The following is a 60,948-nucleotide window of genomic DNA, read 5'->3' as shown; positions in this document are numbered from 1 at the left end:
CATGCACACCCTCAAGGTTTTACTACATATGCATATATTCCTACCTAAGACATAGGTATGATTTTGTATATTTCCAAACTTAATATAAAGGCTTTAGGGCTGCCTGGCTAGTTGGGTTGGTGGAGTGTGCAATGCTTGATCTTTTTTTTTTTTAAAGATTTTTTATTTATTTTTTGACAGAGAGAGAGAGACAGCGAGAGAGGAAACACAAGCAGGGGGAGTGGGAAAGGGAGAAGCAGGCTTCCCGCGGAGCAGGGAGCCTGACGCGGGGCTCGATTCCAGGACCCTGGGATCATGAACTGAGCCGAAGGCAGACGCTTAACGACTGAGCCACCCAGGCGCCCCATGCAATGCTTGATCTTGAGGTTGTGGGTTCGAGCCCCAGGTTGGGTGTAGAGATTACTTTAAAAAATAAAATCCTTAAAAATATATATAAAGGGGGGCACCTGAGTGGCTCAGTTGGTTGGGCGTCTGCCTTTGGCTTGGGCCATGATCCCGGGGTCCTGGGATTGAGCCCGGGGTCGGGCTCCCTGCTCGGTGGGAAGTCTACTTCTCCCTCTCCCCCTTGCTCATGTTTTCTCTCTTGCTATCTCTCTCTCACTCTCAAATAAAATCTTTAAATATATATATACATATATAAAGGCTTTATAGTCTGTGCAACTTTCTGCAACTTTTTTCATGCCGTGTTGATTCACCTAACTTTATGCTAATGCTGTTCCTCCAGTTCATCACTCTCCACTGATGAGTGGCATTCTCCTATAAACCACAATTCACTTCTCTGTTTTCCTGATGATTGACATCTGGGTTGTTAACAGTTTTCTAATATCACAAACAATGCTGCATGTGTATACAGAAGTTCGTTTTTTTTTTTTAAGATTTTATTTATTTGACAGAGACACAGCGAGAGAGGGAACACAAGCAGGGGGGAGTGGGAGAGGGAGAAGCAGCCTGAGCTGCTGAGCAGGAAGCCTGATGTGGGGCTTGATCCCAGGACCCTGGGATCATGACCTGAGCCGAAGGCAGGCGCTTAACGACTGAGCCACCCAGGCGCCCCTAACATAGATTTTTAATTTTATAATTTTATTACTATTTCTTAAGTAGGCTCCATGCCCAACATGGGGCTGGAACTCATGACCCTGAGATCAAGATTCGCATGCTCGAACACTGAGCCAGCCAAGTGCCACTAGATTTTTATTTTTATTTTTATTTTTTTTTAAAGATTTTATTTATTTATTTGACAGGGAGAGACACAGCGAGAGAGGAAACACAAGCAGGGGGAGTAGAAGAGGGAGAAGCAGGCCTCCTGCTGAGAGGGAGCCAGATGCGGGGCTCGATCCCAGGACCCTGGGATCATGACCTGAGCCGAAAGCAGATGCCCAACAACTGAGCCACCCAGGTGCCCCTAGATTTTTATTTTTAATGATGTTAAATCCTCATAAGAAACCTGTATGTTTTATCCTTGTTATCCTGAGGTTATTGTAGAGGCCACTTTTAGGCACCAACTCGAGCAATGGACACCTGAGTAAGGTAGAAGGGCACACAGTGACCACCTAGCCCCTGGGTGAATACAAACAGGCCCATTAAGTGACCCACCTCAAAATATCCATAAGCCCTAGCTGACCAACACAGCTATTTGTGGGGAAAAAAAAAGTTTTTTTTTTAAAAAGAAATCTATTGGGGCGCCTGGGTGTCTCAGTCGTTAAGCGTCATGATCCCGGGGTCCTGGGATCGAGCCCCGCCTCCGGCTCCCTGCTCAGCAGGAAGCCTGCTTCTCCCTCTCCCACTCCGCCAGCTTGTGTTTCCTCTCTCGCTGTGTCTCTCTGTCAAACAAATAAAATCTTAAAAAAAAAAAAAAACTATTTCAATATTAGCAACCGAAACCAACAACGTGTTAATAGCAACAATGACAACACTATGAGCAAGTTGTGTTTATCCCAAGAATTCAAGGATTAATTACCCTTAGAAACTCTATTGATGTAACTGAGCTCATAAACAGTAAAGTAGAACCCATATGATCATCTCAACAGGTGCAGAAAATGCATGCAATTAGCAACTGCTACTATTTTATTGTATTTTTCCTTAAAAACGCATGGTGTTTTTAGAAAAACATTTTAAAAAGATTTTTATTTATTTGTCAGAGAGAGCACAAGCGGGGGGGGCGGTGGGCAGCAGGCAGAGCAGGCAGAGGGAGAAGCAGACTCTCAGATGCTGAGCAGGGAGCTGGACTCCGGGCTTGATCCCAGGACTCTCAGATCATGACCTGAGCCGAGGGCAGAAGCCCAACCGACTGAGCCACCCAGGCGTCCCAGTGGAAGTCTTTTAAAAGTTCAGAGCAGCAGGGACTCCTGGGTGGCTCAGTTAGTTAAACAGCCGACTCTTGATTTTGGCTCAGGTCATGATCTCAGGGTCTTGCGATGGCGCCCCCCAGCTGGGCTGGGCGCTGAGCGGGAAGCCTGCTTGGGATTCTCTCTCTCCTTCTGCCCCCTCCCCACTCCCGCGAGCTCGCTCAATCTCTCCCTCTCTAAAAAAAATTAAAAATGTATTATTAAAAAAAAAAGTTCAGAGCAGCAAAAATCAAACAAAAACCAGGCATGAGCAAGAGAGATACTGCGGTCTCCATTCTGGGGTATGTCCTAGCACAGTCTTTGCTCAAAGGGCTTCCTAAGGCCATTTTCGGGCATACGTTTCTATGACCACAAAGAGCATCTTTGGCAAGTCTGGTTTCGGTTTGGCCTTTATCCACGTCCTGGATTCCATGCAGGGTCTGAGAAGCCCCGAGAAATAAAAGATTAACCAGACCCAGTGGACCCTGTGGTTCCTCACCTCCAAGGGCCAGCCTCTTACGCCTTCAACCCCAAACCGGTTCTCCCCTGCACCCAGATCACTGGCTCTGCCGGGACTGACAGATGAGAGCGCTCCAGAGACTGGTGGGTCTGCCCTTCAGTCCCTCCTAATTCTGCCCCTCCACTGGGTCAAGGGTGGGGACACCTGGATTGGGGGAGGCTGGGGACGTCGGTGGGGACAGGGGCCTCCCCAGGACTGGGGGCTCCCGCGCCCTGGAGGTGGGCAGGGGGGCGCAAAGGAAGCGGGGGAGAGGGGCCGGGAGGGGCAGCGGCGGAGGGCCGAGGGGGAACGAGGCGGGGACCGGCAGAGTCACACCTGGGGCGGCAGAGGGAGAGGGGACGAGAGGCCAGGACCGGGTTTCGGGTGAATCTGGAGCTCAATGGGACCTCCCGCGGCGACTGCAAGGGGTTGGCTGTGGTGACCTCGGACCAGAGTTCCCTTCCGCTTTGCGGAGATGGGCCCCAGGCTCGGCCGACCAAGGAATGTGTCGGTTTTCGGCCTCAAAGCTACGGAAAGGGTGGGATGGAGGTGAACAGTAACGGCCCTTTGGGCCTCGTTCCCAGGTGACGGCTGGAAGCGCCGCACACCCCTTAACCGCGCTGTGCGCCTGCGCCTGTGTCTCGGGCGCGCGCTCGGCCCAGAGGTAGGCTTTGCGCGAGCCTTCCGCTCCCCAGGCCGCCCCCCAGGCCGCCCTCAACACCCACTGCGCTTGCGCATCCGCTCCTGCCTCGAAGATGGCAGGCGCTTCTACCACGCCCACTGCGCATGCACCTCCGCGTCCGCAGCTGGGGTCCTGCCGGAACGACTGCACTTCCCTCCGCTCCGCGCGGTGACGGCGGCAGGAGTTCTGTGTCGCAAACCCGGTGTCGCAGCGAATGCTCGAGAAATGTGTACGTGCTCGATGCCCTCCTGCGATCGGGAAAGGTCTGAATTCCGAAGCACGCCCGGCCCAGGCGTTTCAGACGAGGGCTTGCAGACCGGCGGGAATGCACGGGCGCAGCCACTCTGGAAGGCTTAACGGAGTGTAGAACAGTGTATAAAAATAGCTGGCGCTTGTTTGTCCAGTGGAGTTAGGTGCTGGGCTCAGAGGAGCATAAGCAGGAGGTCGCGCGCAGGGATGGCCTGGGGGCCAGTGCAAGGTTGCATGGGGTCAAGTGTCTGCAGGAACTGTGGCCCGGCAGCATCCCACGCGAGCAGCCGTCGCGCTGCCCGTGCTGTTCTGGAGCCCTCTGGCCGGTCGGACACGCCCGGAGAGGCAGCAGCCCTTGGGCACTGCGGTCCTGGTCGCCTCGCCCCCTCCTGCGACCGTTTCCCACTCTCGCCTCACTCCCCAAGCTTCATTTCCTCCTCCACGCTCCGTCTGAGCCCTGTCCTGATGTCCTGCTTCACGGAGAAATGGGGGGCAGCCAGAAGAGAACGTCCACGCCACCCACCACCCATCTTTGGATGCCCTTTCCCCCTCCCCCATACCCCCAGTCTTCCCACTCCTCTGCCAGCCTGCACTGATTTCCTTCAAATACCTGTATGGCACATTCCCCCATGTCCTTCAAGTCCTTGTGCTGATGTCACCTTCACAGGGCGTATTCCCTGGCCACTCTCTCCAAACATTCCCTCACACCCTTCCCTGCTTTATGTCTCCATCACACCAGCTGACATACTATGTAATTTCCTTGTTCATGTTGTTATTGCCCGTCCTCCCCGGCTGGAAGGAAAGCTCGGTGAGGTCACGGATTTCGTCTCCTGTTCCACTGGTTATATCAGTAGCACCTAGAACAGTTGGTTTATTGTCCACAGTAGGGAAGCAAGAAATATTTGTTCACTGAATTGATAAATCACCATCATAGCTAATGTTGTAAATGCTTTTCATGATCAGGCACAGGACTAGGCAATCTCCATGCATGATCTCAGCGAATCAAATAATTTCCTGAGTCGCCTGGGTGGTACAGTTAAGCTTCCAACTCTTGGTTTCCGCTCAAGTTCTGATCTCAGGGTCCTGAGATCGAATCCCGAGTGGGGCTCACGCTCAGCACGGACTCTGCTTGAGATTCTGTCTCCCTCTCCCTCTCCCCCTCCGGCTCGTTCTCTCTCTCTCTCTCAAATCAATCAATCAATCTTTAAAAAAGATTTCCTGCTATCTTGGAGACCCACCAGCATCTCCTGCCCCATGGGCTTAATGGTCATCAGGCTCTGTGTCTCTCCTTTTTTTTTTTTAAGTTTATTTATTTATTTATTTATTTACTAATCTCTACACTCAACATGGGACTTAAACCCATGATCCTGAGATCAAGAGTCGCATGTTCTTCCAACTGAGCCAGTCACCTCTTGCTGCTTCCTTTTTTTTTTTTAAATTGTGTTTATTTACTCGACAGAGAGAGGGAGAGAGAGAGCACAAGCAGGAGGAGTGGCAGGCAGAGGGAGAGGGAGAAGCAGGCTCCCCGCTGAGCAGGGGCTCCATCCCAGGACCCTGGGATGACCTGAGCCGAACCGACTGAGCCACCCAGGCACCCCTCTCTTGCTGCTTCCTGCAGATCTATCTTAGTGGAACACTCACCTCCATGCAGCCCACATGGAGCTTTAACGTGACTCCAGTGAGACCAGAGTCCTGGGTCCTCACCTGGCTGCCTCTTCTGGCTTCCAGAAGGAAGTTACTTAGGCCTTATGGGATCTGTGGGCAGGTCCTCTGCTGGACCTGTCTGTAGACCTGTGGCAAGATCTTTGGCAAGATCCTGCCCCCCAGAGCCTCTTCCTCAGCCTCCCCACCGCCAGCACAGTATCTCACCAAATGGAGAATGCACATCAGTTTTTGGCCCAGCTGTTTCTGCCCCCAGCTCAGCTCCTATCTGGGACAGGCACTGGGTGTCTGATAAAATGAATAAATAGTCCTCAGGTTCTGGAAATTCCTCTGCAAATCTTTAGCCAAACATCCTTCTGCCATGAAACTTGTATGTAGGTACTTAAAAAGTCATAAATTTGACTTATAGGACTTCAGATTTGCAGGATGATTTGCTAGAACAAGAAAGGTGGTGTGATTTACTAGGAAAAGATCAACGATTTGATTTTTGTGTAGTCAACTACTTTGTGCATGCCTAGGAAAGTATCTGAGAGGAGCAGTTCAATGCTGTGCCTTTGGGTCAGTGGAGAACTTTCAGCAAATACTGAATTTTCGAACATTTTAACAAGCATGTTGTTTTGTCATTAAAAACTAGAAGAGGAAAAATATTAATAAAATTGAGAATCCCGGGACGCCTGGGTGGCACAGTCGGTTAGGCGTCTGCCTTCGGCTCAGGTCATGATCCCAGGGTCCTGGGATTGAGCCCCACATCAGGCTCCTTGCTCAGTGGGAGCCTGCTTCTCCCTCTCCCTCTGCCTGCCGCTCCCCCTGCTTGTGCTCTCTCTCTCATACACACACACAAATGAATAAAATCTTTATTTAAAAAATTGAGAATCCCTAAAAAATATACTGACCTAAAGGGATGAGACCTCAGAGTGCTGAGCTCTCATGGCTGGGTGCTCTGAAGAGTTCTCTCTCCATCTCTAATGGGGATGAAAACCGTTCTCTGTTGTACCAAGCGTGTGTGGCACATGTGTACCTTGGCTGCCCCCCCCCCGCTCCCCTGGAGGTAGGCATGATCATCTCCAGGTCCAGCAAAGAAGTGACTGAGTGAGGACAAGTGAGTAGGGGCAGAGGTTGCATTGGGACCCAAGCACGGCCACCAGCTGCGTCCCTTCTGCTGCTTCATATGCCCCACAAGTCCCCACACATACAGGTCCATGCGGCCCCTTCTGTTAGCCTTACTGCGGAACGGGCTGGCAGGCGAGAGAAGGAGGCACAGCCGCTCTGTTGGAGAATGTTTTGCTGGGGCAAGCCACTGGGACTTGGGGGGACTCCAGGGGCAGAGTTTCACTCTCCTGGGGCCCCAGCTCAGAGCATTGTGCTCCAGAACCACAGCAGGCCCAGCCTGGCACGGAGGGCCAGAGAACTGTTGTCTATTTCGGGAAAATGCTGATGGGGGAGAGGGGGGAGGGGGCAGCGGGGTCCTGGGGTTCCTCTGCTACCCGCCGGCCATGTGACCTAGGTAACCCCTCTCCTCTGTGCCTCAGCTGCACAGTGGAAACATCACTGCCTGGTTCAAACGGATTGCAAGGCCGTGATTGCTAGGTTCCAGCCCTGGGAACGAGGCGGAGGCTGTTAAAGGCCATTCTGCGTCCTCCCCTCTCTCCTCAGATTCAGGGCAGGGTCCTGCTCCTGACCATCTGCGCGGCTGGCATTGGCGGGACTTTTCAATTTGGCTACAACCTCTCCATCATCAATGCCCCAACTTTGGTATGTATTTTCTGTGCCCACCATCACCATCCCAGTGGGTGCAGGGTGAGGGCTAACGGCTGCCCGCTGTGGGGCTTCAGGCCAGTATCCATTTGGTGGTGCTTTCGCCCCATGCATCCACCTTCACTGAATGACCCACAGGTCCTGCAGATCCAGGTTCAAACCCAGCTCTACATCCTCCCTTGAACCTGCACGTCCTCCCGGGTCCCTGATGTCAGCGCATAACTCTACTGCTTGCCTGGTGGGGGGCCAGCCTTGACTCTGCCTCCCTGCCTCCAAACACCGAGCCCTTCCTAACTACCTCTAGCTAGCCATTTCTCCCCGTGTCTCTGCTGTGACTCCAGTTCAGGACCCGTCTCTCCTACCTGGATCCCTGGCTTAGCCTCCTCACTGGCCTCCCTTCCTTCAGCCTCGAAAGTTTGACCGAGCCACTCCCCTGCCCAAAAACATTCTGTGGCTCCCTAGTACCTATAGGGATAAGAACAGACTCATCCACCTGAAGTTCAGGGCCTCCTTAGATCAGAACCTGTCCACCTTTCTCCTACCTTCATTCCCTGAACCCCACTAGCAAAGCAAGTTAAATGCAGTTCCCCAAATGCACACAGCCCTCTCTCTAAGCCTCTTTTGCTTGGGGAGCCCCCTCTGCTGCCCCTGCAGAAGCCTCTCAAGGACCACCCAGACACCATCACCATCCTGAAGCCTTCCTTCGACAGCCCCACCCCACCCCAGCTGGAAGTCGCCCCTCCCTCCCCAGGCCTTCAAGCGGGCTGTCCCCACTCAGGTTGCATGTTGGTTGTGTGGGGCCCGTATCATCCTCCTGCTGGTTTGTTCTCAGTGTCTGAGTCATCCTTGTGCCCCCAGCGCCTGGCGCTGACCTGGCCCAAGGGACTTTCTTGGCCTCAGAGACTCCCTAATCCCTCAAATGGATTTCCAGCCAGGGACAGGAGAGGCTGGGCCTGGTCCCAGCTCCCCTAGATGGTCCTGCCCCCAGAGGGACCTGGCAGGCACCAGGCTGACAGTCATTACCCTGAGCTGGCCTGAGCAGAGGAGAGCTGGCCCAACCCCTAAACCTGCTGCCCTCCTCACGTCCTCCCTCACATCCTGTTGGGAGGCCTGAGACCAGTCAGACGCTGAAGTGTGTCCAGGTCTTCCCTGAGTGCAGTCATTCCGAACCCTGTGGCCTCTGTTTACTTACCTAGAACTGCAGCTCTGGGGGTGGGGGCCTGGGGTGTCCTGACCACCTGCTGCAGCCCTGACCTGTGGCTGAGGCCGTGAGCAAGTCCTTTCACCTCTCTGGGCCTAATCCCCCTACCCCCAAAGGGACACGTGGAAGGAGCGGTTACCGAACCTGGAAGGAAAGAGCCGTGTGGCGTAGGACCCCTTGAGAGGAGCCAGGACGTTTGGTTGAGTGTCATAGCCGGCCTGAGGTGACCCCCCAGCCTGAGGTGACCCGGAAACAAACACCCCTCCCGCCTCTCTCTCATGTCCTGCTGGGGCTCACCATTGGCCAAGCCCCACAGAAAGCCAGTCAGCAGGGGACCCACTGATGTGAGCCATGCGGGTGGATGCTTAGGCCAAAAGCGGGGGCCCCGGGGGTGGGGGGTGATCGTGGACTCTGAAGGGCAAACAGAGACTGGCCAGCACCAGGCTCCAGGAGACATTGTATGTGAAAGAGATCTGTCTGGTGCCCTCAAAGAGGAGGAGCTCAGGTGACTCTGTCCCTGCCGCACTGGAGTCTTGCTCGGGAGCCCTGGCACCTGCTCTCTGCAGAGGAAGAGCCCTGTGGGCGAGAAGGCTTAGCCTGTCCAGCCTGTCGCTGGGAGGCTGACTGGCATCTCTGTCCACAGCACATTCAGGAATTCATCAATGAGACATGGTGGGTGCGTACCGGCCAGCCACTGCCCGATCACCTAGTTCTGTTGGTGTGGTCCCTCATTGTGTCTCTGTACCCCCTGGGGGGCCTCTTTGGAGCACTGCTTGCCGGGCCCCTGGCCGTCATGCTGGGAAGGTAAGTGCTTTCTGTGTGTGCCCCGGATGCCCCTTGATGAGAGGTGCCCCAGTCTGTAGGCTGAGGAATGTGGGAGAAGGAAGAGGCCCTGAAGGCCCAGGCCCAGGCCAGCTCTGCCCGCCCTCCGCCTCCTACCCTACCAGCAGTTTCATCACAAGAGTCATATGTCTAAGCTGATTTGGTAGAGGGAGGAGCCTTGTGCTCTGAGGGAGAGAGGACTCCTGGTCTCTAGTTCCATGTCTGCGGGCAAGTGCTATTGGACCACAAACTAGGTCATCTTCAGGCCTCATTCCCCCCTCTGTATCCAACTGAGGCAGTTCTTGGGGTGCAAATAAGAGAGACAGGCTCATACTAAATACATACATACATACATACATACATACATACATACTCCTGGCCGCCTCAGTCAGTGGAGCACGGGACTCTTGATCTTAAGGTTGTGAGTTTGAGCCCCATGTTGGGCAGGGAGCCTAGTTAAATAAAACTTTTTAAAAAGTCTACTTAAGGTGGGGCGCCTGGGTGGCTCAGTCGTTAAGCGTCTGCCTTCGGCTCAGGTCATGATCCCAGGATCCTGGGATGGGGCCCTACATCGGGCTCCCTGCTCGGCGGGAAGCCTGCTTCTCCCTCTCCCACTCCCCCTGCTTGTGTTCCCTCTCTCGCTGTGTCTCTCTCTGTTAAATAAATAAATAAAATCTTTAAAAAAAATAAAATAAAAAAGTAAAAAATATAATAAAAAATTAAAAGTCTACTTTAAAAAAGAGAGAGAGAGAGAAAGACAGGCTTGGACTGATCTGATCGAAAATTGTAATAACTGGAAAGATGGTGGAGCGGCTCATAGAATGAAAGGAAATACTCAGAAGCCAGGTCTTCAGGAGGGCAGGCTCCAGGGTGGTGCTGAGGATCTCAACAGCCAGAGCTCTGGGCCATCCTCCCAGGGAGAATGCCTTTAGAGTGCATTAACTCCAACTACATTCTATCTCCAACGTCTTCATTCAAGATTCAGAATCCAGGAAGACAGATTGTTACCGACCCACCATGGGTCACACATTTACAACCATGAAGCAGTACTGGGCAGAAAAAGCAAATGGCTACCACGGTCCACCCCTTTGCTAGCCACCCTGCACGCGTAGACAGGTTTCTCCCGTGTATTCAGCTCTATACGTGCCCCTCCTAACATTCCTCAACCATCCCATCATATACACCATCATATGTATTCACCTCTCCCTGAGGGAGACCACTTACAGCCTTGTCTTGTCTGGAAAGCTACCATAGTGCCTCACCCAGAGGCAACATTATCAAACAGAAGGGGGACTTCTTCCTGGCTGATGCTTTATATCAGAAAGAAGAAGAAGAAAAAAAAAACTTTTCAAAAAAGGTGCCATGTCTCATTGCCCAGCACCGGGTCACTAGCATAGAGAACGGGATCACCAAGTCTGGGTTAGATGGTCGGGCTCATACCTGAACCTTAAGGGGTAAGGGCACATTCCCAAACAAATTTAGGCTCTTCCTGCAAAAGAGAAGGAATTAGCTCTGACCCCTGGTGTGCCTTGGGGGAAGAAGGGTGGCAGTATGATCAAGTAGGCATGCTGACACGAGTAACTTGCTCGTGAGAACCTTTGGGGCCCACACGAGGCCTCACTGAAATAGTGATCAAGTGCTACCGGGCACACCCCACCTTAGCATAAGAGTGTCATATGGCATGCAGTGCGTGATGGATACACAACCACCAGGGCTGGGGTAGGGACTACCGACAAGGCCAGGGTTATTTCTAATTAAGAGGATGGTAATTCACTGAAGGAGAGTGGCTTTGCCCCAAAGCTCTAGGTCTTGCATTGTGAGTCTCCTTTTAGATAGCTGCCACAACCACTCGGAGCACCATAGGCTCTCCTAGGTCTAAAGGGGCGAGTGGCAGAGCTCTTTGCACTGAGTGGGGACCCACTGGAGAATACTCTTCATGCTCAGCTCCACTCGAAGCTGCCGGGTTTCCAAGTTACCTGGTTTGTGTGCCAGAGCGTGACACCCAGGGTGGTACGTACTCTCTCCAAAATGGGAAGGAGCTCTCTGAGGTTTGCCCTTCCTTCTTAGAGGGGGTGGCAGTGATTTCTCATGCACTTTGGAGGAAATAAGCTGATGTGCATTAGTCTGGTGAGCTTCGGGAACTTCACTGATGGGGCGGCCCGCTCCGTTTGAAGTTTCCATTCTTTATCATGCTTGTGCCTTATAAGACCTCTAGTGGACTCTTCTGGTGCTCATTCTCCCTGTCCTTTCAGTATATAGTCATCAGAGAAGTGGGCCAGCAGGATGCCCTGTGGAAGGGACTGTGGCCCCGAGCTGGAGAGCTGCTCTATCCTCAGGCAGGTCAGTAAAGGTGTATTACTGCCCCTGCTAGGTGGAAGCTAAGCGTTTCCGGTATTGTGTGTGTATGGAAATGGAGCAAAATGCATTTGCCAAATAAATACCCCACAACTGAAGTACTTTATTAACTTACAGCACCGAGGAAACCATAGGTGGTTTTCAGTTGGAGTTACCCCTGGACCAAGTTTGCTATAATCTATGCCATTCTCCATTCTCTAGACACAGGAGATCTATGCTTTAGTCTGGATTCTCTTGCCAGTGTGCTGCTGACTTTGGGCAGAATACTGGCCTCCTCTAGGATCCAGTTTCCCTGTCCTTACAGTGAGCTCTCCCGAGTACCCTGTATGACAGCACTTCTGTGCTCAGTATCAGGAACGCCAGACCTGAGGCTTCATCATGGTGGAGCAGCTGACATTTCTAGTGGCCACTCCCTGGGCTGCAGTCTGTCCCGCTGAACTAGGCATGGGCCACCCAGCCATCCTGAAAGTTCTGAGAAGTGACTCTATAATACATGGAAGAAAATGTGCGGGGACTGTACTTGGCTTTCAATGCATCTCTTCCCTTACTCTGAAAGTTTTATTGAGTCTGAGGAATCAGATATTAGGCCTCTCATCTTACAAAGGAGTGGGAAGAAAGAAATGCTTCATCTGAAGAGATGAAGCAAAAAATACAAATGTTGTCATCTCAAGCTATGATGCGGGTGGAAAGGAGAGTAGCTTAGACTCCTTGATGAATCTCACACATGCACACACACGGGTCTGATCCGGGCTGGCTGGAGCTGCAAAGGGGGGTCCCCAGGGAGAGTCCCCCCGCCCAGACTGAATCTGAGCCTCTCTTGCCTGCGTTCCACTTCCCCCCAGGAAGAAGTCCCTCCTGGTGAATAACATCCTCGTGGTGGCCGCGGCGACCCTGTTTGGCTTCAGCCGCAGAGCAGGCTCCTTTGAGATGATCGTGCTGGGCAGGCTGCTCATGGGAGTCAGTGCAGGTTTGCAGGGAGGGCAGCTCATCCCGCCTCTCTATTCCCACTCATTCACGTATTCCATTTATTCATTCATTTGTTCTCTTTATTTCTTTCATCCATTCATGCATTTTCTTTCTTCACGTTTTTCATTCATGCCCACCTCTTCTGTAGCAAAATGATTATGGTTTATCTCAAAAGCCTCATATAACTAGACACTTAAAGTGGCTATAGAGACATGAAAGAGTTGTACAGGGCTGTGAATACAAGCATCCCCAAGCCTGTGCTAACAGAGATCCTGTATCTGAGCCGCACTCTAAGCCAGGAGCTTCCTGGCAGCCCAGGTACAAAGGCAACAAGGATGAGTTCTCAGATCTTCCCCATAGAGGCAGAGTGGCCTGTTAGGGGCTCCTCAGTTTCCGGGGCTTGGCAGGTGAGGAAGCCCATCTGCCTGGGCTTTGAGGGACACCCATCAGCAAATCCCCTCCTGACTTGCTACTGTTCATACAGCCAGGTGCCTCTGTCTGTATTAGTTATTTATTCCTGGGAAAGAAAGTACTCCGAAACTTAGTGGCTGTGCACACATCTAGGCTTGAGCATGAACGTCCAGCCCATGTACCTGGGGGAAAGTGCCCCCAAGGAGCTCCGAGGAGCCGTGGCCATGACCCCAGCCATCTTCGCTGCCCTGGGGATCGTGATAGGTCAGGTGGTCGGACTCAGGTAAACACCCTGTCTCCACGTGCCCTGAGTGGTTTGAGGGGGGCCAGAAAAAGCCCTTCGCCTAAATTTCTCATTAAGTGTATTAAGGCATTGCTTCTTTGAATTAAGAAATCTTCTTTGTATTGAAATCCTGTCTACACCCATCTGGCCAATACACAAAATGGGTATTAGCCAACTACCTGCCAGTGTGAATCAGCATTTTCCCTCCTCTCTAGATCAGGGAGCAAAGAACAGGTCTTAAAAAGAGAGAAGGTGAAGGTTTGGGCTTTTAAAGGGGAGCATGTCCTGGTCATCCTAGAAAAGAGAGGGGAGGGCAGAGCCTGGAACCCTGGGAAGAGGAGTTGCTACAGATAAGGTGGGGCCATGGCCATGGGATGGGAGGGATCTTGGTGTCCAGACCCAGAACTGGTTAGAAAGAAGCAGAGAGCAATACAGGTCCTCTGCCCTCAGGAGGGCAGGCAGGCAGGGGACTGGAGGGTGGGGGGTGGGGAGGTCAGGGGATTAGGGGGCAAGTGGGCAGGGCCCTGGCAAGGAAGCGCCTGGTCCGGCCTCTCCTCTGTCTCCCCAGGGAGCTGCTGGGTGACCCGGGGGCCTGGCCCCTGCTGCTGGCTAGCTGCCTCGTGCCTGGGGTGCTCCAGCTTGCCTCCCTCCCTCTGCTTCCTGAAAGCCCACGCTACCTCCTCATTGACCGTGGAGACACCGAGGCCTGCCTGGCAGGTGAGTCCCTGACCTTGGGTCCCCAGACCACACTTAACCCAGGGGCACATCTGTCTGGAGCATGTGAATCCCCATTTCTTGGATTTCATTTATCAGGGAAAAGCTGTCCCTCACTTTTGTGCCATCCATCCATCTCTTCAAAACTCTTTATTGGGGCGCCTGGGTGGCTCAGTTGGTTAAGTGTCTGACTTCCGGTCAGGTCATGATCTGAGGGTCCTGGGATCAAGCCCGAGTCGGGCTCTGCCCTCAGCGGGGAGTCTGCTTCTCCCTCTCCGCCTGCCCCTCCCCCCACTCATGCTCTCTCTCTCTCTCTCTCTCTCTCTCTCAAATAAATAAAATCTTTAAAAAACAAAAACAAAAAACCCTAAAACTCTTTACCAAGGGGCTGTCCTAAGTGCCAAGCCAGCGGGACAGAGCAGACCCGGCCCCTGACATCTAGGAACTGCAGGATGGTGCCAGTAAAGAACCCTCCCCTCTACCACATACGCAAGATGAAACACTGTGTCACCTGGGTGCTGATGGGCTGACTCATTAGCTATGGCCATGGTGATGATGCCCAAGAACAATACCAAAATCTCTGGCTTAACATAATCCATTACTATGTCTTCTACTCATTTGCTTGCTGGGCTGGCTGCATGACTGCTGATCTCAGCTGGGCGGCTCATGGTGTCTGGGAATCAGCCGGTGAGCCAGTCCAGGCTGGTCTGGGCCCGAGCTGTTCAGTTCTGCTGCACACGCCTCTCTCACTTTTGGTACCAACGGGCTAGCCCGGGGATGTTCTTATTAAGGTGATGGCAGAGGCCCAAGAAAGCAGATCCAGTTGCACAAGCGTTTTGCAAATCTGTGTTCCCCGTGCCCATGAACATGCCATCAGCCATGTCACTGAACCCAAAGTCAAGGGATGGGAAAATCAATGGCCTATCCTCTCACATGGCAAAGGGCGTGGATTCAGAGAAAGGTGAAGACCAGGGCCCACTCATGCACCTTCTCAGCTTGCCACTGTGGCCACAGCTATTACGGATATCCCTGCCCTGTGCAAAACATGCTCAGTGTCATCTGGGGCCGCACAGTCTCATCCAATCATGGCATCCGTCTTGCAGCCCCAGATCTTAAGATCACATCAAGTCTATATGTGCCTTCTCTTGATCCAGAGACCTAGGAGCTAAAAACACAAGTCTTCTGCCCCTCTGAACTCAACACACAATGGTGAAAGTGGGATGGTATAACCAGAACTCAGCCTCATTTCAAAGGGAGCAGAAAGCCATCACCAGTCCTTAATGCTTAGGTGCTCCTGGGAAGATGGTGCCAGACCTCCCTGCCTTGCTGGTAGGGAATGTTCCATGATCAAGTTCTGGCTCTGCTCCCTGGGAGGGGCCCCCTGGGCTGTGGTGTCCCCAGGTTCTGGCTTCTGCCCTCTGAGCTAGCCTTCCTTAACACCTTCTGAAGAGGGCATTGCAAATGTGCTCATAGAAAGTTGGGGCACACAAGTCTTTATATTTCAAATTGTCTTAGTCCCTTTTCCCCTGGGCTGGTGGAGTTTTTGTCAATATAATTTTCTCAAAAACGATGTGATTTTTCTATGTATTTGACGGATGTGCCCAAAAGCCACATCCACAAGTCTTTTTGAGACCTGCTTCCCTCTTGGGACCGAATGACTGGAATTTGGGGCATGTCAGGCTGCTGGAGACCAACACCCTTAAGCCCTCCAGATGTTCCTTTTCCAGCCATGAGGGTCTATGAGGTGCTGGCATTAAGCCACACCTTTAATTTGGTTGTTACCCTGAGTCCATGGCTCAGTGGCAGGGCTCTGGATTTGATCTTTGCTTTCAGGCCATAACTTAATGTGGAACTCTTTTTGCTAACTGGAGGGGCTAGAGATGAGAAACAGGTTTTTTTGGTTTTTGTTTTTGTTTTTTCGTTTTTTATTAAACCAACCTAGTGAGTTCAGAATAAGTTAAATTTAATTAAATCTTGTTCCCTCTGAAGGTCTTTTTGAGCTCATGTTTTTCTTTTTCTTTCTTTCTTTCTTTCTTTTTTTAAGATTTTATTTATTTATTTGACAGACACAGAGAGAGTACAAGCAGGGGGTAGCTGCAGGCAAAGGGAGAGGGAGAAGCAGGCTTCCTGCTGAGCAGGGAACCTGATGCGGGGCTTGATCCTAGGACCCTAAGATCATGTCCTGAGCCAAAGGCTCACGCTTAACCAGCTGAGCCACCCAGGCGCCCCTCATGTTTTTCTTATAGTAAGCTTGGAATACTCAGCTAAAAGCAACCAGTTCATGCTTTCACCACATAGGGATCTCTTCCCTCGAGTCCAGGAGTTCATGAGGTCTGTTTTCTTTCTTCCTCAATACTGCTTGGCATACCCAGGCTTCCATTTTTCTAGCCTCCTCACCATCTCTGCCTGGTATTGGAATCAGTACCATAGATTACAGGTCCTAGTATGGTAGCACCCCTCCTGGTACCCATTGATTAAGTCATCAGTTTTCTGTTGCTGCCTAATAATCATGTCTCAATGGCAAATCAAAGAAGCAATCACTTAGTTCAAGCCTCTGTGAGTTCCCTGGGTTTGGCTGATGTAGGCTGTGCCTGGCTGGTGGCTCTGCTGGTCTTGGTCGCTCATGCAGGTCTGCTGGGCATTGGCTAATTTAGGAGGGTCCCAGCTGGGCCTTCTCTGCTCTTTCTGGCACCAGTGGGCTAGCCCCACCACACCTTTTTATGATGATGGGAGAAGAGCAAGAAGAAATGAGCAAGGTCTCTTAAGGCTTGGGCTGAAATTTGCATACCCTCCCTACAACCTCATTCTATTGGCCAGAGCGAGTCACATGGCACAGCCCAATGCCAAGGGGCGGGATACATACTTGCCCCTTTGGTGGGGACCACTGCAAAAATCACCTAGCAGAGGGCCTGGATACAGGGACGGGTGGAGAATTGGGGACGTTGGATAATGGCAATCTGCCGCAATCGTGTCTGGTCTGATGTATCCGCAGAACCCCGAGCTCCTAAAGCCTTTATTGGTCCGTGATGCCCTGAAATGACAGGGACAGGGGAAGCTCATCCCCATCTGATCAGGGGGCCCCAGAGAGAGAGAGAACAGAGTTGATGGTGGGAGCTCACTGTGGGGGACCAAAGAGGGGCTGGGGGAAGTGGGGCTCAGCGCCCTCTCCCCCCGCCCCAGCCCTGCAGCGGCTGCGGGACAGCGCGGACGTGGCGGGGGAGTTGGCGGAGCTGGAGGAGGAGCGCGCCGCCTGTGAGGGCCAGCGCGCGCGGCGCCCGTGGGAGCTGTTCCAGGATCGCGGCCTGCGGAGGCAGGTGACGAGCCTCGTGGTGCTGGCCAGTGCCTTGGAGCTCTGCGGGAACGACTCAGTGAGGCCCCCCGCCACATCCCCCGCCCCGGGCCAGGAGGCTGCGGGGCCGCAGGCCACCGGCAGCCCGCGCGTCCCTCTGCCCTCCGTCTCCAGGTGTACGCGTACGCCTCCTCCGTGTTCCGGGAGGCCGGGATCCCCGAGGGGAAGGTCCAGTACGCCGTCCTGGGGACTGGGAGCTGCGAGCTGCTCGCGGCCTGCCTCAGTGTGAGTTTGTCGTGGGCTCAGGCTGACCCTCTATCAGCCCTGCGGGGGGGTTGGGGGGCCCTGACTCTCGGAGGACTTAAGTCCTCTGCCTTGAGCCCTTTTCCACTCCAGGTCACTATGCTCAAGTGGGGCGACTTAGCTAGCATTTATTGAGCACCAACTGTTGACCGTGCCCTTAACACACCATTTTGAGATGAGGAAACTGAATGGAGTGACCAAATTAATAATTAAAAAATTAATAGGGGCGCCTGGATGGCTCAGTCGGTTGCGCTTCAACCTTCGGATCGTGGTGATTTCAGGGTCCTGGGATTGAGCCCCGTGTTGGGCTCCCTGCTCAGCGGGAAACTGCTTTTCTCCCTCTCCCTCTGCCCCTCCCCGCAGCTCGTGCTCTCTCGCTCACTCTCACTCTCAAATAAATAAATAAATTCTTAAAAAAATTAATAGTGTCTTAATCTCCTGAAGCAATCAACTACTCCTAACTGCCCCCCCTCCCCACAGCACGAGCTTCCCACTGCTCGCCTTTAAACCAAGGGAAGCTTCCAGGGCGGGGGTCAGTGACCAGGGCTCCTTTCCTTTGCAGTGTGTGCTGATCGAGAGGGTGGGCCGCCGCGTGCTGCTGATAGGAGGGTACAGCCTGATGGCCTGCTGGGGAAGTATCTTCACAGTGGCCCTGTGCCTGCGGGTAGGTGGGCTGGACGTGAGGGTTGCGGCTTGGGGCAGCCTGATCTCCACCTCACTGCACCCTCTCTGCCCCTTTACCACAGAGCTCCTTTGCCTGGATGCCCTACCTGGCCATGTCCTGCGTCTTTGCCTTCATCCTCAGCTTTGGCATTGGCCCCGGTGAGTGGGCCCCAGGAACCCTGGGCTTTGGGCTTTGTGGAAGGAACTCGAATGTCTGCGTGCATGATGGGTGGATGTGAATGCAGTGTCACCCGCATGTCCCTCCCCCCAGCCTACCTGTACTGAGGCTTCTGGGAGGGGGTGGCTGGAGGAGCCCGAGGGGTCCCCACTCCCATGTCAGGGACAAGGTGGGGGGAAGCCTGGGCAGGGAGTCCCGGCTGGCAGCACCCTGTTCCCGCTCCTCCCTCTAGCCGGAGTGACAGGGATTCTGGCCACGGAGCTGTTTGACCAGAAGGCCCGGCCTGCTGCCTATATGGTCAGCGGGGCGCTTGTGTGGACCTTGCTCTTCCTGGTCGGGCTGGGGTTTCCCTTCCTCAAGGTAGGCCTGCCCCGCCTTCCCTCAGCGTTGAGGCCCTGGCCTTAGGTTTTACCTCTGTCAGTGGGAGGTCTCCATCCAGGGAGCCTGAGGCTGGAGTGGTCGGGACTCATCTGAGCCAAGATGGACAAATCCCTCATCACCACCTGTCATGAGGCCACAGAAGTCTGGTGGCTGAACATGGCCACACCAGGTCTCCGGGTCTCTTTTCACCCGTAGGAGGGCTTGTCCCACTTTCTCTATGTGCCTTTCCTCGGTGTCTGTGTCTGGGGGGCCATCTGTACTGGCTTCTTCCTCCCTGAGACCAAAGGCAAGACCTTCCTGGAGATCTCTGAGGAATTGCACAGACTCAACTTCTCCCGGCAGAGCCAGGGCCCTGAGTGGACGGGCCCGGAAGTCATCCTGTCCACAGAGCTGTAACTCTGTAGGTACGGTGGGGGCCCAGATCCAGCTGTTGCTGTCTCCTTTGCTTCCTGCTGAGGGTCCTGGCCCTCTGCATTCCCTAGTTCCTGCATCCATTTGTTTAATAAGGGCTTATTAAGCACCTACTGCATGCAGGCTTTGTGCCCGGTGCTTAGCAATTCGTGGTGAGCCAGAGAGGTGGGATCAGGACCTGCTGGTGGCTCCCTGTCTAGAGGCAGTTAACAGGAAACCTGGCGCGAGCCAAGCTACTCATGCTGTTTGACAAAGTCCAAGTATGGGGGACGATCCTGAAAACAGGAGACTCCACAGCTCGCTCCTGCTATTCTCTTTCATTTTGTTTATGGCAATCTTTATAATTGTGGGAATATTTCTGGGGTTTCATGATAAAGTGACTACTCATCTTAGTTACGCCTATCTAAGCAATCATAATGAAACTAATTCTGCGAAGAATTAGTTTCTATAGAACAAAATAACAACATGGTCACGCTCTGTCTAGCACCTTTCTCTTTGCGTACTGTTTTTTAGTTTCAGCGAAAGCCAATAAGCAGAAATCAATAAAGGTCATGTTAATCATTACAAAGGAAAAATGAAAGAAGGCTATGGCTGTAATCCAGAAAATGATCTAAGATTTGGAAAAACAAAAATATCCTAACATATAAATAAGGTTCCTCCGAGGCTGTCAGGAGGAGATGCTTGCAACCTGATCCTGTGTCTGTGTCTCCTCATTCGCCAACGCCGTCCTTTCCTACGAGAGACCCACCCCGGCTGGAGCTGGACTCCGGCAGAAACCAATAAAAACAATCACAAACTCAGGGAAATGCAGTGAGAGAAAAATACAGATTTGAAGTGTGTGCATACTAGGGAGCTTGACCTAGTTTGAGGAGGGTGGCCAGAAAAAAATTTTCTGAGGGCGCCTGGCTTGCTCCGTTGGTAGAGCACGTGACTCTTGATCTCCGGGTTGTAAGTTTGAGACCCATGTTGGGTATAGAGATTACTTAAAAATAAAATCTTGGGGCGCCTGGGTGGTTCAGCCAGTTAAGCGTCCGACTCTTGCCTTCAGCTCAGGTCATGATCTCAGGCTTGTGAGATCAAGCCCCACATCAGGCTCCACACTGGGCATGGAGCCTGCTTGGGATTCTCTCTCTCCCTCTGCCCCTCCCCAACCTCCACCTCTTAAAAAAAAAAAAAGTATACATTTGATGAATTTTGGCAGATGTATATGGCCATGAAACCACCGCCACAATCAAAGTAGAACATTCACATCACCCCAACAGGTCCCTCATGCCCCTCTGAAATCTGTAGGCCCCCCACCTGCTGCCCCAGGCACCCACTGACCTGCCATCTGCCACGATAGGTCACATTTACTTTTTTTCTTAGAGTTTGATATAATTTCATACTATATGTATGCATTTGTGTCTGCCTTTGCTCCAAATAAAGTTTTTGAGCTTCACGCATGTTGTCACATGTATTAGTATTAGTCCTTTGTGTTGCTGAGCAGTATTCCACTGTATGGATGTGTCATAATTTGTTTACCATTTACCTGTTGATGGGCATTTTGGGCTGTTTCTGAATCTTGGCCGTTATGAATAAAACTGCGATAAACATTCCTGCACAAGTTGTTGTGTAGACAAATGTTTTCATTTCTTTTGGGTAAATGAATTGCTGAGTTTAATAGCAAATGTATGTTTAGGGGTGCCTAGCTGGCTCAGTCAGTAGAGTGTGTGACTCTTGATCGTGTGTGACTCTTGATCTCTGGGTCATGAGTTTAAGATTTTCTTTTTTTTTTTTTTTTTTTATTTGAGAGAGGGAATGAGATAGAGAGAACATGAGAGGGGGAGGGTCAGAGGGAGAAGCAGACTGCCCACTGAGCAGGGAGCCTGATGCGGGACTCGATCCCGGGACTCCAGGATCATGACCTGAGCCGAAGGCAGACACTCAACCAACTGAGCCACCCAGGTGCCCCTCTGGGTCATGAGTTTAAACCCCATGTTGGTAGTAGAGATTACTTAAAGCTTTAAAAAATAAATAAATAAATAAATAAATAAATAAATAAATAAATAAAAGCTTTAAGGGCGACCCTCACTGGTCCCCTCCCTCTTTGGGAGCTTTGTACTCTATCGGTTAATAAACTTTACTATCGCTCAATAAACCTTGCTTTGCTGCCCACCAAAAAATGAATGAATGAATGAATGAATGAATTAAATAATTAAATAAAGCTTTAAAAAATAGTGAATATATGTCTAGCTATAGAAGAAAAACAAACAAAACAAAACTATAGAAGAAACTTTTCCAAAATGATTATACTGTTTTATTTTTTTTTAAGATTTTATTTATGTGAGAGAGAGAGAGCATGAGAAGGGGGAGGGTCACAGGGAGAAGCAGACTCCCTGCTGAGCAGGGAACCTGATCCCAGGACTCCGGGACCGTGACTAGAGCTGAAGGCAGACGCCCAACCGACTGAGCCACCCAGGCGTCCCTGATTATACTGTTTTAAGTGCCCACTAGCAACATATGAGAGTTGTGGATGCTGTAGAGCTTCATCAGCACTTCGTATTGTCCATCTTTTTAATTTAGCCATGCTGCAGGCTCTACAATGGCATATCATTGTGACTTAATGGTGGCATTTTCCTGATGACTAATCACCATAATGCTCATCATAATAAAGTTGAGTATCTTTTCATGTGCTCAACATGGCCATTCATGTGTCTTTTGTGAAGAATCTGTTCAAATCTTTGGTCCACTATTTTTTTAAAGAAGTTAAAATTTGGGGCGCCTGGGTGGCTCAGTCAGTTAAGCATCTGACTCTTGGTTGCAGCTCAGGTTGTGATCTCGGAGTCATGGGATCGAGCCCCTCATGGGGCACCAGGCTCAGTTCAGAGTCTGCTTGAGATGCTCTCTGCCCCTCCACACCTCAAATGAATAAATAAATGTTTTTTAAAAAGAAGTTAGAATTTATCAAAACTTACGCACACAACTTAGCAGGCAGACCTACCTTTGGACTTCCAACTGGGAATGTCAAGTATAGCACTAAATGCTTTGGTTTTCTGACTCTTCATCTATAAAATGAGGCCTGCTAGGAGGATTGAGACTGCTGTACGTGTATATGAGCATTGACACGATGGGATTAACCGGGGAGGATCTCCTTCCTGGAAATGGTCATTCTGCAGGTCTGTCTGCGGAGGGCTTTCTGGAAGTCCTTGGGCAAGTGTGTGTGTGTTCCTGGCTGAGAGCTGCCATGAGTGGCCTGTGTCCTGCCACATGGCTCCCGTGGGGGCTTCCAGGCCCTGTGCCCACAGACACCCCTGCTTTAAGGATGCTTGAGACGCACAGAGCACTGTAGCGGGGCAGGAGGTGGTCTGGTCAGGCTGGGGAGGGAGAGAGATGCCAGAGGGCCACACCTGACTTTGTCCTGCCGAGGAGACAAGTCGGGGCCATGAGGAGCCCTGCAGTGGGTTGACTATAACCCTATAAGTGATTGTCTAAGCCAGGGCACTGGTGAGTGGAGGGGTGATCTTGGTAACCCCAGTGGGGTAGCAGGTGTGAGTAGGGCTGTCCTGCCCCCTTTCAGAAAAAGAACAGAAAAACAACTGATGGGGCACCTGGGTGGCTCAGTCGTTAAGCATCTGCCTTCGGCTCAGGTCATGATCCCGGGGTCCTGGGATCGAGCCCCGCATCGGGCTCCCTGCTCGCCGGGAAGCCTGCTTCTCCCTCTCCCTCTGCTGCTCCCGCTGCTTGTGTTTCTGCTCTTGCTATCTCTCTCTGTCAAATAAATAAATAAAATCTTTTTAAAAAAATAAATGAATGAATAAATCTTAAAAAAAAAACAATTTATGCACGTAAATACTTAAAGACCATACGTGGCACCATTTGCAGTTGAGAGAAGTGTGAGCAAACATAAAGGTGCAATACTAAATCGTAACTGCATAAAATAAACTGTAGTACATACTGTATCACCGTAATTTAAAAAACTAAAAACTAAATAAAAAGAACACAACTGGGATGCTTGGGTGGCTCAGTCGGTTAAACATCTTCTTTTGGCTCAGGTCATGATCCCAGGGTCCTGGGTTCGAGCTCCGCATCGGGCTCCCTGCTCAGCGGGGAGTCTGCTTCTCCCTCTGCCTTCTGCTCCCCCTGCTTGTGCGCTCACTCTCTCTTGACAAATAAGTAAGTAAGTAAGTAAATAAATAAATAAAATCTTGTAAAAAAAGAGATTTTATTTTTAAGTAATCTCTACACCCAGCGTGGGGCTTGAACTCACAATCCCGAGATCAAGAGTTGCACGCTCCACCGACTGAGCCAGCCAGGCGCCCCTCTTCTGATAACTTTAATGCGCGTGGGCTGACCACAATGCCAGGATTTTTGAAGAAACGGCAGGTTGAGTTCCCATTTGACATTGTTCTTCCTCCCCACCTCCAGGTGACAGCTTCTCAGAAATTCCCTGTCAGCTCACCCGCCCTGCTCTGGATCTTAAGTTTCCTTCTTGTCTCGGCAGTCTCCTCCTCACCGGTTTCTCCGTTGCACGGGATGCCTATACAGCCAGACCTTGAGGCAGTAGTGGATTCCGGCCCAAAGATTTCTTCCCCGAGACCAGGTCACCCCAGACTCCAAGTCCTTCCAGCGACTGCGTGAGGAGGAGCTCCAGGTTGCCTTCGGGCCCGTCTCTACCTCTACCAGCCGCAACTTCTGGCGCTGGCCAGCCACCAGTGCTCCCCGACGCCAGCGCCCTGATTGCGACAGAAGCTGAAGTCACACTCCGGGTGGTGGTGGGGCCCTGCCAGTGGCCGTCACAGCAGCCCCCCAACTGCTCCTCCCAGCAGGGCTCTCCCCGAGGCTGCCACCATGTTCACGGAGCAGAGGGAGAGCCTGTCCACTATTTTTTTTTTTAAGATTTTATTTTGGGGGGTGCCTGGGTGCGACCCACTCCTGATTTCAGCTCAGGTCATGATCTCAGGGTCATGGGATCGAGGCCTGCAACCAGCCAGGGAGTCTGCTTGGGATTCTCTCTTTCCCTCTCCCTCTCTGTCTGCCCCTCCCCACCCCTCTAAAATAAATAAATAAATCTTAAAAACGTTTTAAGAGATTTTATATTTCTCAGAGAAGTTTTCATTTCACAGCAAAATGGAGAGGAATATACAGAGATTTCCCATATACCTCCTACCCCCTCACATGCAGGGCCTCCTTTATTATCAACATCCCCCTACCAGAGTGGTCCATGTGTTACAATGCATGAACCTACATGGACGCATCATTAACATCCATAAGGCCATGCTGTACATTCTCTGGATTGGAAGACGTAGAGTGACATGCACCACCATAGTGATATATACAGAGTATTTTCACTGCCCTAAAAATCCTCTCTGCTCTGCCTAGTCATCCCTCCCTTCCCACTGATCCTTGGCAACCACTGAGTTTTTGCTGTCTTCATAATTTTACCTTTTGTAGAATGTTCTATAGTTGGAATCAAACAGTGTGTAGCCTTTTCAGATTGGCTTCTTCCACTTAGTAATATGCATTTAAGTTTCCTCCGTGTCTTTGCACAGCTTGCTAGCCCATTTCTTTTTAGCACTGAATAATATTCTGTTGTCTGGATATACGACAGTTTATTTATCCACTCACCCAGTGAAGGACATCTTGGTGGCTTCCAAGTTTGGGCAATAATCAATAAATTTGCTATACACATCCATGTGCAAGTTTTTGTGTCAACATACGTTTTCAACTCCTTTGGGTAAATACCAAGGAGCATGATTGCTGGATCATAGGGTAGGAGTATACTTTATTTTGTAGGAAACTGCCAAACTGTCTTCCAAAGTGTCTGTAGCATTTTGCATTCCCAGTGGCAATGAACAAGAGTTCCTGTTGCTTCACATCCTTTGTAGCATTTGGTGGTGTCAGTGTTCTGGATTTTGGCCATTTAACAGCTGCTCGTGATATCTCATTGTTGTTTTAATTTACATTTCTCTGATGACATATGATGTGGAGCTACTCTTCATATGCTTTTTTTTTTTTTAAGATTTTATTTATTTATTTGAGAGAGAGAAAGAGAAAGAGCACATGCGCGCACGAGGTGGGACAAGGCAGAGGGAGAAGCAGACTCCGCGCTGAGCAGGGAGCCCGATGTGGGGCTCGATCCCAGGACCCTGAGATCATGACCTGAGCCGAAAACCAGATTCTGTTGCTCCACCGACTGAGCCACCCAGGCGACCCTATCAGATATGTCTTTTGCAAATATTTCCTCCAAGTCTGTGGCTTGTTTTTTTTCATTCTCTTGACAGCGTCTTTCACAGGGCAGAAGTTCTTAGTTTTAAGGAAGTCCAGCTTCTTTCTTTTGTGGATCGTGCCTTTGGTGTCGTATCTAAAAAGGCATCACCAAACCCATGGTCGGTCACCTAGATATTCTCCTAGTGTTCACCATTTTTATTGGGTTATCTTATTATTTTTGAGTTGAGGACATCTTTCATACATTTTAGACGTCAGTATTTTGTCAGATATATGTAATGCCTATATTTTCTTGCAGTCTGTAACTTGCCTTTTTTATGTTCTTAATAGTGTCTTTTTAAGAGCAGAAATTTTTATTTTGCTAAATCCAATATATCAATTTTATCTTGTATGATTAATGCTTCTTGTGCCCCAAGACATCTTTGTCTATCTCAACATTGCAAAGATTTTCTCCTAAATGTTTGATGGTTTTAAATTTTACATGTATTTTTTTTTAAGATTTTATTTATTTATTTGACAGAGAGAGACACAGCGAGAGAGGGAACACAAGCAGGGGGAGTGGGAGAGGGAGAAGCAGGCTTTCCGTGGAGCAGGGAGCCCGATGCGGGGCTCGATCCCAGCACCCTGGGATCATGACCTGAGCCGAAGGCAGACGCTTAATCATCTGAGCCACTCAGGTGCCCCTACATGTATGTTGAGGATCAATTTTGAATTCATTTTTGTGTATGGTATGAGATAATTTTGTGATAGTGACCTCAGCCATCTTCCCAGGCCTGGGGATCCTGATGGGACAGGCCACACTTGGGCAACCAACACCAGCTGCATGGGGGCTTGGGGATACCAGTAAGTCTTTCTGTCCTCAAATGATTTTTTAAGTCCTGTGGCTTGAAGTCTCCTAGTTTGGGTTAAGGCTGTCATTAGCCTTCCCATCTGAGTGTGAATTGCCTGGTGAGGCTCCACAGGGCAGGGACGGTGGGGGGTGGGGGGGGGCTGATGGTGATGGAGAGATTGGGTGCAAGCCTCAGAGCCTTGTTTTCTCAAGACAGGAAGAGGCTGGGCCTAGGCCCCTGGAGAAATGGTGATGACACTGTGAGAGAGGAGAAACTCTGCCCCACTGGCTCTCTTTTGGGTGCCCTCCTGGGCTGACATCCTGATCTCGAGCTGGTTAGGAAGAAGCACAGGACAAAGCAGACCCTCTGCAGGCATGGAGCAAGGGAACGAGGGGTATAGGCAGGGTTCTATCAAGGATGCATCTGGCCTGGACTCTCCTCTGCCTCCCCAGGGAGCTCCTGGGTGACCTATGGGCCTGGGCCCTGCTCCCTGGGAGTGGTACTCCAGCTTGCCTCCCTGCCCCGCCTCCCTGAGAGCCCACGCTATGTCCTCCCTGACCGCAGAGACACCAAGGCCTGCCTGGTGGGTGAATCCCTGAATTGGGCCCCCAGACCATTCTTGATGGAGTGGTCCTACCAGCCGGCCCCTTCAAATCCCTGTCTGCTGGTGTCTGTCAGTCCCCACATCCCCCTGAAATGCTCTCCTACGCAGCCAAAGGCCCCCAGCTCTGACTCACCTGCCCGGACCCCAGATACAGTGTGGCTTCTCCCCTCCTCCAGAGCACCAGGTTGGCTCCCTCTCCCGGCCCACACCCACCACACTTCCTTGCTTGCTAGTTACCTGGATTTTTTTTTTTTAATTTTTTTTAAGACTTTATTTATTTATTTGTCAGAGAGAGAGAAGAGAGAGAGAGCAAGCACAAGCAGGAGGAGCTGCAGGCAGAGGGAGAGGGAGAAGCAGACTTCCCGTGGAGCAGGGAGCCCGATGCGGGGCTCGATCCCAGGACCCTGGGATCATGACCTGAGCTGAAGGCAGACGCTTAACCGACTGAGCCACCCAGGCGTCCCTAGTTACCTGGATTTTGAACCTCAGCTTCCCAGGGAGAGGCTGGGCCAGCAAACCTGGCTACCGGGCCCCGTGCACTGCTCACAAGGGTCAGGACCGCACGGCTTCCAAAGGGCTGCATCTGATTCTGTGTTCGCCCTCACCCACTCCTCTCCCGACCCTGACAATCGGTTCCCTCTTGATGGGACACAGGTGGTCCTCTCCATACCTCAGCTGAATCGTTTATTGATTTCATTGATTCCTTCAGTGTATCCATCTTCTCTTAGGACCCATTACATCCCAAGGTGTCCACCACTGTCCCTGTCCTCAGGCGGCACCAGGGTTGGGAGGAGCGGTGACACTCCCCTAGAAGAAAGTCAGTCTCACATGGGCGCCTGTATGGCTCAGATAGTTAAGCATCTGCCTTCGGCTCAGGTCATGATCCTGGGGTCCTGGGATCAAGCCCCACATCGGGCTCCCTGCTCCTTGGGGAGCCTGCTTCTTCCTCTGCCTCTCTCTCTCTCTGTCTCTCATGAATAAATAAATAAAATCTTTAAAAAAAATTTTATTTATTTGAGAGAGAGAGCACAAGCAAGGGGAGGAGCAGAGCTGAGCAGGGAGCCCAATGCGGGGGATCGATCCCAGGACCGTGGGACCTGAGCTGAAGGCAGACGCTTAACTGACTGAGCTGCCCAGGCGCCCCAGAAATAAGTACCTTTAATTTCCTTGTTTTACACAGGAGAAGGGAGGCATACGAAGGCCGTGGCTTGTCTAGGGTCCGAGGTCACACCACTAGGTGGCGGGCCAGGACTGCACCTGGGTGGTCTTGATGGGGTGGGGGGGGCACCACCCTGCTTCTGCTGCCTTGGCTGTTTGGCTCCCTGATCCCATTCTGTGGAGGAGGGCCAAAAGCCACCTGAGGGGGCCAGGGTGACACTGTGGATTAGTAGTGGAGCTCAGGCTTCAGCCAGCGCTAAGGGTGGGGCCAGGACCAGTGGCAGGGCGTGGAGGCCAAGGAGGCCACGCGGCCACAGCTCAGGCTCTGCAGAGGCAGGTGGGGAGGCAGCCCACAGCGTGGCCCTTCACCACAGAGCCTGCAGGAGGTCAGAGTCATGTGCCACGGGTTCCGTGGCTCCATTCTGTAGGCGGCAGGAAAGGAAGGTAAGGGACACCCAAAGAAGGACAAGGATACCGAAGGGGAGCCCAGGTCCCACAACCGAGGCTCTGGGAGTGGAGCAAAATTCCAGGGGCAGGTGCCAACTTTGCAGACACACACACACACACACTCACCCCCCCCCCACACACACACAGTTTTCTTTGGAGGCAGACCATGAAAATGCATCCACAGAGGCCCAGGGTGATGAGGCCTAGAGGGGGGGGTTTCCAGCTGGAGGTGTCAGGACGGCTTCCTGGGGGCCATGGCTGCTGCCGGATGGAGAGAGGAAAGCCCGGGACCGAGCAGAGGTGCAGGAGGGGAAGCCCAGCATCCATGGGGGAGAAGAGCTCTGAGATGAGGTGAGGGGCCCTGAAGGCCAGATAGAGAATTTATCCTGTAATCATAGGGTGCCAGACCCTCCAGTGGCCTCTTCCCACGACACTCCAATGACCAGTGGCCCCACACTCTCTGAGGTGCCCACTCCACCAAGGTGCAGACTTATGCTCCTTCTGGGAGGTGAGGATTTCCGAGAAGCCCAGGACACCACCTTTGTTGGCTGCTGTGAGCTCTCGAGGATGTGGGTCTGAGCCGGGCTGCACCACGGTCACCTCCAGTGTGGCAGTGTGGGCAGGCTTGTGCCCTGGGGGCTCCTGAAAAGCCTGGCCTCGGCTTTGAGGGGATCCCCTGAAGGTAGGAGCAGGTGGGGACAGGACTTGGGACACCATGGAAGGAAAGCACAGTCACCCTCTCTGTGCAGGCCCGCCACTGGGGTTCAGACCTTTTAGCTCATTTCCTGCTCCAGGACACTCGGTTACAATACAGTAAGTCCAGGTAGCATTTACTGAGCACCTACTGTAAGTCAGGGACTTTGCACTTGTCCTTTCAGCTCCGTTAGCCTTCACACAAGTCTATGGGAAAGGAATTACCACCCGAACGCCCCGCCCCCGCCCCGTTCTGGAACTGAGGCTCAGAGCGTTTAAGTGACTGCACCCAGATCACCTGCTCTGAACCATGTTTCAGGGTCCTGTGGGGGTTAGGTGGCCGTGACTGTGGGCTCCCCCACCACGCCTAGGCCCCTCCTTTGCAATGTGGTGGTCTCCTGGCAGACAGCCCTCTTTGCAATCCTGTACCTTTAGGTACACCATCACCCGTGGGGGTGATGACACCCCAGGTCTTTTTCCACTATGACTAGAAGGGGTGACAATTGTCTTTGCTTGTCTATGCTGCCAAGTTACCACATTCAATGAACAAGGGCACGGGGACGGTCGAGGGCTCAGGGCCGGCTCGGTTCTTGCCGTAGAGATGATGAGCCTTGCGTGACCGAGGGAGGGATGCTGAGGGAACCGAAGCTGGTGGGAGCCAATGGAAGAGTGGATTGCCCATGGACAGGGGCTGCCACGTGGGGGGAGGGGGGAGGCAGCAAGGGGAAGAGCAGGTGGCCCCCCAGTGGGGTACCAGCAGCCCTCTCTCCTCCCCAGACCCTCCTTCCAGCTCCATAACTCAGATCCTGTCCCTGAGATGTTCCCTGCTTTCAGGGTCTGCTGGGTGCTCACGTGGGCCATATCCCCCCTTATCCAGCTGGCCTTTCCCTTCTTTGGGAGGTTTTCTTCCGTCCCACTTCTGTGCCCAGCAGCTCTTACCCACTGGACAGTTCTAGGTAGTTTTCCTGCAAGCTTCTTTGCTGCAAGCATTTTGCCACATAATTGGCTGTGAGACAGTTTTGCTGTAAAAGATTAAAAAAAAAAATAATAACTGGCTGAGTTCTTTGGTTTCATCAACTGGTGGACAGTTTGGTTTCAATGCTCCATTGACACAGTCCTCCCGTTTGTATATTACATAAATCTTAGCCCTCATGATGGTCTATACGGTGGGGCAGAGTATTGAACCAACATTTCCCATAGAACTATGGAACGTCTATCAACGGATGTGTGACAATCCGCCAAAACCAAATAACAGTGTAGAAGCTTTTACAATGTAAAACAAAACCAAACAAAACCAACTAAAACTAAACTAAGACTAAAAATAAATAAATAAAAATAGAACTACCTTACGATCCAGTAATCACACTACTGGGTATTTACCCAAAAAATACAAAAACATTAATTCAAAGGGATACATGCACCCCTATGTTTATAACAACATTATCTACAATAGCCAAATTGTGAAAGCAGCCCAAGTGTCCTTCGACTGACAAATGGATAAAAATGTGGTATATATATACAATGGAATATTACTCGCCATCAAAAAGAATGAAATCTTGCCATTTGCAAGGATGTGGATAGAACTAGAGGGTATTATGCTAAGGGAAGTAAGTCAGTCAGACAAATACCATATGATTTCATTCATATGTGGAATGTAAGAAACAAATGAACAAATGGGGAAAAAAAGAGAGAAACCAAGAAACAGACTCCTAACCATAGAGAACAAACTGATGGTTACCAGAAGGGGAGGTAGGTGGGGGATGGGTGAAATAGGTGATGGGGATTAAGAAGTGCACTTGTGATGAGCAATGGGTGTTGTATGGAAGCATTGAATCGCTCTATTGATTCTAAAGAGAGAGATATCTGTTTCCAAACACTAGGATGCATATTTATTTATTTATTTATTTTTAATTTATTTGAGAGAGAGAATGAGAGAGAGACAGAGCACGAGAGGGGGGAAGGCCAAAGGGAGAAGCAGACTCCCCGCAGAGCGGGGAGCCGACTTGGGACTCGATCCCGGAACTCCAGGATCATGACCTGAGCTGAAGGCAGTCGCTTAACCAACTGAGCCACCCAGGCGCCCAACAGATATCTCTCTTAATGAAGGAAGAAAGTTTAGCAAAAAAAAGAAAAAAATGTGATACGAGATGAATAAAAATAAGACCAAAAAAATGCGTAATACTAGATTTTGAAAACAAGTGCATAGGTACAATCCACAAAACAAAACCAGTTATTTGCACAGAATCTCCACCCGTTTTATTTATTTTATTTTTTTATTTTAAAGATTTTATTTATTTATTTGACAGAGATGCAGCGAGAGAGGGAACACAAGCAGGGGGGAGTGGGGAGGGAGAAGCAGGCTTCCCACTGAGCAGGGAGCCCGATGCGGGGCTCGATTCCAGGACGCTGGGACCATGACCTGAGCCGAAGGCAGATGCTTAACTGACGGAGCCGCCCAGGTGCGCCCCCCACCCACCCATTTTAAATGTATTCAAATATTTTGCATTTCTCAGCAAAGTCTTGGTAATTTTGTTTTCCATGTTTCATTAGGTCCTTTTTGCTGAATGTCCCTCTTTTACGTTTCTTGATTTTATCTTTTATGGCAACACTGCCTTATGGCCAGTTATGTGGCTAAGATGTTTGCCACGAAAATGCTTGCAGCAAGGATGCTTGCAGTAAGAATGCCTGCCGTGCCACTGAACGTGGCCACTCAGGAAGGAAGCCCTCGGCAGCAGCCAGGACCTGCAGTGGGGCTGTGAATGACACAAACCCTGACCAGCAGTGCTTTGAGCAGAGAGGGGCTCCTTTTTCTACTGTGACTGAAAGGCAGCCGAAGGGGCTGGGCAGAGCTGTCAGAGCCCCGGGCTCCGCTGGGCTGCCACTTCCTGCTCCCTCGCCCCGGGGGTTTTTCCAGCTCAGTGTTGCCTGACATTTGCTGCGCACCTGGGGGTCATGTCCAAGGTCTGGGGTGGGGGCAGAGGGAAAGAGGCGCAACCCTGCCTCCATCAGCAAAGCAGCTGCTTCTCCACAAACCCCACACATTGCATGAGCTTCATGTGGCTATGCCTGGTTGCCAGGGGCAGCGAATGTTCTAACCAGACAGTCACTGTCAGTGAGGATGACTTCAGAGAGGATTCCAGGCAGGTCAGCCTGCCGACACCGTCCTGTGCACACGTCCTGCTGTTCAGCACATAATTATCGAGCCCCTATCGGGGCCAAGTGTATTACCTTTCTATTGCTCCTAGAACAAACGACCACAAACTTAGCAGCTTAAAACAACACAGATTTATTATCTCACAGTTTTTTTGAGTCAGAAGTCCATCATCAAGTGACCGGGTCTTCTGCTTAGGGTCTTGTATGGCTGAAGTCAAGATGTCTCTAAGTCAACTAGGGAAGAACCCACTTCCAAGTTCATTCAGGTCGTTAGCAGAATTCAGTTCCTTGTGGTCGTACCGCTGAGGCTCCTGGCCCCCTTATCTTCAGAACCAGTAATGGTACATTGAGTCCTTCTCCTGCTTTGAGTCCACTTCCCCTTCTGCCGCATCTCACCGAGTCTAGCTGGAGAAAATTCTCTGCTTTTAAGGGCTCATGTGATTACATTGGGCCCACCCAGATAATCCATGATGATCCCCCTATCTTAAGGTCTATAACTCTAATTACATCTGTGTAGTGCCTTTTGCCACGTAACGTAACATATTCACAGGTTCCAGGGATTAGAGCGTGGACATCTTTGGAGGCCCTCTGCCTACCACTGAGGCAACGAGCCAGGAGGTGGGCATACAGCAATGGCCGAAAAGAGACAGTCCCCTCTCTTATGGAGCTTAACCATCCAGCAAGGAAACACTAACTCACAAATGGAAATGTGGTGATGGCCTCGAAGGACAGGAGAGGTGCTGGGCACGTTACAGGACCACATTACAGCCTGAAGCTCTGGGGCTCTCCCAAGGAACTGAGGCAGGTGAGGGAAAGTGAATGCAAACCGCATTTCAGGACCAATGCGAGAGCCAAGAGCCAGGAGCATGGTACTGAAGGACAGTGCACAAGACTCAGGGAACAAGGGACGGTGCTGCTAGACGCGGGGCGGGGAACTGCTTACCCAGGGCATTGTGGCAGTACCACCTCCCGTATCAGTGGGGACTCTCATCAGTATTTAGGCCACGTGGTCCTCACAACACTCCTCTGTAAGGCAGACACTATCATCCTTAAATTACAGGTGGGGAAACTGAGTCTCAGACAGGTTAGTGAGGTGTCTAAGCTAGTAAGGGGTGGGACGGGGAATGAGATCACCTCCCCAGATGCCCTTCTAGAAAGATGGCACTGACTGCTACTGGGGAGGGTCAGAGTAAATGATAAATAGCTCGGAGGCTGTCTGGATCAGGGAAGACTGCCCTAGGCTACAGAAACAACCCGAAATTTGCAGTGGCTCACCTACAGGGGCATCGCCCGTGTTTGCTCGTTTGGATCCATCTCGGCACATTCCACCATCTCAGAGAACCAGGTGCTGGCTCTTGAATCTTCTGCCTGGAGTCACTCTTGTCCCTTCTGTTCACATTTCATTGGGCCAGGCAAGTCATATGGCCAGATCTGCTGCCAGGGGGGCAGAGAAATAGACTCTTCCCCCAGGAAGAGCAGTCCACCATGGTGTTATCAGAGTCCACGCTAGGCCAAAGGTGAAGCCAGCTAACTTAAACTAAGGTGGTGGTGGTGGGAGGGGCTGGGATCGGGGTGGGGGGGCAGAGAAGGGAGGTTAAGGGTGACAGTGGGGGAAGCACATTTCACTGGCAGGCCAACAGGTGTGGGAAGAAAAGTCACACACTTGGATTTGCACACAGGGGACAGGAAGTGCCGAATTGGCTACTGAATCGGAGGAGGGCCCCGGGCTGTAGACATGGCATGGAGTGCATCAGTCCATCAATGGTAAGCGAGCCCTGGGCACAAGGTGTGAGAGTGAGGAGGGAGGTAGCCTGGGGCCCAGCCGGAGGAAGCAACACTTGCAGGTTATTTGCACAACCGGGCCATGGGACCTACTTGATTGGATACTGGCTGGTCCCACAGGCACGAGTGTCCTTGCTGTATCACATGGCCACAGTCAAGGCCAGTGTGTGCTGTGCCCCCTTAACCAGACAGCACCTGCCAGATGCCAAGGAGAGCTCTGTGCCCCCTCCAGAACCCGAGAGAGATCTGCTCCCCAGCACAGCACCCTGACCAGCGGGGCTCCTCAGAGGGGGAGTGGGTGGCCGCTTAGCCACAGGCCCTTCTGCCCAGTGATGGCAAGGCCTGCAGGCATGGCCAGGGCCCCAATCCAGCCACTGCTCTCTCCTCTTCCTGCCGGGTCATGGCTATCTTCATTCACCCATTCGTTCATTCAGCCGATATTTAGTCTGTGTCTCTTGTATGCTTGGCACCCACTAGATGCCCCCTGAGCTTACCATTAGTGGAAGAGACAGAAAGAATTCTCTAAGGACTCTCAGGAAGGGCATCCCCACAGGACTTAACTAGGGTGACGCTTCCCTGAGGAGCTAAAGCTCGCAGAACTGCAGAGAAGTTGCTCAGGGGAGCAGGGGCTTGGGGGTGGGCTCTGCGACAGAGCTGCTGACCACCTCTGGCCTATGGAGCCCTGTCTAAGCCTCGGCGTCTCCCAGCATCCTCACTCACCTTAAAGAGCAAGGTGCAGGGAAGACACCTGGATAGTGACTCTGACTCTGACTCTACCTTGGATGCCCCCCTTCTGCCTGCAGCAAGGACTACCTCTCCCCATCTCTCTCTCTCTCTCACACACACACACACACACACACACACGCGGCCGAGTAAACATCAGTGACTAAAAAGGACTAACAAAGAAACGAAAGATAAGCAGATTTCTGGCCGCCACGGGGAGAACGGCTTTCAGAGGGTGCATGGGGCCGGGACGCCAACGCCCGAAGTCCCGCCGGGGGGGGGGGGGGGGGGGGGGGGGGCGGACTCCTCCGTCGGTGATGACGTCACCAGTCGGAAGGCTGCGGCCGCACAGGGGCGGAGCCTCTGCCTGCGGTGACGTCACCAGTCGGGAGAGACCCGCAGTCGCACGGAGGCGGGGCCTCCGCCGGCGGTGGCGTCACAGGAGGCGGGGCCGCGGCCGCCCTAGGGGGCGGCACCGCGCGGCGGTCACGTAGCTCAGGTTCTCGGGCTGCTGCCGGACGCGCGTCGGTTGGTTCCTGTGCACCAGTCCCCGCCGTTTCTCCGCCAGCATGCCGATGTTCGTGGTGAACACCAACGTCCCCCGCGCCTCCGTGCCGGACGGGCTCCTCTCCGAGCTCACTCAGCAGCTGGCGCAGGCCACCGGCAAGCCGGCCCAGGTTTGCCGGGAGCGAACGGGGAGAGGGGGTGCCGGCCGGACGAGGTGGTCCCGGGCTGCGGGGCGGGGGAGGCGACTCCGGGTTGAGGCTCTGGACGGGGAAGGGACGGGGTGGGGGGTTGTCCGGGGCCGCCTGACCGCACCCCGTCTCCCCACAGTACATCGCGGTGCACGTGGTCCCAGACCAGCTAATGGCCTTCGGCGGCTCAAATGAGCCGTGCGCGCTCTGCAGTCTGCACAGCATCGGCAAGATCGGAGGCGCGCAGAACCGCTCCTACAGCAAGCTGCTGTGCGGCCTCCTGGCCGAGCGCCTGCGCGTCAGCCCGGATAGGTGAGTGGGGCGGCGGGGGTCCCCGAGGGGCGGGTGGGGGGGCCCGCAACCCCCCTGAGCCTGGCGTCCACGCCCCGCAGGATCTACATCAACTACTACGACATGAACGCGGCCAACGTGGGCTGGAACGGCTCCACCTTCGCGTGAGGGCCACGCCTGCCCGACCCGCCTGCACCAGGCCCTGCCACCCGCAATATTGTGCCCGCTTCGCGCCCCCCCCCAGCGACCTCCACCTCCAAGTCGGGATAAATAAACGGTTTGGAGGCTGCATCTGCCTCGGGCTTCCTTGGCTTTCGGAGGAGTGGGTGCAGGGCTAGGACAGTGACCTGGGAACCGAGGCCGGGAGGGTTGCCCCCTTGGAATCTACTGTTACGGTCCTTTCTCCTAGTTTTGCCCCATCAGAGGCCCCAGCCTTGATTGGCATCCTGCCCGGGGCCACAGACCCAGGAATCAGACTCAGATCGGAGCCTTCCATTCAGCTTGCGGCTTTGGCCTCCCAGCGCAGGTTCCTGATTCCGCCCTTGGCGGGAACCCAGAGTCGAATCCATTCCCGCCCACAGGGGCAGGGCAACCACGTGGGCTCCGGCTGGCTGGCAGAGAGTGGGAGGTAGAGGTGGGGATCAGAATCCGATTGGCCTGAGGGGTTGGAGAGTCGGCCTGGTCTGGACCTTTCTCCCAGCCCCACCTTCCTCCATCTTCCAGATGGGCAAAGGGTACCCTGGGAGAGAAAGCCTTCCCCGCTGTGCCACAGGGTCAAACCCTGCTAGGCTGATGCCCTAGTTTCTTGACCTAGAAAGTCCCGTTGTTCTGGAACTTTGGGACAGTTTTCCAGTGGGGGTGGGGAAGTGCACAGGAGACAGGGTCCTTGGTTATACTGCCCTGTCTGCCCCGGAATCTGGGCTCTGGTCTCCTCAGGCACCCAGGTCGCCACTACAGCAGTTCCTGGAGACAACACGCGACCTGTAGTTTTGGTGCCATTCATGTTTACCGGACAGTGGCTCTGGAAAGCCTTCAGGTGTCAGTCAACCCTGCCATGGAAGGTCCTGGCCATGGGGGCACTGTCAACAACAGAATCAGTATCAAGGCACAATGTGCCTAGAGTCCAGCTGGTCCAAGGGCCCTCCAGCCAAGGGCAGGGGCTCCCCTATGGGGGTGACGGATAGGGCAGTGGGCAATTCTGCGCCCACACTTGGGCTGTAGGAGCCTCAGCTGCCTTGCCGCTTCCCAGAGCAGGTGCCTTTGCGCTAGAATGCCTCGGTGGCCTGCAGTGTGAGAGGCTCCATGCGCCCTGGCAGCAACTCCTTCCAGGTGAGCCCCAGCCACTAGCCCTGGGAATTCATGTGCCTGAAGCTGGCCCAGGTCAGCCAGGGAGGACCAGCTCAACCCTTCCTGCACTGCCTGGCCTGTGGGAGAAGTCAAGTTCATTTCACCTGCTTGCACAGGGAGGGGGCTCCTCTGGCCACATGAACCCCATTCCTGGGGTCTCGGGAGAGGTGGGGGCCTCACTTCTGGACTCCTGCTGGCTCTGCGCCTTTGGAACCCCTTGCTCTTTCTTGCTCAGCCTCTAGTAGGCCAGCTTAGCTTAGATGGAAGATGGGTTTTTAAAAACACTGAATTTAAGTGAATTTGCTTTCGAAAGCTGAGGGGCTTTGGGGGAAAGGGTTGCTGCCGGGGCAAGCCTTTGGAGGCTGTTACTGCCCTTCTGACATTGGGAGTGAGGAACAGGTCTGCCTTTTGAGCCACAGGCGGTGACAAGGGCCGCCTTGTGTGTGTGGAGAGGCCTGGGGCCGGCGGTGGCCACGGGCTCCTTCCTTGAGGTGGCTACCAGTGGTCTCGCCCCTACATCCCACCATCCCTGCACGAGTCCCCTCTGTGGCATCACTGTGCCCATCCCAGGCTTGAAGCAGAAGATGAGTCACACTTGTCCTCTGATTATGGCAACCTCAGAACAACCCAGGCCCCAGGGCTGTGGAGCCCAGTCAGCCGGCACTTCACACAGGGATCCACTCCCTCCCTCCCTCCTCTCCCATCACGGAATTTTTGGCAGTTTGTCCTCTGAGCTAGCCCATCCTCACTCACCAGCTTGCTAGTCAAGATGCCTAAGGACTGCTCTGCTTCTCAGTCTAGGTCTGGAGGTTGGGGGTGGGGGGTAGTCTCCCCTTCAGCCCCATGTCAACTCAGGCCTAGGTAGCAAGGATTTATTTCCAGAGAACAGTAGTAGTGATGGTTGGGGTCACGTTTCAAAAGAGGAAGGAAAGTCGGTTCAAGGGAATCTGGAAAGGTGTTTGCCCATCTTTGGGGGTGGAGATGGGATGCTCCTCTTCCACAAAGATCTCTGAGGGTCTTGCTCCAGCTCCCTCAGTGAAAGGGCTGGTGAGTTGGGGGTGGGGGGGATGGTGGCATGGCTCCAGCTAAAGCCAGAAGGTCTCCTGCCTGGCTTGTGAGCTGGGGCCTCCTTCATGGATCTGAGCACCTGCTGCTCCTACCCCAGCCCTGGCCTTTGTCACAAGCCCTCAGCTCCCATGTGACCCCCGCTCCCAACACAGAACCTTTTTCCTCTGCTGGCCGCGTGCCGGCCTGCCATTTGTGTCTGCCTCTCAGATCCTGCACCATCCCTGGTCAGGAGAGCGCAGGGGCACGGGTCTCCACGAGTATCGAGCCCAACTCCTTCATTTCACAGATGAGGACATTGACCCCAGCTGGCCTGGCCACCTCCCAGGACTCAGCCACACATTATCCCTAGTACTCCCAGTTAGGGCTCACCTCGTGGTCTCACATGAGCAATGGGGGTCTTCCAGGGCTGAAGGGGCAGACAAGACAGTCTGGGCTCCCGCTCCATTGGGGAAGGCCGAAGCCCACAACCAGGAGGGCTGAGCACAGCCTGCTGCCCCCACCCCACCCCCAAGAAACCGGGGAGTGTCAGGCTGAGGCCAGCTGGGGCATCAGGGCAGTGGCTCTTTGGAATCCATGGAAAAGGTGGGGCATCTGTGAGTCAGGAACCCCCTTGTTGGCCCTGCCCACCACGCTCCCCAGTCCCCTGGGACCGGCAATGCCCCTTACGCCGAGAAAGGCTACTGCTGCATCCCATTCAAGCCATATCCTGCCCCCCCTCCACCCAGTCGTGCCCTGGCCAGCCCCCTTTATTCCAAAGTGTGGGCTCGGGTGCCCATTGAGCAGCCTGTCCCTTCCTTGAACGCCAGTGACTGCCCCAGGGCATCCTTGGAAAAAGCTGCAGAAACTCATTTCCAAATAATACCTCAAAGTGAGGTGTGGAACAGATGGGGGGGCGGGGCGCAGACTGCCTCCTGCTCTCCATCAACCCTCCAGTGGTACCATGTCATCTGCCAATAAAAACCTGACTGTCCTCACAGCCACTGTTTTCGAGAGAAGGCCGGCCCTGACAGCCTCCGACCTCACCTTGCAGGTGCTGTTCCTTCTGCATGGAATGCCTGTCGCATCCGCCCACTTTGAGCCCCACGCCATGCCTTTCTGGAAGGAAGCCCTCCCTGAGGCCACCCAGTGCAGGATGACACCAAGGCCCCTCTGCTTCGGCCTAGGCCTTGTGAGCTGGGGTTTCTCTTCCTGTATCCCCCAGCAGCCTGTGCGCATGGCGAGGCGGTGGCCCCCGGCTCTGACTTCTGGGCCCATGCCGCAGGAGCCTCTCAGAGCTGGGCTGTTCTGGGGAGCCGGGCAACGCAGGCTTTCTCCCCGGCCTCCCATCCTGTCACCCCCACCCCCACCCCCACATGCCTTCATTGCAGACCCCCCACTGCTCCCTCCCCCAGCCTCAGGAGACCCCTGCCCTCAGGGCCACCTCCCCTCTATCCACCACTTTTGGGAGCCAGGGCTAGGGGAAGGGGCAAGGTTAGCAGGTAGCCTATGCCTGTACTTGGGGCTTGATAAATTGTGAAGCCCCTTCCTTGGGTGGGCAGAGAAAAGACCAGGGGGTGTGGGCAGGTATCTTCGAGGTAGGCCCCATCCAGAGCTTGGAGGTGCCCACGGGGAAGGAGGGGGGAGGGCTGAAAGGGGGCAGGGCACATGGCCTTTGCAGGAATAGGAATGCAGCTGAAATGTTCCCTGTGGACAAGGGGCCCACCAGCCACAGGAGCTGGTGGGTCAGACCATGGGGCTTACCCCGCAGCCTCGAAAGCAGTAGGTAGAAAGAGTGCAGTTTTCTGGGGGAGGTCAGTTGACCCCCCCCCCCGCCAGAGATTAGGAGGTTTCCAACGTTTCTGGGCTACTATCTTCCTTGACTTCTTGCCCCATTGGGCAACTAAGTGTTGGCCCCCAAAACTGTGTTTCTGTAAAGCTTTCTCTTGCTGCTCCAGTTCCCTTCCCAGCTGAGCGGTTGCCAAACCAGATCCCAACCCTCCAGGCCTCCCAGGGAGAATTCCAGAACTAGGGTGAAGGGGGGGGGAGGGGTGTGGCACAACGCAGACCCACCAGCCATTTGCCCAGATGTCCCCTCCTTGTTAAGTGAGCCCACCTCTCTTCTGTGTTTGAAGGGCACATATAAGAGACAAAAAGTTGTGAGTTTTCGGAAATTGGCTCTGTCCCCTTGCTCCTGGAACCTGAGTCTCCCATCTCGGAACAATGGGGTCTGGCCTCAATATGCCCATAGGTCTAACACCGAAGACAGGGCTCCAAATCCAAAAGCTACAAGTGAGAAGTCTCAGCCCCCTTGTTTCCCTATGACTGCATCCCCCCCCCAGTGACCCAGTTTCCTGTGTATCTAATTCTATTCTCATTTTAATCAGTGATATCTTTACAGGGCTCAAATTCAAAGCATTCCAAGGATCCCCAAAGAGAAGGCTCCCTCCCACTCCCTCCCTCCACAGGATTAGCCTCTCAGAACCACCCCCCCATATTTTATGCATATGCAAGCAAATACGCATAACATCTCCTTCCAGTGGTAGCACGTTCTAGGCTAGTTTTGCACTTTACTTTTTTTTTTTCCACTTGAAAATTTATGTTAGTACCTGAAGAATCTCCAGTATTCCCTTGTTTAGGACCAGCCACGTTTCCTTTCAACTAGTCTCTGTCCTGAACGGTTAGGCTGATTCCAGCCTTCCATTTCTCAGCTCTGATATACTGAACTGAACATGTGTAAGTATATCTGTAGAATAGGCTCCTGGAAGTAGAGTCGTCTGGCCAAGGGCGATGCTGTTTTAATGTGACCTGACGTCCCGCTTAGAGGTGGGGCTTCTGGCACCACCCAGCTGGGTGAGGGAGGCTCTCCCAATCCAGGTTTTGACTTTGGGCCACCTGATGGGGAAAATGCTTTTCTCTCCAGCCAGATGGTTTTAATTTGCCTCTTACTATGAAGTTGAGCTTCCTTTCACGGTGTCAGTAGTCATTCCCTTTTCCTTTTCTGGGGACTAAGTCAAATTCCTCAAGCCCATTTTCCCATTGGATTGGTTTTTTGGTTTGTTTTATGTTTTTTTTTAAAGATTTTATTTATTTATTAGAGAGAGAGCATGAGACGGGGGAGGGTCAGAGGGAGAAGCAGACTCCCTGCCGAGCAGGGAGCCCGATGCGGGACTCGATCCTGGGACTCCAGGATCATGACCCGAGCCGAAGGCAGTCGCTTAACCAACTGAGCCACCCAGGTGCCCTTTTGGTTTGTTTTAAAGCTCTTTATATATTAGAGAAAGTAACCCATTGCCATGAATTGCACATATTTTTCCCAGGTTGTCATCTGGATTTTGATTCTGTGGGTCGACGCAGGAGACACATTTCTTATCAGCCTAGTCTTGGGATTTATGTCATTCCTCGGTTTTCCCCATTCCATGATTATCAAACTATTTGCCCTGGTTTCTTTCAAGATGTCATGTAAACTTGTTTTCACATTGACGTTTTTGCTTCTGGAATTTCCCCTGTGTCAGGTCTGAGATGTGGCTCCATCTATTTTTTAATCTTTTTTTTTTTTCAAGTGGGCTCCATGCCCAAGGTGGGGCTTGAACTCACCACCCCGAGATTGAGAGTCACATGCTCTACCGACTGAGCCAGCCAGGTGCCCCTGATCCATCTTCACTATAGCCACCACATACCTGTCTGTCCCCTCACCATCTGCTAAATTATCCAACTTACCCCACTGATGAAATGCCACTTTTAGTCCAAATGAAATCTGCTTTGTACTTGGGTACAAAAGCTCTTGATTCTGTTTCCCTGATGAGTCCGCTGGATTTCGTTTGTAACAGACGGAGCTTGTTTGCAGACTGCCCGGCACCTGGGGGGCAGTCTGCGAATGAGGGGAATCTTGTCCTGACTCTCCCAGGGCCCTCCCTCCTCCAGCTCCTCCCCAGTGCCCTCAGTTTCCCCCACAGCCTGCCTTCCCACCTGCCAAATGTCCACCTTTCTGGTCTTGCTGTCTTGGAGGGACTTTGCCCATTGTGTCCATTAGACAGCCTGCAGGAGCACAAGGACCTCAGATGTGGACAAAGTGTTCTCACAACACATGGATGCTGTCAGCAATAAACAAAAAAGCTACAACAAATTCCAAAGTTTTCAACTTGGCTTATGAATTAGAAACTCTGGCTGGTGCCAGATTCCTCCTCCCTTACGCCAGCAGGGGAGGCAATGCCCATCTACAATGGTTATTTTAACACATGATCCTCAAAGATGGTATGAATTTCAAAGTGTCCTGGACCTTCTCGAAGATAGGGAAAAAAGCAATGTGACGTCAGGACGTCTACAAAGAAGAAAATCGGGTGGAACTCTGTCAGAACCTTCCAGGTTTTCTCCAGGACAACACTTGACTTCAGGTAGTGAGTGTCCTCTTTTGCTCTCTGAGAACTCAGAAGCTAACATTCTTGGTTTGTAAAATAAGGCCATTTCCATCTTGTTCAGAGAGAAGTGAAAAGACCCTTTGGATTGAATTCCTTTCGACTCTTTTTTAAAATTCTGGTGAATACCCAGACTTCCACTCCAACATTGGGTCTGGAGGGAAAGGGGAACCAGGAGCCAGACCCCTTCCAGGGAGCACTGAGCTTTGGAGAAGAATGTGAATGAATCCACCAGCCAGAAGGTGGGGCTGATGAAGATCAGGTGACATTGCTCCTGAGTGTCCTGTTTGGGGAGCCAGACTGAAGAGAAAAGACAAGAGGAAGCAGCCAGGTAAGAGGTGGACGAAGCTTCCCCTCAACCTTCTGCATTCAGACCATAACTTAGAACCCCTAGCCCTCTCGGACAACACACAAACAGGGGACAACACACAAACAGGGCCATAATGCTTTATGACAAGAGGTGAGTGGCTCTGAGCCTTTGAACCCCATCCATCCACAAGGCTCCTCCTCTAACAGCAAAGTACGAATGAGAGTTGCGTACCAAGAAAGGTTCTGGAAAGGAGCCCTGTTTCCAGGAATAAATCCTTCAGTGTTGGGGTGATTCCTTAGTGAGTTGCCGCCAGTCAAAACAAAACATAGCTATGAGGCAGAGAAGAGAGTTCAGTCCTTACAGTCCCTCTATTGCCATTTCAAAGTGTAGAGAAGGATCACCTGTGTGTTGACTGAAGGATGCCGGTGATCATGAGTGGATTTAAAAAAAGCCAAAGAAGGACACGAAGGGTGTGAATTTATACAAGTTTAACATCTTGAGCCCATGGGGAGTCACTATAATAACATATTTATCAGACAAGCAAGACAAAGAATATTTAGAATACGTGCATTGAGTATTGATGCAGAAATGGACATTTTTCAGAATAAGATATGACTTTACAGATATCAGATAGAATAGGACTTCATACATACAAAGAAGAGAAGATGGGTTGGGGGTGGGGTAAAGGAAACACGTGAACAATTAGCGAGTAAGTTGCCGTGTACCTAGGAATAAACCGCAGATGTACAGATTTCTAGAAAGCAGACACACTGGGGGTCACTGAAGGGCTAAATAAAACGGAGGGACCATTTATTTTAACGATGTGACTTCTCCCCAGTCTGGTTTATGACTCAACACAGTCCCACTAGAAATGCCCACATTTCAATGGAATTTGAGAATCCAATTCTACCATTTACATGTGAATCCAAAGGACCGATAGGAGCCAAAACATTTTCTTGAAGAAGACAAAGTGGGAGGACTTGCTTTCCCCATAACAAGGTTTGTTATCGAGTTCCGGAGTTCCGTAATCAAGGCAAAGTGAAATCAGCATGGGGGCAGACAACCAACCAATGGAAAGAAGAGAAATCCCAGAAGCAGAGCTCTCCACACATGTAAGGACCTGATATATGATCGAGGCCGCACTGAGGTCTATGTGAAGGGAAGCATTGTTCAGTTACGGGGGCTTGGCAGGTGACTGCCACACCACACGGGCAGAAAGATCACACTGGATTCCTATTTCATATCCACACACAGATCAGCTCTCCGTGAAATAAAAGCCATAAAGAAAAGATTGCAACGACCTTAAAGGATCATATAAGAGAACATCATCTTACTGATTCCTTAAATGAGATACACAAAGCACGCGTGACTAAGGAAAAGATGGACACCTCTGACCTTATATTAGTAAAACACCATGAACAGAAGGAAAAGCCACGCCAGCTTTTGCAACTCATGTGATTGACAAAGGGTTCATATCCAGAAGATATTTTTTTTAACTCCTACAATAGACAACCAATAGACAACCCAATAAAAAATTAGCAAAGGACTTTAGCCGTCACTTCACGAAGCAGAATATCCAAATGGGAAAGGTGCTCGACCTCAGTAGAAGACAGGGACATGTGATGGAGGCCACCGCAAGATACCACTAACCACCCATCACGTTGGCTATAATTAATATACCCACAGTCCCACTCCTAGGTATATATACTGTAAAGAAACTCGTATCTGGACACAAGATGTCCACCAAGGATAGAATGGATAAATAAGTTGTGGTATATTTATGTGCCGGAATACTACGCAGCCGCGAAACAGGTAAGCGATGGCTACACAGATCACCATGGATGAATCTCACAAGCATAGGATGTTGCGCAGAAGATGCAAGATACGGGTAATATGAACTCATTTATTTAAAGTTCAAAAATAGGGAATGCCAGACTTCGTGGTTCAGACGTCAGCGCCTTGTGGGTGAAGCTGTGATGGAGGTCAAGAGACCATTCCGGTCACAGTCAAGGACGGTGGTGTCCCCAGAGAGGAGGGAGGGCAGAGACTGGCGCGGGCGCATGGGCGGCAGTATTTTTTTTTTCCTTGCTGTTCTCACAGGTGTCTGCGTTACATTTGTTAAACTGTTATGCATTTTTCTGTGTGTATGTTGTACTTCGATCATTGCGCACACACACACAGAACAGAGGGAAGAGCAGAGCCAGCACACCATATGGAGGTGCCGCCTGACAGCTGTATCCCTCTGAGACCTTGTCCCCACTGCGGGCCATGCCAAGGGCTGCCCCCACTTCTCTGCCGTCTCCCCGGCCCTCCCCCAGCCTCCCTGAGCTTCTTGCTGCCGGTGTTCCTGCTAGGGTTCAGGGGGCTCTTCCCCCTCGTCTCCTTACGTTTCCCTGTGAGGTTTTTCCATCCTTGGAGAAACCCTCCGGGACCCCCTCTGCACCCCTGAACTGCCCGGCTTGGCCCTACTGGGCCTGCTCCGCAGTGTGCAGCTGCCTGCCCTCCAGCCCAGGCCAGGACTCCCCCCGCAGCCGCAGAGAGGCCCCGAGGTGGGACTTGGAAGAAGACAGTGTTCTGTTTAGGCCCCCTTAAGCCCAACATCTTGTGCACTGGCTTTGAGCTTTGAGTCCCCACCAGTGAAGGCGTGGGAGTTCCCTGGTGTGTTCGTGGGAGCTTCCTACGGACCACACCGGCTTCTGGCCTTGGTTGTTCCCCACGGTCTCTGGTACTGGAAGTGGTCGAGGGGTTGGCGTCGAATTCCTGGTGAGAGGCCCTCCCCGACCGCATGAGCAGGGTCCCATGTCAGGGTCTGGTGCTTTGGGGGCAGTCACAAGCTCACAGCTGTGCGCTTTAATTAGCGACGCCTCAGCAAGCCTTGGCCGCTGGGGTTTGGTGAGCAGAGGCCGGCCTCCAGAGAACCTTGACCTGTTCCAGAGGCAGCTGCAGGGAGCTTGCTGAGGCTGGGCTGGGGTGGGGGCAGGGTGTTCTCAGGTAGGTCACGTGTAGGCACTTTCAACTGCATAGTGCACCTGGGTGGGAACCTTGGGCCGCACAAAGGGAGGTGGTAACCTGGTAACCGATGAGTTCTGCTAGCACAGGGACTATGGAGGGTCCCTCCTGCATCCTCCAAGTACATCAGAAGCTCTGGAGGATTAGTCTCCTGGAACTGGGAGACTGAAGGCCCGGATGCACCCACTGAAGGGTGGTAGTTTGTTCATGGACGAACGCATTCAAAGGAATCGGGGCCCTTCAGAGAATATGCCACTTTCTTGCATTGAGACAGAAAGACAGCTCAGTGAAATCACTGCACACCCCAAAGCTAGCAAGGCTGTGCAAAACCTTGTGCTGGGGACTGTCTGTCCCAGGGAGTCAAGGTTTGTCGGAAGATCCAGAAGGAACTGGAATGGTTTGAAAAACATGCCACAATCTTACTCTCAGAACAGGAGCAGTGGGAAATGAGAGAGACCAGCTGTGGAAGAGGAATGTCCTCAGGGTGTGAGGTGTCAGGAGACTGGCAAGTCCCCTGCTGAAAAGGGAGGGTGGAGGTTTGGGGAAGAGGCAAGACCTCCCTCCCCCTCCCCCTGCCACCCCCCCTCCCCGGCCCTCCCCCTGCCCTAACCCAACACACAGCCACCCGGGAGCCAAGTGACCCAGAACACTCTTGAGGGGTTGGCCCATGCTGCAGACAGGAACTCTGTTAAGATCTAGAAGCCATCCCATGAGCCTGGCAGCTCTGAAGAGGCCATAGAGGATCTGAGCAAATTCAAGGACAGAAGATCAACATCAAATACTGAGATGTGGCATGTGTTTTGGGTGGGGGTCTGGGGACTGCTCAGACCTTTAGGGAGTATGTTTTAAAATGTATGGGGTAGGCTCAAGGAAGGTTCTGCCGAGCCCTCCCGACCGGAGGAGGGCAGACCCAGGCGTCAGAGGCGAGCTGCCTGCAGGCAGAGTGGCCATTGGCAGGCATCCCCTGGGTGGAGCCACAACAGTGTTTCAACAGTGGATGCTTGTGACGAACTCGAGATTGACTGGTTTTTTTTTTTTTTCCATTGCCATGGAAGACCCCAAGAGACAAAGTCTAGAGGAATACGTCAGAAAAAAAGTACAAGTTTGGGCCAGAGAGCAAAAAGGAAGAGGAGGGAAGGCACTGGAAGCCAACCAAAGCAGTTAGCCCTCTGTGTGGTGAAGAAAAGGGATTTTAAACCAATGCCAGGAGCCAGCACAATGCAACTTCTAGAGGCTCAGCCGAACCATCCTGGAGCCGCCAGCCGTAAACAGTAAACAGTGTGAGGAAGCACACAGTTGAGACAGATCCCGGCTCCCTGGAAACTGTGTTGCAAAAACAAATGCCACTCGAGGCCAGAAGCATCCCAAATGGAGGACAGTTAGGGTCCTGAGAACCAATGGGGCAGAGCGGCGGATCCCCGGCCCTCAGTTCTGGAACCTGCTCCACGAGGGACATGCCCACATGGGCAGGGAGTTCAGCACTGGGCGGAGCCCAGGCTCGGAAACCGTGTCATGAAGCAGAGCTTAGCACTGGGCACACAGGGAAACGGAAATGACAAAGTTTCGAATATACTGGGAGAAAGAAGATATGCCTCGGAGAGGAGGAGGAGGGTGGAGGTTGTCCCCTGCCCCACCCAACATGGTGGAGGGGGCTAAAGCTGACTCTCCACACTAGGTCAAACTCCCAGGCCGTGGCGTCTGGGCTATCACTCTTTTCTGTCCATTTTCCATCAGTTGCTGGGGCATTTCTACCAGGGTCTGGAGGCAGTGGGAAGAGGTGCCTACGTGGGGCTGATCACTGGATTCTGGGGACAGCTGGCAGCCTGTAGCCCGCTGTAGGATGTCCCTGTGGCAGGCAGGCCTATGAGGGTGTCACCGACTCCTTCATCCTAGTAACTCAGGGTCTTTTAAAAGCTCAGCACATGACAGAGTCTAATTGAAATGCTGGGATGTGGAGAAGGACCCTATTCCTGGAGCCACCCACCCCTTGCGTGCCTGCTGGGGTGGGGGGTGGGGCTGGGCACGGAGCCTCGGGCAGTGAACACCCCTGGGCTTCGACAGCCAGCGAGGCTCTCTGTGAATTGCTTCGGGCTTTCATCCTTTGCCCTTAAGACTTCAGTTTTTATTTCTTTGAACTTGAACCTAAAAGGGCAAGGGAATTTTTTTTAATTTGAATTTCACCCTAGGAAATTCATAATGAGAGAAGGCATTTCTACGTTGACTTTCTTACTAGTGTATCTTTGTCATTTGATCTCTTTGCACAACCTCTGAGCCACATTTGGACTTTGAGGTTGGACCTAATTTAGGATGGGAAAGAGTAGGGAGAGAATTTTTAGTTTGGGGTCCAATGTGCCCTTGAGAGTTCAATAATGCTGGGTTCTCACCCATCCTAAGGCCTAGGAGGGGGGATCTAAACTAAACCCCCAAATCAGGAGTGGATGGAATGGGTCATGGCCTCCCCCTCCCTGGGGGACCTTTTCATTCCCCATCCAGCCTCACCCTCCACTCTGCTCAGCAAGCAGCAGCCGTATCACGGACCCACAAGTTTGGGAAAAGAAAGTGGACCAGTTCAATTCATCTTCTTCGGGTCCCCTCTTGGGGTCTGGCCTGCCTTGCCATGGGCCAAGGTGCCAAGGGCCTAGGGTGCCTTGGAGCCACCCTGCCACTGGGTCCTTGGGCAGTGGTGACATCTGGATCTGTGGGCCTAGAGCCCGAAATGAACCTTCGGCTTTGCAGTCCCCCGCTGAATTGGACCCCTTGGCTCCTCAATGCCTGGTCCAGCCGTAGGGCCTCCCTGTCAGGGTCTCTGTTGACTGTCCTCCTGCATGCACTTTTTTGGGGGGGAGGGTTCCTCATCCTGGTCCCCTGCCTCCCCTGGTCCCTTTCCCTGGAGCCCCTTGCAGAAGTAAGCTGGGCTACCCCAAGCAGCTGGGATCTGGCTAGACCAGAACAGCAACTCCTCAGTTTTCCAGGCTTCTCCAGTGGATTTTGGCCAGTTGGGGCTTGGGCCCTGGAGTGCCCACAAACAGCTCAGAGTTTCTGACTTCGCTGTCAGTGCTCTCTCGGGGAGCACCCACCTGCACCAGGGTGTGGGAGGTTGTCAAGCAGGGCTACTCCTCCTAAGGCAGGGTCAGCTTTGAGTAAAGGCTAGGGTGATTTTCCCAAAGAGGCAAGGCCCAGGCCTGGGTCCAGGGCCGCTGACTCTACTTTCCCCCTTTGGCCAATAGGATTACAAGAGGGTCCTCTGTGAGTGGTCTTTCCCAATTTCCCAAGCAATTTCCCCCACATCACCTCGTGTTATCCTCACAACAACCCTGTGAGGTAGGTCTTAGCAGCTCTACTTTAAAGGGGAAACCGGGGCCCAGAGAGGTCAAGTAGGAGGCTTCTCCCAGGGTCACACAGCAAATTAATGGACAGCGCTGGGCAGTACTGCCCTCAGGCCCCCGCAGCTTTGCACCCTCCTCCCACTGCCCTCCCTTCCAAGCCCCCACCTTTTCCTTTTTTCCAATTCCTCTTCTTCTTCTATGCTTTCTCTCACCCGTTTTCCCTCCCCTGCTGATATGTATTTTTTATACTTGTGGATGAGTGGTCTACAGCTCCATTCGACAGTCCTGTTTCAGAACAGGCCGGGGACAAGGGAGCTGGCACGGGGATCTGCAGGGACCCTCTGGGACCCTAACTGGCTTTTCTTGCCCCCACCCTTTGCCCTTTCAGGAAGAGCACCTGTGGTTCAAAGGTCAGCTTGACTACCTTCCTGTGTGCGAGAGAGAGCAGGGTGGGCTCAGCAGGGAGAACCCTGCTCAGAGCTAAGGACCTTCTTCCTGTCCAGAGGACGGTTCTTTGAGGTGTGTGTGTGGGGGGGGTCCAATCCCGGGAACTTCCCTGCTGTGTGTGTGGCAGGTGAGTGGGGTGGGGTAGCTTGTACGTCAACACAAAATTAGGCAAAATTAAGAGTAAACCAGCCAGCTCCCAGGATTGTTCAAAGGCTCGTGCTAGCTTCCCTTGAACCCTCCAGGGGCTAACCTTGAGCCATGCACAGCTGCAGTTATTTGGAGCAGAGGTGGTAAAGGTCAGGGCCTCTGTTTGCCTGCTGAGGGGCCCCAGCAATACTTTCAGTTGTCAGATGTGTTGGGAAAATTTGCAGAAGTTATTTTTCCAAGTTGGTGGAGGGCCACTCACTCTTTCGGTTGCAAATTCTGTCACATATGTCCTGTGGGAGGAGCTGTGGGGGTTTTGGGTGCGGCTAGGGCAGGGGAGGGGGAGGGAGGTAAAATTGGGTGGCTCCTTAATGTATGGGTTTAGTGGGATTATTTATGTGCTTTGAAGTCACTTGTGGGTCCACTTAATTACAGCTATCTTAGCTCATAAATGGCTTCCAGGGACACTTTTTGCCAAAGGAAAGATGGAATTATCTTTCTAATCACTCTGTAGGAAATATTACAACATCGTTGTCACATAAAGGTGATCAGCAGTCAAAAAATACGGGAGTAGGGAATATTTTCAAGGTGAAGCTGTGTCTGGCAGTTAATAAAAATGTCAGGGTGTTCTTGACTTTGTGGTATTTGTATTTGTTTCTAAAATTCGTAATTGCTTTACATAAACAAGAATCACTTAGCATTTTGAGTGTGCCAACCGGTTATCTGTCCAGCCTCCTGTTCCAACCACCTCTTCACTTAGGACTCAATGTCCCCCAGTGTTTATTGGGCAGCTATTCAGGAGGCCCCAAACTTTCTGCGTGGCTCTGTTCCCATGTCATGCCATCTGCCGCTCTCTGGAACTGAACAGCCCACTTAATGCATTTAAACTGGAACGTGACCGAAAAGCTTCCTTATCCTAAGCTTACTGATTCCTCCAGATCATCAGCCCCAAGTCACACGTGAGGAAATTGAGGCCAAGGCCAGTGCTAAGGCTAAAAGAGGTCAAGACAGCCAGCTGTGGTGCTTTGTCCCAAGGCCATTCCAGTTGGTGACAAAATAACTGTCTCTAACAGATTCCCAGCCAGGGCTCCCTCCCCCACAGCGGGGACATCCTTCAGGAGCCAGAAATGCCTTGGTTTCTATGGTTTCATTCACAGGCCATCTTAGCTCTATGTAAGCAGGGAAGCTGAAATGACTTGCCCAAGATCACTCAGCTAGTTAGTGACAGATCCAGGTTTCAAATCCAGGTCTCTGGACTCAGCAGGGCCAGGGAGAATGAGGGCAAACAGATTGGCAGCCGATGAAGCTGAGCTGGCCCTTCTGGCAAATGGGACAGCAGGCCACAGCCTGAACAGGTTGTTTCCAGCCCCTTCTTTCCTCAGGGGCTCCCCAACCATGTGGCTGGAACTTTCTGGTACCACATCCTTGCATTTGAGGGCCCCCCACCCTTTAACGGCACTTTCGGTGTCTCACTAGGTCTCTATAACAATCTAGGAGGGGGTAGAGCTGTGATTATTTTACAGATGACAAAGGAGCCTCAGAAAACTTTGGGAGCTCAATAACCTCCCCATCTGGATGTTCCCTGGTGTAATCAGCAGTAATGGGACACAAGCACAGGGGCCATTCACCTAATAGCCTAGCCGATTCCCTAGGGAAATGCCCACCATCATCCTCCCTGAGGGAGGAGGGCTGAGACCCCAGGGCACCCTGGCAAAGGATGAACAAAGCACGAACAAATGACGGGCGGAGGGGGAGGCCACGCCCAAGAAGTGGGTCCCATGTGAAGTCTCCCTGTCGACAAGAATTACGCCAGAGGAGTCTTCTCCTGAGCTCCTAGTCTTGGTCCACTTGGTCGACCACACTCAGAATCCCTGAAATGGGAAGGGGTATTCATGACACAGATTTCTCAGTGCCTAGTTCTCACCAGGCTTAGTCCCCATGGTGTTCTCACCCTCACCTCCCATTGGCATCCCTTCCTCGCATTGCCACCGTCCATCTGACCCTTCCTCTTCCTCACAGGGGAAAGGAAGTCTCCCAAAGGTAAAGGTAAGTCTCAGGGTGGGTAAGAGGGAGTTTTAGGCACCAGAAAGAGCTGTGGTCAGACTTCCAACTACATGTGAAAGCAACCTCTGAGGTCTCTTCCTGTTCCAGAACTAGGCTCTTGATTCAGGTCAAAAGAGCTTTTTAAAAATTTTCTCCTATATGCCCCTCCCCCCCTTCCCCTGACCCTATCCCTTCCAAAAATTAGTAGGAGTCTTTCAGGGTTTGTTCAATGACTGGGTTTATGAGGCTGGGGAATGATGCCATAGGCTCATCTTTGCCGGGAGACCTCCCCAGTTCAGTCTCTTCCATCGCCCCCTTTCCCCCTCCACTTTTACACTGAGTCCACCCCTCCTCAAGCCTTCCTGTCCTCCCTTCTCTTTCTTTCTTTCTGGGACCCTGCGCAGTTCTCTCCACGCCACACTCGCTCGACCTGAGATTCTGGACTCCAGCTGAAGGCCTGGAGGGGCTACTTTCCCTCGCCCGGTGGGCACCCTTCTGCCCAGGGTCTGAAACAGTCTGGGGCCCCCAGACCCTTCCCTTCCTGCCTCAGAGGCTCCCCAGCACTAGGCATGCTCCTCAGTCTCGGGTGCTTTTCCCGCCCCTTCCCTCCAGTCTCGGGGGCCGCCGGGCAGTAACCGAGACACTCGGCGCCCTAAGAAGGCGCTGGGCACAGTGGCGGTGTCCGATCACCCGAGCCTAACGGCCCCTACTCCCCGGACCGCCCGTTGCCAGCGGCGCCTGTTGCCAGGGCAACCCGCCCACTACCGGCCCCCCCCCACCTCCCAGCAGGCTCCGCGCACCAAGCCGGGCGCAGGACGCGGGCGGGCGTGGTGAAGAGGTGGCGTCCCTCCCAGCATGCTCCGCGCGGGGCGGGGCCGAAGCGGGACCAGCGCGGTCTGTTTCCCGAGCCTCTCCGGTGTCCGGGTGACTTGGCGACGCCAGCCCAGTGGGCAAAGTGGTGGCTAACACGGTGCTACGCTGGGGGGCCGGGAATGAGGCAGGCGTCCAGAGAGGAAGCTTATCTGACTTAATTTTTATTTTTACAGTGAGCTTTTTGTTAGCATCCTGATTTAAATTTGTTATGAAAGAATAATGTACAAGTGACGCCTGGGTGGCTCAGTAGGTTAAGCGTCTGCCTCCAGTTGGGGTCACGATCCTGGGATCCTGGGATCGAGTCCCTGCATTGGACTCCTTGCTCAGAGGGGAGCCTGCTTCTCCCTCTGCCTGCCAGTCCCCCTGCTTGTGCTCTCTTTCTCTCTCAAATAAAATCTAAAAAAAAAAAAAAAAAGAATTTAAATCTTTTTTTAAAAATATGATTTTATTTATTTGAGGGGGGAGCGAACGAGCACGGGGGAGGGGCGCAGAGGGAGAGGGAGAAGCAGACTCCTCACTGAGCAGGGAGCCCCACTCGGGGCTAGATCCCAGGAACCAAAGGTAGGCGCTTAACCTACGGAGCCACCCAGGCACCCCAACAGGTGTTTTTATTTAAGTACAGTGGGCGACAGGGCCCAAAGGCAGAAAGAGCTGTACTGGGATTGTGTTCTGTCTCTTTGAGGCACCTGGGCGGCTCAGTCAAATTAAGCATCTGCCTTCGGCTCAGGTCATGATCCCAGGCTCCTGGGATCGAGTCCCGCGTCAGGCTCCGCGGGGAGCCTGCTTCTCCCTCTGCCTGCTGCTCTGCCTGCTTGTGCTCGCTCTGTCAAATGAATAACTAAAATCTTTAAAAAAAATTCTTTCTCTCTCTTTTAAAAGATTTTATTTATTTATTTGACAGAGAGAGAGAGCACAAGCAGCATGAGAATCAGGCTCCCCGCTGAGTAAGGAGCCGGATGTGGGACTGGATCTCAGAACCCCAGAATCACGACCCTAGCCCAAGGCAGACGCCCAACCGACTGAGCCACCCAGGCGCCCCTGGGATTGTGTTCTAAAAAAAGATTCACGACAGCGGTACTTTCGGTTTGGAAAGGGAAAAACACTATTGACATAAAAATCTGATAGAAACAGAAAGGGAAATCTGCACGTAGATGAAGGTAATATCAGTAAATGAGAATAGGACAAAGTTACATCAAATCGGGTACTTACAACGTCCAACCTCATTAGCTGGGGAAGCCCCAGTGGAAACAGCTGGGCAGGAGTCCCAACCGAGAGACCTGGGCAGAGTGACCATCCCCATAAAGGCCCTACTTAGAGGACAAATGACGGGGTTTGAAGTTAAACATTTGTTCCCCTACATGGAGTTTGGAGCGAACTGCATTTCTATGTTACCATGTTTTTACATTTTCAAGGAGACGGGGCCATGGGAACCTGCCTCCCCTCCCGGGTTCCATTCCCAGGGGCCAGACCAGCTTGGAGCAGGAGGGGATACGAAGCAAGATTTATAGCTCTCTGTGTCCAGAACAGAAGGGCCAGTTCTGACCTGGAGGCCAGCTAATATATTTCAAATAATCGGGCTCCCGAGGTCATTCATGCAGCACGAGTCTCACAAACAGCATTCCTTAGCCTGCCGGTGCCCGTGCAGTTCTGGGTGGTCAGTTATGCAGGATACATCACAGTAACCCCCATCCATATAGTACAGATTTTGAGGAGCAACTGATTACTTTTGAACTGGGGGGTGGATAGAAATAGAGGAAGTTTCCAAAAGTATTTTTTGTACTTAGATTTTATTTTTAAGCAATCTCTACACCAACAGTGGGGCTCGAACTCACAACCCCAAGATCAAGAGTCGTGTAATCTCGGACTGAGCGGGCCAGGTGTCTCCAGAAGGATTTTCATATCAAAGAGGATTAACAGGACCCTGGAGGTCTGGCTGTTGTCGAGCTAAGGTTGCAAAGCATTAACATTAAGGCAGTTGTGAATTCTTTGAGGAAAGTCACACTCTGCCTGTCTCAGGTATCTATCAAAGGGCTGCAAGTTGTAAGGAAATTCAATTTTATCTACATTTCTTTTGCCTTGGTTCTCTCCAAAAACCACTCTGACTTTCCTTTTTCTTAAAAGCTACAGGTGGGAGAGTCTGCGTCGTGTGACTGGAGGTCTCAGGTCTTGGATTCCCCACGGAAGGTTTACCGCAAGATTTACATGGGGATCGCGCTGGAATAAAGACAGCCAGAAGGAGCGGAGCAAGCACAAAGCAGTTTATTAAGGACAGTATACTCTCAAGATGGACAGTGGGCGGGCCCAAGGGTGGCAACGCACTGGGGCTAAGGGTTTGTCTGGTTTGGTCATAGCTAGGGCAGTGTCCCCCTGAAGTTGTTGACAATCATCTGAAGGACTCCTCTTACCGGTCGGAAGGGGGAGTTTTTGGCCCTAAAAGGTTCTTGCCCTAACAGTCATGGCCATCTTCTCCCATGGGGTGTGTGTGTGTGTGTGAACTGCAGTGTAAATATAAAGAAGCTCTAGGTTACCCTGGGGCAGAGGTTGAAGAAGAGACTTAATATTCTGTACCTGTGGCTCTCCGTCTGTCAGTCCCCAGGTGTCGGAAGCCACAATGTCAGGATGTTGTGCTCTCAGGCTTCTTCCTTTTTTTTTTTTAAGATTTTATTTATTTGACAGAGAGAGATAGCGAGAGGAGGAACACAAGCAGGGGGAGTGGGAGAGGGAGAGGGAGAAGCAGGCTCCCTGCTGAGCAGGGGCCCGACATGGGGCTCCATCCCAGGACCCTGGGATCATGACCTGAGCTGAAGGCAGATGCTTAAGGACTGAGCCACCCAGGCACCCTGCCCTCAGGCTTCTAATGTGTCATTATTTATCACCGTCCTTGCCTCCAGTTCTTGTGTAACTACCTCCATCAAAAGCAGGAGATGGGGGCACGGGGGGTGGCTCAGTCGGTTAAGCGTCTGCCCTTGGGCTCAGGTCATGATCCCGGGGTCCTGGGATTGAGCCCTGCATTGGGTTCCCTGCTCAGCGGGGAGTCTTACTTCTCCCTCCAGCTCACGCTCACTCTATCTCAAAAAAAAAAAAAAAAAAAAAAAAAAAGCAGGAGGTGAAATTCCATGCAGAAGATATTCTCCCTGGAGCAGAAGGGAAATAACATTCTTATGGAGAAGTTCAGACCAAGAGAATTCTGTATTAGACCTTGTTAAAATAGTTATCTTCCTTAAGCCTCCCCACATAGTTTACTTTCCCACAATTGTTTCACTGTGTTCAACCTAATATAAAAGCATGTAGATTTTGCCATTTCTTTGGGTCTGAAGGCTTCCATGTCACATGAAACTTGTATTAAATACATTTGTATGCTTTTCTCCTGTTGACCTTATGTCATTTACTTTTCTCCTGAAAAAACTCTAAGAGGGTAGAGGTAAAATTCTGCCTCTCCTACATGGTGTTAAAAAAAAAACACAACCCCCCCCCCCCAGAAACGTGAGGGTGGGGGAACGCCGATAGAGCATTTGACTGGATCTTGGGTTCGCCCATGTTGGGTGTAGAGATTACTCAAAAATAAAATCTTAAAACACACACACCCACACACACCCACAGGCCCCATTTAGACGGATTTCCCAAACCGGGGGCTTAATACATATTCTAATGGCAATGTCAACCTCCCCCAGAAACGTAGCCTTAAATTGGTCAGTTAGTAATCTAGTATAATCTTTCAATCATTATCAATGACTTGGCCACCTGGGTCCTCTCTACCCTCCAAAGAAAGATGAGGTAATCTGCATAAAACAACTTGCCTTTCCCCCTAGAAAGCGGCCTCGTCTGGAACAAGACTTTTCTTTTGCTAAGAACTTTTCTTGCCCCTACTGTCCTTGTATAAAATCCTTCCATTTTGTACAACCCCTTGGAGCACCGGTCCACTTCCTCAGATGGGATGTTGCCCATTCATGAATTGTTGAATAAAGCCAATTAGATCTCCAAATTTCCTTGGTGGAATTTTCTTAGGTAACAGTGGTTTGGGTTCCCTTTCAGCACTTTGCTGAACAGCTGGTCTGAGCTGCTTCCCACACTGGGGTGGGCGCGCGATCTTTTGCGGAAGTGAAAAGTTTGTTTGCCACCCGCAAGGGACACAAAGCACCGTGTCACGCCGGTCATTTGCAGAAAGCTGTATTGCAAAGCGGCCTAGCAAGGAGGCAGGAGGCTGGCTCAAAAAATCTGTTTCCCTCACCTGAGCTTAGAACATGATTTTAAAGGTTGGGATCCCAGACATATTGATGAAAAGGGCGGGGAAATTTATGACTATTAATGAGGAAGGACGGAGCATGCGCATTGAGCAAACCTACATCTGTACACTTCGGAGTGGAGATTTAACATTGAAATTAGGCAAAATGAGGCCCCTGATGTTAGGTTGTCACCTTTGGACAACGGAGGGGGCTATGTACATGCTTTGAGAGCCTGTATAAACTAGAGGAATGCAGGGTTTCAGGGAGGAAAAGTTCATCCTCTACCCTCAAGGTCTTCCGGCTGGGGTAAGAATTCAATTTACATGAGATAGGTTAACAGGAGAAAAAAAAACCAAACAAGTTTTATTGTAAGTTCATGGAGGTCCATTAATGAAACCAAGACCCAAGGAAATGACCAAGGCAGGAAAGTTTTATACATTTTAGACAAAGAGACAATACATTTGTGAAACAGGATAAAGAAAACAGGTGTTTGGGAGCTTTAACTAGTCAGGAATTCTAAGCAGAATTTAGGGTGACAGCAGATCAGTAACAAAGTAACAAGGTTTGTCCCTATCTCTGGTGATAAAGATGTCTTTTCTTTGTAAAGGGAGGGCACCTTTCACATGGAAGATTTATTTCCTGCTTTCAGGGGAACAGAGGAGGCTCTGAGAGTCCTTCTTGCATAGATTGTCTCTTAAGTAACGTTTATTTAAAATCATCAATAAGACAAAATGGCACAATTTGGAGCAGCCTGCCCTTGGCCCCTACAGTACCCCCTCTGAAACTGCCCTGGGAGTTTTGCATATTAAAAGCTGAATTGGCAGATTGTTCCGTCTTATTGAATTGGTCTCAGTTCTGACAATAGGTCCGTTTCATTAACTTCACTTCAGGAGGCGGTGAAGCAGGTATGTGGTTGAAGTTAGGCCTATTTGTTTAAACAATCAGGGCATCAAGAAGAGGCCCATCAATGGAATAAAAGAAAAATGGTGGTTAATAACTGGATCAAATCATAATCTAGTTTTTGAGTTTTTAGGCCAGGCACTCAAGATTTCCAGATGTCCGGCTCGAAGCATTTTCAGAGTGACAGCAGGTCGTGACGATCTGACGGAGACTCTCCTGGTTTGTAGGTGGAGTGTCTCTGGTGATCTTCTAAGGGCTCACAAAGCAATAGGCATGAGGATTGTCTGTGCATGAGCCGTTGTGGTGATTTCCCTGAAGTTTACATCAGGTTGGTCATGTTTAGTCTGCAGGGCTTCTGGAAAAAGGGCAGTTTTACTTCTTAAATGAATCCAACTCACAAGGTGGAAGAAAAACTTAAAAAAATGTTAGTTTGGAGACTAACATTTGTGTAGCCAGTCATTGGAGGAAACCAGGATCTAATTCAGTATATAATGAGCGGTATCAGAATTTAATATTTACATAGGTGTTTTACTGAAACATATTTTCTCTCTATCACCCTCCTTTTTGCCAAAGATAAAACAAGACTAATTTGCTTGCAAAATAAGTCTAGTTTAAAAAGACCAACAACTTGGCTTGATTATTGACATAAATGCAGCAAGAATAGTAGTTGACCATACAGGATCTTTTAAATCTGCTTTACTGGAATTTTTCATAAGGAATCTCTAGATTGAACTTTTAATAGCCTCTCAAGGCCAGGAGCCAAGCCAAATACTTGCCATCATATTTCGCCTGCAGTACCTATAGATTTGGGTTAATTCCTCTCTCTCGAGGTCCCCAACATATTCTGAGGTTCCTGCACCTGCCAGGAAGTGACCTTCTTTACTCCCTGGTGAGGCTGCTGGGAACTCTGTAAGAAGGTACCAGGCTGGTATTTCCAAGGGGCTTTATTGGCTCTGTAAAGTCAACCTTAGTTCCTTAAAGCTGTCTGGTCATATCTGAGACTATGCATGTCTCTCTCAAACATGACATTCCAGCAAAGCCTTGGAAAAAAAAACCCAGTGTTTCTTTCCAATGATGTCTTGTTATAAGGAGAACACATTCTTACTGCACTTATGCAAATAACTATAATTACCATACAACAAAGAATATTCACTGAGAATTTCTGAATTCTGGAGGGTTTCAGGTAGGGAGAAAAAGACAAATGTTTCACATTTGGTTACAAAGGAATATTTTATCAAATTGCTGTAAGCCACAGCTTAAGAGAAAAAAGTTTTAAATCAGGAAAAACAAAACTTAAAAAAAAAATCAGCAATGTTTTCAACAAAAATGTGATAAAATTATAATTATCTTCCTCAGTTTATTCAGTCTTATATTATTAATTCTTCTGCTTGAATCCAGTTTTCCGACTAGTCCCGGAAATTCTTACTTCAGTTTAATGATCTTAAGGTTATAAGAAACCTGTACTCAGAGTTCTTCCCATGAGTTTCAACGGAAGCACATTTGCAGAAAGCTTTTAAAAAAGCATCTGAGTAAAACTATAATTGTCTGTAAATGATAAGACTTAATGGCCATGGTCAAAGATCTGATTAGAGTCCATTACAATGCAATTGATAAGAAAATCTGCTTATTTCTGTGACATACAACAGTTCAAGATAATAACATGTTAGGACATATCAGATCCCCAGGAGTTTTGTTTTGTTTTTTTTTTAAAGATTTTATTTATTTATTTGACAGAGAGAGACACAGCGAGAGGGAACACAAGCAGGGGGAGTGGGAGAGGGAGAAGCAGGCTTCCCGCGGAGCAGGGAGCCTGATGCGGGGGCTCGATCCCAGGACCCTGGGATCATGCCCTGAGCCGAAGGCAGACGACCAATGACTGAGCCACCCAGGCGCCCCTCCCCAGGAGTTTTATACAATTTTTAGAACACTTCTTTTAATAACATATCTATGCAAACATAATCTAAGGAGGTTTAGTTTCACTTATTTGACAATACTTCCCATGAAACTTAACATAACAAGTAAGCCACATTAGTTTCATTTTTACAAAATTCTTTTTTTTTTTTTTAAGATTTTATTTTTAAGTAATCTCTACCCCCAGTGTGGGGCTCGAATTTACAACTCCTAGATAAAGACTTGCAGGCTTTTCCAACTGAGCCAGGCAGGCGCCCCTTCACAAAATTCTTGAAATGTTCCCAGGGCCTTCTGGAACATTTCATTTAGACTGTGGTCAAAAGACTTTATTTTAGAGTTTGACTTTGGGAAGTATGTCAAAAAATACCAATAGGTTTGAACATTTCATTAATCAAAATCAATATATCAAAAGGTTGAAACATGTCATTGGATTAGAGATCATTAGGAGACAATATTTATCTATTTAACCAAAGTGATAATAAAAGATTTCAAAGGAAATTACAGATGATACATAGTTGTGAGCAAAACTTAGCTCTTAATATTAAGACTCAGTTTTTTTGAATAATCAAAAATCTGATAAAGAGAAAACATAGAATCTTTGTTTATAAAAAGGTATTTATACAGGTGTTTATAAAGGTAATCTTTAATGTAATCTTCAACAGAAAACTGTTTACAAAAAGCAAACCAATAATCTAATAAAACATTTCCCTTTTAACAGAGAGAAAAACCAAATTTTAATTTTGCATCAGCAGTACTTTTGATATTAAAATACACTTATTTTAACCTTAGCCACTATTGACCACACATAAAATTCCCTTCCAAAGGTGTTTTTTTTTTTTTAAATAAACCTTTTACAACTTTTTTTTTCACATTCAGATTTTGTCCTGTTTTCCCTATTTAAATAATTAGCCTTACTTTAGGAAAAAAAAACTTTCTCTCAACAAAAATATTTTTTCATTTCTTAGATTTTTTTTTAACCAAAAACACGTATCTTACTTTCCTTGCATACAGTTATTTCCCTTATTTTTCCAGTAGTTTTAGTGATATTTATTAGAATTCTTAACTCATGGAAACCTTGATTTCTAGTGAAACTTAATTAGCATGCAATTGTGAACTGTTACATTAGAATTCTTTTTTTCTTTTTTTTTAAAGATTTTATTTATTTGACAGAGAGAGACACAGTAAGAGAGGGAACACAAGCAGGGGGAGTGGGAGAGGGAGTAGCAGG

General features: G+C 51.2%; 2 protein-coding genes across 2 annotated transcripts; both read left to right on the top strand.

The window, feature by feature from the left end:
* The first annotated feature begins 2,866 nt into the window (after positions 1–2,866).
* On the top strand, positions 2,867–19,133 carry SLC2A11 (solute carrier family 2 member 11). Its single transcript, XM_032397631.1, has 12 exons — positions 2,867–2,927; positions 7,070–7,168; positions 9,016–9,176; positions 12,392–12,516; positions 13,080–13,209; positions 13,778–13,926; positions 17,104–17,291; positions 17,387–17,497; positions 18,078–18,179; positions 18,262–18,337; positions 18,589–18,716; positions 18,933–19,133. Exons 1-12 carry the CDS (start codon positions 2,907–2,909, stop codon positions 19,131–19,133), a joined length of 1,491 nt encoding a protein of 496 aa, XP_032253522.1. The 5' UTR covers positions 2,867–2,906.
* Positions 19,134–35,172: 16,039 nt separating this feature from the next.
* Positions 35,173–36,017, top strand: MIF (macrophage migration inhibitory factor). The gene is made up of 3 exons (XM_032397640.1): positions 35,173–35,419; positions 35,577–35,749; positions 35,830–36,017. The coding sequence occupies exons 1-3, from the start codon at positions 35,312–35,314 to the stop codon at positions 35,894–35,896; spliced, it is 348 nt and encodes a 115-aa protein (XP_032253531.1). The 5' UTR covers positions 35,173–35,311; the 3' UTR covers positions 35,897–36,017.
* Positions 36,018–60,948: the final 24,931 nt, after the last annotated feature.

The sequence above is a fragment of the Phoca vitulina genome, unplaced genomic scaffold (assembly GCF_004348235.1).
Source record: "Phoca vitulina isolate PV1807 unplaced genomic scaffold, GSC_HSeal_1.0 scaffold100, whole genome shotgun sequence".
Lineage (NCBI taxonomy): Eukaryota > Metazoa > Chordata > Mammalia > Carnivora > Phocidae > Phoca > Phoca vitulina.
Note: the sequence above shows the minus strand (reverse complement) of the source record. Positions and strands in the feature narration are given on the sequence as shown.

What these genes read in the sequence shown, in the direction of transcription:
- SLC2A11 (XM_032397631.1), top strand. Translation starts at nt 2,907, where the DNA reads ATGAGAGCGCTCCAGAGACTG. An exon ending in CACCGAGGCCTGCCTGGCAG is followed by an intron (nt 13,927 to 17,103) that starts GTGAGTCCCTGA and finishes CCCCCGCCCCAG; the next exon opens with CCCTGCAGCGGCTGCGGGAC. An exon ending in AGCTCTGCGGGAACGACTCA is followed by an intron (nt 17,292 to 17,386) that starts GTGAGGCCCCCC and finishes CTCCGTCTCCAG; the next exon opens with GTGTACGCGTACGCCTCCTC.
- MIF (XM_032397640.1), top strand. Translation starts at nt 35,312, where the DNA reads ATGCCGATGTTCGTGGTGAACACCAACGTCCCCCGCGCCTCCGTGCCG. An exon ending in CCACCGGCAAGCCGGCCCAG is followed by an intron (nt 35,420 to 35,576) that starts GTTTGCCGGGAG and finishes GTCTCCCCACAG; the next exon opens with TACATCGCGGTGCACGTGGT. An exon ending in CTGCGCGTCAGCCCGGATAG is followed by an intron (nt 35,750 to 35,829) that starts GTGAGTGGGGCG and finishes CACGCCCCGCAG; the next exon opens with GATCTACATCAACTACTACG.